The sequence below is a fragment of the Hyalella azteca genome, unplaced genomic scaffold, assembly GCF_000764305.2.
Source record: "Hyalella azteca isolate HAZT.00-mixed unplaced genomic scaffold, Hazt_2.0.2 contig2238, whole genome shotgun sequence".
NCBI lineage: Eukaryota > Metazoa > Arthropoda > Malacostraca > Amphipoda > Hyalellidae > Hyalella > Hyalella azteca.
In genome coordinates, this window is record NW_025932521.1 from 1 (window position 1) to 52254 (window position 52254).

Consider the following 52254-nt stretch of genomic DNA (forward strand, 5'->3'; position numbering starts at 1 on the left):
ATCATTTCGTGTGGATTCGAGAACTTTGTGGGTATCGATGAAATCGTGAGAACTTTCTGCGAAAGATGACGTAATTTTTATTTTATTTTGGAACATATTCATTACAAAAAATTTCTCGATACGCATACACGACTAGTGTTTGCATTTGGGAAGAGTCGCTGACTTTTTATCGTTTTTTGAACCACACGCAAGCGAGATAAAGGAAGCGCGGCTGTCCGGGTGTCCGCAGTTTCTGATCTGACGAGCTCAGTGTAATGAGTATCAATTGTCACTTTGGTGGAAGGTGTAAGGTGGTAAGTTTTCGATACATTTTATTATGTTAACATGATAATATATTACCTATACAGAATTCCATACTGGGTCAGCATGGTGCCAATCCATAGGTTATTCAAAAGAACCTGTTCTTATGTCATTTGAACCGATCAACGCTTCTTTACGGACCGATCGTAAAACACACCCTCACCGGCAAAAGCTTTCACACTTCTGAAGAAAGGTGAGCTGACAGCTACACTGGCCGTGGGGCGTGGATCGGTGGGTGGACCTAATTTGAATTTGAATGCATGCATCGATTTGAAATCCTATCGACTATAATAGACATAGTATACAAGTCATAGAGCCTAAGTTTTTAATATCTGTAAAAAATGTACGTTTCTGCATGTATTATAATACTGTTAACATTAGCAAACTTTGAATTATCTATGATGCAAGAAATACTTGCTCAAAGCCTTAAATCATTTTATTTTCAATATAAGCGACTGGATGCAACAATCGGTTCGCAAAAACCAACAGAGCCCTGACAGCAGTAATTTCGAATTTTCGATTGACGGTAATTTCTAAATTAAAATGTATTTAGCCAGTATTTCTTGCATCAGAGATACTGTCAAGTATTTCAATGCTAACAGCATCAAAATCCACACAGAAACGTGAAATTTTAATAGGTTTTACACTGAAATTTACGCTCCTATTCCAAAGAACTGAGACCAATTTCAAATCAAATTCGACTAAATTGAATCCATCGAGCTTTCTGGCATCTTCTCTCGCAGCTGATTGCAGTTACAGTGCATTTTTTTAGCTTAAGTTGCCAATACGTATTTAATGTAGACATAGTCTTCCGTTGGTACAAAACTTACAAAATAACCTTGAATTATTGATTGCTAATTTCTTGTATTATGTAAATGTTTATGATTCAAATTAATCATAGAAGATTAAAAGTTGCATCTCCATAATTCCATGTTGAATTAAAATTATTCATAGAAGGTTCACTTACTGATGCCAGCACGAGCAGCGGCAGGCAAATGAACTACTTTATTATTTAGTATCTTGACTAATTATATAATAATATCATATTCTGTTTAGGCACAGTCTCTTAAAGTGTTCCAGCAACATATTTTCCATTATTAATTATTTAAATATATTAACTTGTGCTGTAGTAAGATATCAAATTGTTTGAATTTTAAACAAACATGGTGCATCGACATCCAGATCCTAGTGCCAGCAGTGGCCATTCAAGGAACTACTTTATTACTTGGTATATTTACTATGATAATAATAATATATTATTCTGCTTAGGCACAGTCTCTCAAAATGTTGCAGCAACACATTTTCCATTGCTAATTATTTACATTTATTTATTTGTGGTACACCGAAATAATGCATTTTTTTATGTTGATGTTCTTGGTGTACCACGTGGTCTTATGTGTGACGTCACTGCAGGTATATGTAAACAAAGCCTGACAGATGCCAGATGGGAACAGTTTTTGATTGAAATTGATGGTTATTTGTGAATAATATTTTCGATTGTGATATTATAACATATTTCTGATGGTGAAATAATTGTGATTGTGATATTGACACTTGCCAGTAGTATCAACATTTGAACATCGAAGTTCTAACATAATTAATTACGAGGTAAAAGGACTGAGCAGAGTTGAGATCATGGCTGAAGCTTCTTAACCGATGTCATAATTGTCATTGTCATTTTTTACGTCATTGATATCATTCTGGAACCAACGTAAGTAACTAAGGAATTTCCCAGTTCAAATATTTATTGATATATTTATATCAATTTCAAAACTTTAAGTATTTCTAAAGGGAGTTGTGATGAGACCATGGGAGTTAAACCGTTGAGTTTAGAGCATTTCAACTTGCAACAGGGGGCCAAGGGCATGGGGCCTTGCAAAGGGTTAAGACCGCGGACCGCTGCACGGCGGTGGACCGACATAAGTACCTCTCTTCATAGACTTCCACTATGCTTCCTCCTTTTGTATACTTGGGATACCAGCGCTTCAAGCTCAAGGTAGAAACCTATATTGGCAAGCCTTGGCAATGCTTCAAATGCCCAGGTTGCAGAGGGTGGATGCAGCATCGCCAATATATGGGTTTTTAAGCCCAAAGCGTCGCCAACCATTTTCAAGATGTGTCACTAGGACAGTCTAGGTAGTTTTTAATGAAAAGCCATTTACGCTGAGTAATGAAGAACTATTTACAAGTCACAAACTTATTTACAAGGTTGCATGCACATGTTATCCCAAATAACTAAATTTACCCTAATAACAGTCCAATTGTACAACAAGTGTCAACTGAACATGTGATAATGCAGTCTGACCGCTCTAATGTGACCGCAACTATGCAATTGTAAACTTGTTTACATTTTTTTTGGCGGGAACTCATTGCAAGTGATTTCTGGACAAGCTTCACTGTATCCTGATCCATCCATCGTACCGGAAACCTTACTTTTTTCTAAATAGTTGGCTGAAGACTGATAAATATACTAAATGCAAGAATTTCAAACTAAATGTGTGGGTAAGATCTTCTGAAGGCGTAAATTTTGCTACAGAAGCATTGCTAAAGATCTTGCAATATTCATCCACTCTCTGCACAGTGGTAAAATGCCAAAACTTTGGACATAATGCAATAAATTGTAAAAGTGGCTTTTGCTGTGTAGGTTGTGGGGGTCCTCATAGTGTCAAAGAGTGCACATCCTCAAGAAGCCAAACCCCAAAGTGCTGTAACTGTGGTGGCCCACACACGGCAAGTTATGGGGGCTGCCCTCGTGTGAAATTTGAATCAATGGTTGAAAGAACTCGTACAGCAGAGAAAATGTCATACAGAGAAGCAGTCAAATGTGTAAAAGAGTCCACAACCATTGACTCTTCCCATAGGAAAACTAATATACCATCGCTTAGTCTCCTTCCCAACTCAAATGCTACATCTTGGACTAACCCAGTCATGAGGTGGGATACTGCAACAGTCATAGGAAAAACTTCAGTCTCCACCCAAACCAATCATGCCCTCTCAGATCCTTGTCCCCAGGAATACTCAATCTCTAAACTAATTGAACTCCTTACTAAACTCTTTAACTTATGTCAAAAATCTGACAACCTAAACATTTCAAAATGCCTAGTTGAGATTGCTAAGAAAACCTTCGCTGACCCTATTCAAACAACACAAAACCCCCAAAATTGTACCGCTGGCAAAACTTCCAATATAACCTATGAACATGCAGTTCATAACAAAGCCTGCCCATCTTCACCTAATAGAAACCATGCTCATGCATTGGTAGATACACACCTGCAGGATCCAATCAGTGAGATCAATGACTCAATTGTTGCACAACCTATGTCTTGCAAAAACAGTCTACCAGAAAAAAAAATAGACCCCGGAAAATCTCCAGACTTCATAGCCCTGGATTGCTGAAGAACCCAGTTCCACTGACACCTATTGTCATTGAGGTACCATTTAACCCATCCCCTGTAATAGGCCAAAATAAGGAAAAGCAGGATGTTACTACCACTAAAGAAAAAGAATTGGCCCAAATAACAGCTAAGACCAAAAAGCAAGTACCACAGCAAAGAAACAGCCACTACAGGAACCTTCCACAAAATGCCTCCCAATAAAGAAATAAGAATACTGCAATGGAACTGCTGAAGTTTAAGAAACAAATTGAGTAACTTCAAACTCCACGTATACACAACTAAGCCTCACCTTATCTGCTTATGTGAAACCTGGCTCTCTGCTGAATATGAACTTAATTTTATAAACTATACAACAATTTATAAGCACAGGCAGGATGGTACAGTGGATGGTGGTTTGGCAATACTCATCAGAAGTGACACCATATCTTGACCTTGATCTGCAACCCATTATGCCACCTACTTTGGAAGTGCAGGGAGTGAAAATTCTCTTGAAAAACAAACCCATAATCTCAATCATAAATATATATAACCCTAATAAAGGGACATCTTTCTCTGAATATGAACATTATTTCAAACAAGCAGAGCCCTCATCCCTATTTGTAGGAGACTTCAATGCCCATGGCCAACAGTGGGAACCCAGACATACCCCAAATGTTGCAGGGAGAAACTTGCAAAACTTCTTATTACAATACCCTGACTATGCCCTACTCACTCCACCTGAACTGCCCACCTATTTTAATGCATACCAAAATTCGTTCTCAACCCTTGACCTTACCATCACCACCACAGACTTACAGCCAATCTCCACAGTCTCGACCCTACCCGATCTTGGTAGGGATCACTACCCTGTCCTTACCACAGTAGGAGTAGAGCCTATACACGTACACTTCAGAAGAAGACCTACCGTCAACCGGGGCTACTCGGGACGGTTTTGAGCGTTTTTTGTTAATAACTTCTTACGATGAAACATTTCATAAACAAGTTTAGGCTCATTTTATAGCTCTTTGCGAGGGCTATCGAATGGCATCTTCAAAAAAATTCCATATGCTATTCGTAAGGTGCCAGAAGCAAAAAAAGAGTGTCCCGAGTAGCCCCGTCAAATCTACAGACCTTAGAAGTAACTTTTCAAAACAGAACCAGAACAGAAAAGTTACAGAAGTAACTTTTCAAAACAGCTTTTTTCACCATTTTTTTCAGGAATTTTTCAAAGCTAGTAAATGTCGTATTTTTTGACTGCCTTTATACTACATAGATAGGAAAAATGTTGACATTTACACCACTATATTTAGTTTTGCAATATTCCAATTAGTTTTGCTACTATAACAGTTTTACGCTGTGTCGGAGGTGCGTCCCGAGTTGCCCCACCAGTCCCGAGTTGCCCCGGTTGATGGTATCTGGAAGTTCAGAGAGGACTCCTGGCCACAGTGGCAGGCAGCAATAATGCAAAAGGGAACAAGCCATTCCCCAGATATTGAATTGAGTGTCAATAACTTCAATCACAACATTATAACAACCAGCTCCAGCATCTTCCCAAAAACCAGACCAGAGATCATCCCTAAATACATCAAACCATGGTGGACTCCAGCATGCGCGGCAGCAGTTAGAGCTAAGAAAACTGCCAAACAGCTTTTGCTCTCTCAACCCTCTAGAGAACACCTTATCTAATATAAAAGAAGTGAAGCAAAAGTTAAGCCAGAGGTGAGGATGGCCTAGAGGGCATCATGGGAAAACTATTGCAATACCCTGACATCTGACACTCCAATAAATCTCTTATGGAAAAGCATCAGATGCTTGCATACCCCTTTCCACCAAAAATCTCAGCCATTCCTAACCCATAATGACATGATATCTGATCCAGCTCAGAAGGCTAATGCCCTTGCCACCCAATACCAAACCATTTTGAACTCTCCCCCTCCTTCAACCTCCCTGGAAACAGTATTGCTCCCTTTGGCTCTCTCCTTGAGCTCTGATGAAGACCACTCTCTAAACCAGCCTTTAACACTACAGGAAATGGAAAACTGCCTACATAACCTTAAAAACTCCTCCCCTGGACTAGACCAAATTCACAATTAGCATCTATCTAACCTTACCCTGGAATATAAAAAATGGCTTTTGGATATCTACAATGATAGCTTCTTTTCTAGCAAAATCCCAACTGAGTGGATTTTGTAATACCAGTCCCAAAGCCCAATAAGACCCTTACGTGTCTCTCCTCATACCGTCCAATTTCTCTGCTCTCATGTACTGGCAAACTGCTAGAAGCAATGATCAATAGAAGGCTAGTATACTTCCTAGAACTCAACAAAGTATTGCAACCCAGACAGGGAGGCTTCTGAGCCCGTATGTCGGCTGTTGTTCGGGTGGCTAGGCTGACCTCTGCAGTTCAAGAGACCCTAAACAGCAGACAGGTACTGGTGGCAGCCTTTTGTGACTTTGCTGGTGCTTTTGACTCAGTCTGGCACAATGGCATCTTGTTCAAGCTGAGTAGATGTGGTGTTAGGGGAGTGATGCTGAGATGGCTGAGGATGTATCTGTCTGATAGACACTTCCAGGTATTGTTTGAAGGTGAACTCTCATCGATAAGGAGCTTCCAGGTATTGTTTGAAGGTGAACTCTCATCGATAAGGAAAACATGCTTGGGAGTTCCTCAGGGAGCTATTCTTTCTCCTACCCTGTTCAACGTCATGATGCATGATATACCCTCTGTTCCAGGCGTGAAATGTGCTGAGTACGCTGATGACGTGGCATTCTTCACCAGGGATAATAACATTGGAGATGCTTCTGCCAGATTGCAAAGGCAATTGGATGCTTTTGGTGACTGGGCTTGTCAGTGGGGCCTCATTCTCAATAATAACAAAACCAAATGCATGGTACTTTACTAACAGGAAGATGGATACACCCTCTCTCTTGTGTAACAGGCACCCTGTAGAGGTTGTCTATCAGTTTCGGTATCTTGGAGTCACTTTAGATGCTCCTAAGTTATGCTGGAGGGAGCAAATAGCAGCTCTTAAAACATCATGTCTACCCATTGTAAATATGCTGAAATGAATTGCCCACAGGCATTGGGGAGCAGACCGAAAACTTCTACTAAAACTATATAAAACCCTAATCCCTAGCCGCCTAGACGATGCTGCCCCACTCTATGCCAGTGCTTCTAGAACACAGCTCTCAAAACTCAACATAATACAGAACCATTGTCTCAGAATTGCCTTGGGATGTAGGAAAACCACTCCTACCTGTTCACTTGAAGTAGAAGCCAACATCTTACCTCTCTCAATCCTCCACAAACAGCTCCTCTGTTGCTACTACCACAGGCTCACCATGCTTCCAGTGTGCTCTATAACTGATGATCTCTTCCACACTGCAAGACACAACTCACTCCCTCCAACCTCAGTTTCCCTTCTTCCTTCTTTCATGGCTCTCGCATGAGCCACCTTTGCAGAACATGATATGCTCCTTCCCATGCCACAGAGATGCCCACTATTGTCCCCCCTTCCTCCCTGGTTCAACACCCAAAATCTTATCATAACGAGCTTCTCACCAACCCCCTTTTCAAGCCTTTCATCTAACATGGCTATACAAATTTTTAAAGATCACCTTCTGACAAAGTTCCTAATTTTACCACGGCCTTTACTGATGGCTCTAAAATAACCAAACCTTCAGCCTCCACTTCTGCTGCCGTGGTAGTGCCTTCAAGGGGCGTCCTCCTAAACTGGAAGCTTTGTCCTGAAGTCTTGATCCTTGAGGTGGAACTTTTTGCCATCCATGAAGCACTATAGTGGGCACAGAACAACCTTGGACATAGGGAAAATTTTGTCATTTTCACAGACTCCCTCAGCTCATTATTTCAAATCAAAGATAGGAAACCCCAATCATATACTCACCTTGTTTTCCAGGTACAGGAAATGCTGATGGCGCTGTCCCTCTTGCGCAATATCAATCTACAATTTGTCCCAGGTCATCAAGGCATCACGGGGAATGAAGCAGCTGACCACTCAGCATCACTGGTTCACACCCTACAGTATCGTACCATTACCGCAAGGTCAAAGCAAGAGACGGTAAGGAGCATCCACTTGGCTTTTAGAGAGTGCTGCAGCAGGAATGGATTAGTAAATCTGATGTCTCGGGAAAGGGCCTTTTCCTCCACCAGACAAGAGATAAAGTAGGCTATTGGCCTTGGGCCTTGCATGAAGACAGATCAGTAGAAACAGCCCTTGCCAGACTTCGGGTGGGGCATGCAGGGGTGAGAGGGCATACGGCTTGTTTTAAGATGACAGACAATCCACTATGTAGCTGTGGTCTGCATGCTGAAACCATTGACCACCTCTTTCTTCACTGCCATCTGCATGCTCTGCCTAGAATTAACCCAACTAACACACTAACCTTACTGAATGTTGATCCAACTGTGAAAAATATGCTTGGAGGAGGCCCTTTCCTACTGGTGATGCAGATGAAGCTGATTAATGCAACTGTTGATTTCCTAAAGAAAATTAATTTCTTGAAGCAAATTTAAATATAATTAGGGGATGTAAAGACCTATTACCTAAGATTACAATCTTGTAGACTGTACCAATTATTTGTTTACTTACCACTATCTTATCTTGATTTTACAATTCTACAACTTGATAAATCCTAACAGTTGTTTAGACTAACTGTGAATAACACTATGTGGAACTAACCTTATCTAAACTTTCAAAACTCCCCTAGGCTCGTCCAGGAGCTCGGGCAGAGGCGCTCTGAGCATATAAATTGGAAATTATAATGACTGCAAATGTGAAGGGTGCCTCTGTTTGACCCTGTCAAGCATACTCATTACCCTTTTACTATTCAGAACCTTGCTCATAAGACAACCATTTTGTCTGCATATTTGCAGTAAATATCACTTGTGCAAGGCTAATTTGGCCAGAAGAGGCTCCAGGTTGCCCCCCCCCAGGCTGGACCCTCCTTTACCGGTTAGGTTCTCATATGTGGCACAAGGTAGGGCATCCCTTAGATACTAACTGGGGTACCATAGCTCAATTGCTTGCTCACCTTATAGTCCTAGTAAAATTTAACAGAATTGTCTTTACTATATAACCTTAATGACCTTAAAATATTTTGCCCCCTGTATTGCCCTCAGCAAAATACTCCCTGTCTTGATACTGAAATATACTCCCTATACTTGATACCTTTGGTTAACTGTCAGTGCCAAGTTTACAGTGCTCTGTGCCAATGAATTTTTTCATGTGTCCACAGTTGCTGTGGCTGCTGCTTCTACATACCTCCTTTCAGTCATGGAGCTACATGGACGTGTCTCCAGAGCTTCAATAATCACCAAACAAGAAGAAGAAGAAGAAGTCAGCTGCCAAAAAGTACCATGTGAAGAAATTGCTTAGGCAAATATAACTCAAAACCCTGTTGTGGGGCCACATTGGACAAGTTTTCAGAGGCTCCCACAAATCTGAAACGAAAGAAAAAGATTGTCAGCTGCGTTCATCGAGTAAACATCTCTAGTGTCTATCGGACTGGTCTATCACCCTTCATTCCGTAAATTTAACCGGTAAATAATCACCTATAAATCACATATTACTTGATCTTGGACTACTATATATACCACGAGTATATTTACTGAAGGGTCAGGTAGGAGTAGGTTTGTGAGCCAGCCAAGGTTAGGTAGTTAAGATTCTTGTATTGTATTTAAGCATTATTATCATTTTCTGATTAAGGCTGAATTATTCTATTGAAACCTTGGCTAAATCATTGTGTAACTTGTCATCTGTACTTACTATTATTATTTTTTATTGTTATTTTGTCATCTTTTAGAATCAATCATATACTGCTACTGCAAATGTGTTAAGTTTATGTTTTATGTCTGAAAACCAATTAGGTAGAATTCCTGTATAGTTTTGTAGTTTGAATACAACCATTGCTTTTGTTTTCAATATCAAACTCTGTTATGCATTGACAAATTGCTATGTAAAATTGTTACATCAATACCAGCCTAAACTCCATCTTTATATTACTGTTGGGGAAAATTGTAAATGTATTGTTTTGTTTTTGTTAAATTATTTGCTGTAAAACTTGTCATATTTATACTGGCATATAATTGTTTTTCTGCATTACTATTACAAGCTGTAGCTTGAGATTGGAAAAAAAACACGGGCATAATGTCAGACTCTGAGTCTGACATGCCAAGCCCTGGCGGTGATGATGAGAATGTTGTTCCGGAATCAACATCACAAGATACTGTTGGCCCTCTCCTGCAATCCGGACTTCAACCACCTTCAGATCAATCAGATGAAGACATCACCTGCTATCAAACTAAGCCCAATTCAGTAGAAAATGACAGAAGAACCAGATCTAGCATGGACTTGCAAGAAAGTCTTCCTTATCCTAGCAGCAGCAGGCACAAATAACAAATTGGTACAGAATCTGAACAAGAATCAGACTGCTCAATCAGATCAACAGCCACTCCTGCTATCACAAACATCAACAAAATTCCCAAACTGTCTGCCAAAAGAACACAGTATAAAGCATTCCCAACCAATGCAAGCAATAAATCATCTGGAAACAACACAGTGATATATAGCTTGATACCTATAGGTTTATAGGTATCAAGCAGCTGTCTCCTGATACTAGAAAAATCTCATTGGACCCCATTACAGTTGCAAGAGAACTACGTACAAAAGATAATTCAAGAAACCTCAATCCATGACGTACACATAAATAAACGGTGCAACATTATTGCTGTAGAATTTAAACCCTTTGAAAAACAGGAACAGGAAAAACTACTTTCAACAACCAAGCTTGGAAACTGGATAATCAAATGTTACAAACCAACATTGGATCTGTGCAATTCCTGCTCAGGTGTCATTGGACCAGTAGGCCTGGATGTCAACATAGAAGAGCTTCTAGACCTACAGAAACAACCCTGCAAAATAGTCAAGCTGTCTCTTATACACATCTAGATGTGTATAAGAGACAGATATGCTNCCACTCTGCATACTAGCTGTCTCTTATACACATCTAGATGTGTATAAGAGACATGCCAAGAGGTCCAAAACTACACAAGCTCTCAGGCCCAACGGTCATCCTTGCGGTTGTCCTGTGGCTTTAAGTCTACCCTGCGTGGACATCCCAAAAAGAAGAAGAAGAAGACAGGTGAGCAGTGGTGGGCACAGTTCCGCTAATCCGCTAACCGCTAATTAGCGAAGCTAACTTTTTCCTTATCGGATTAGCTGTTCAGCTAACTTTGAAAACCTTTAGCGGACCAATTAACTTCCGCTAACTGGCAGTCCGCTAAAAATGTTTTAAAATCTCTGATTTAATGCTAAATATCGTAAGCCGTGTGCCATGCCCACACTGACGGATGACTACGTCATACGTCATCCGGCCGTGGCTCCTGGCAAGTCCTCGGTCACGCTCTTCACCCCAGATACGCACCAATCCCGTTACCACCCAGCTGCCACCATCTGCAATGGCATCATCCCTGTCTCTTATACACATCTAGATGTGTATAAGAGACAGAATGTGTCCAGAAATTAATCTTCAAGAACTTCAGATGTCTATTCAGTGTTTAAAGAATACCTCTCCAGGGAATGACCTCACCGCCAATGCATTCCTAAGAAGGAGCCCGGATTGCATCAAAATTGAGCTCCTCAACCTTTTCAACACCAGCTTTGTCACTGGGGTGGTGCCATCTTCGTGGAAACAAGGAGTCATCTGCCCCATACTCAAGCCTGGAAAGGACCCAACCCAAGTCAGCTCCTACAGACCCATCACCCTGCTGTCATGCATAGGTAAACTTATGGAGAGAATTATTCAAAGGAGAATTGAACACTACATTGAAACTAAGCACATACTGTCACCTACCCAAACGNACAGGGTCCGCAGACCGCACCAGACTGCCGTAAATGGGAACGGCCCCGCACCGGACTGTCGCATCACCTTACCCACTTCGCAGGCGTAAGCCCAGCCCTAACACTCACCAGCATCCTCTACCTCCACACTTACCCCACCTTTCTGCGATACCGCAAAGGGGTTAGGTTAGGTTAGGTTTGGTTAAACTTCTTCCGCAAGCTGGTACCGAAAGGAGGGGGAGCAGGGGGTAAGCGTAGAGGTTTAGCCTCCAGAAGAACGGACAGACTGGAGAGGTAGCAGTGTGGCGCAGGGCGTTCTTTATCGAAAGTGGGGAAGGGGCTAGGCTGCATGGAATAGAAATATTTTGGGGTTTAGCATGTGGGTTACGACCATTGTTTTGGCGGCTTGCAAGTTGCAGGTCATTGGCTTGCCGGGTTATATTCATGAAGGGATTTGGTCCCTGTGGCTTTATGGAAGTAACCATGTTGGCTAATTTGCTCTGCAGCATGCTTGCGCATGGGGTGAAGTATGAAAATTATGCTGGTATTGGGCAATGCTGGGTTATTTCAGTCGTCCCGTTACTCCCGTACAGGTGAGCCATAGTACAGGTGAACTATGAATAAGGTACCCAGAGTCCCAGACAATAATCCAGTCACTATTTCATACAATTATTACAATAGCAGTAATATATATTACTGTTTTTCAGTTCTGCTTGAGTGGTTGTGCCTGGCTTACGTTTAATGAGTTATTTCTGGTGAGTGGTGCTGGTGACATACCTTGCTTTTGTCGTTACGGGTGAAATAGCCTAATAGGTACACAGCGCGCTAAGGCGGGTACAGCCTATGGGTACGGGTGAATATGTAGAGAGGCTAAAAACACGGGTGAAATTTTATCCATGTGCACAGGTGATTTTTGCTCAACCACTGGTGGTTTTTACGGGACGACTGAAATAGCCCAGCATTGCCCAATTGCCCCAATACCAGCATAATTTTCATACTTTACTTCATGCGCAATCATGCTGCAGAGCAAATTAGCCAACATGGTTACTTGCTTAAAGCCACAGGGACCAAATCCCTTCATGGATGTAAACCAGCAAGCCAATGAGCTGCAAGCCGCCAAAACAATGGTCGTAACCGACACGCTAAACCCCAAAATATTTCTATTCCATGCAGCCTAGCCCCTTCCCCACTTTCGATAAAGAACGCCCTGCGCCACAGTGCTATCAGTAAACTGCTATCTCTCCAGCCTGTACGTTCTTCTGGAGGCTAAACCTCCACGCTTACCCCCTGCTCCCCCTCCTTTCGGTACCAGCTTGCGGAAAAATTCTAACCAAACCTAACCCTTTCGCAGAAAGGTGGAGAGAAGGGGGTAAGTGTGGAGGAAGAAGATGCTGGTGAGCGTCAGGGCTGGGCTTATGACTGCAAAGTGGGTAAGGTGATGCGACAGTCCGGTGCGGAGCCATTCCCATTTACGGCAGTCTGGTGCGGTCTGCGGACCCTGTGGCTTACGGCATTTGTAAGAAGTGATGGTATGGGCTTAAATCATTGGTGTAGGAGCTATTGGGCATAATCCGTTTGGAGTATCAGCTTGTGGGCTGAATCATTGCTTTTTTCAAGCTGGTGTGGACTGTGGCGAGATGAGGCAAGTTAGAACAGCTGCATAGGTGTTATGCTGACTATTTCTATTGCATGTAGAGAGTTGGCATTGGCTCTTGGGCTGATTTAAGAGTCAAATTTTTGGGCTACGGCAGCCCTCCCGTTTTTACCCGATTTTCCAAACCGGGATCCGGGAAGCCATGTTAGCCATCCATAAATTGGACAAAAACGCCTGTGAAAGTATCAGGCCCATTTCACTTTCACCCATTCCTATGACATTTATGATTTAGTAATAGTAGGTACAATTTTTTTCAGTATAAATAGGGAAAACTGTATTTTTACCTGAGATTTTCAAAGATCACTAGTGAAATGATTATTTTCACCTGAATTTTTTAAAATTTACTATTGTGAATGATCATTTCACCGTGAAAATGATCATTCACAATAGTAAATAGTATTCCTAAAATTGACACTGAAAAATTTTTAAAGTGTCAATTTTAGGAAACTTCTGACCAATATTCCAAATAGGGTGCTAACTGTAATGTAAAGTGGTGAATGGAAATTTAGCTATGATTACTCACATATGACACTCTTTTTGACTTATAATCACTGTAATTTTCCTTATGTTATTTTGCTAAATATCATTTTAATGTACCGTTATATTTGCAGACAAATGCATCCTGATTTGTCTCCTCATCTCCATACACCAGAGTGTAATGCACTTATAAAGCAACTGCAAGACTGTCACACAAATGTGAGTACATTTAAAAATACATTTTGATTTTCAAAATTTATATATCATAAAAATTCTTTCTAAATTTTGGGATGATGACACAATTAACATATATTTATTTATATACCTGTCAAATCTTGCACAAAACTCTCATTATATGATTAATAGACACTGTACTTATGCAGAATGTAATTCATACAAATTGAAGCCTCTGTGGCTTGTGGAAATAATCCACCAGCCATATATGTACGTTGGAAGATTAACCTTCCTGAGCATGATTGACAAAGTCCGTCTGTTCATTAGTAGTTTACTACCTTGGTTAAGATCTGTGGTTAAGCTGAGTTAGCTGACTATATGGTATATTGTACATATTTAGTGAAACAAGTGACCTTATCAAGTTTTATTTTGCACCACATATGTTTTGCCCATTTTTAGGCTGTGCCGCTGTGGCATAATTATTTCTCCAAATGATAAATTTAATATATTTTTTAAAAATTTGTTCCAATTTCCAATATTTTCAGGCAGAGGTGAAATGCGAATTAACTGAGAAGTGAACATTGTTGGTAATTGGTTACATATCATTCTATTGTATGAATTTGTCATAAATATAATTCACCTATGAAATTTTGAACAATGTTATCCCATTTAAACTCTTTCAATTGGAATTTTGCTTCTGTGAAATTAGATATTTAAATGCCTACAATTTTTCTTTTCCTAGATTTCATTTAGTTATAAATGATTTATTTAGTGCAGGTTTCATTGAAGACCAGAGAGTATTCCTTATTGATAAGTTTCTTGTTTACTTTCCCTATTAATGTAGGTGGAAAATTAGGCTGTTGGTAGCACTTGAAAACTCAAATATCAGGTGTCCAAAGGACATTTTATTATAATTTACAATGTTTTAAATGAAACTATATTCATTATCAAGTAGGGAAAGAGTTTTGAAACAATTGAATTTGAAATTTTGAAATGATGTTAGAACAAACAGGATGTTATGGATACAGATCAAAAATCAAAGCTTGATTCCTAGAACTGTTTCAATGCCCTTAAAAATCAGGTTGTTTTTTCATTTATAGCTGAAGGCTCATGCTTGATGATGAGAGCCTCAGCTATTGCCAGTCTTTGGGTGTCTGGTTAGTGGTTACCTCATGACGATGCTGGTGCAGGTCTCTAACAGTGTGCGAGCTAAGGCCTCCTATGAGCCTCCCTCATGTGGTTCTTTGGTCCTCCAGTCTGAAGATGGGATGTTAGGCAGTGGCTCAAAGTCACGCTGGTCAAAGTGATGTAATTTGCATTCTGAAGAAGTCTAAAACCCTCTTTGTGGCATGAATAATTGTAAATAACATTGGTTTCTTGTAATGGTTCTAATGTTTTGTATGGATTATTTTTTATCATTAAATTCTTGAGTTTCTTGTTTTTCATAGCAAATCAGAAGTTTGATGCTGTTGGTGTCGGTTGTGATTCTGATGTTATTTCAAGTTTTGAAAAACTCTTCCCCTACTTGATAATGAATGCAGTTGCATTCAAAACTTCATAAATTATAATAAAGTGTCCCTTGTAAATCTGATATATGAATTTTCAAGTCCTATCAACATCCTAATTTTGCTAAATGGAGAAAAAATAAGAAAATGTTCAATGAAAAATTATTTATTGGGTATTGATAATATATGATCAAAGTTAGCTTTAATTTTCCTTTCCTCAACTTGACTTCACATCCCATATGTTTCCAGCACACCTTCCGCAAATTCTTTGGACATTGTAATGAGCTGGACACTCAAGTCTGGAAGTGCTTGAAAGAAGAAGTGAGTGTACAGCCCAGCATACTAGATAAAATATATAACTACATAACTCTTGGAGCTTTTTACCAAATTTGAAAGATACCAATATTCCCATTGTAAAATTTTATTCATGAATTTCTTCTATGCTACTACTCTTAGGCATTCACTATTAAAAATGTGATAAGATCCAATGGTAATCATTACATATTATTTCAGAGATTGGAGCGACGCAGATTGAATTACATCAATTCTATTAAAAGAAAAGAACACTTGAGGGAGGCTATGAAAAAAACAAAAGAAGATAAGGAGCCTCTAAAAACGTGACAGTTCCCTATGTAACATGGAACTAGATGTAAAAAAATAATAGTTATTATTTTGTAAATTTGCAAAATTATTGTGAATTTATGATAAAACATGTCACTCAATACAAGAGTGCCTCCCATTGAGGATTCAGTGCCTCTAGATGCGTGCTATCCCAGTGTCAGTGAGCGTTATTACATGCATTACTATTACATTCCTAAGAAGCAAATGATAAGAGACAACACCAACCATAACTCCTCAATTCCCCTGAACTCTCGAATAACTGATGCAGACTCTCAAGACGGCCCGTGCAAGAAAATCAGGTTAGATACGCCGCTCCCGGAACCTGGATCGCGGTCAAGTACCGTCAACCATCAAGATGCGAATCCTAACAATCAATCAACGTTTCCCATCAACAAAGACGGCAGCTATGGTGCCGATTTAAGGGACAATTGTGTGATTACTGGAGAGGAAACTCTCGTCATGGTTCACTCAAATCGACTCTGCGTAGTCAGTCTCTCACCTCACCATCCAATTGTGCAAGGCAATCTCACTGTAAATAAGGTACGTTTTTGGCAGGCATTGCATAACTGCCTGCTGAGTGTTAACAACGTAAATACTGTTTTTATTTTCGAACTGCTAGCCTGAGGCTGCGCGATATTTTGTAACTCTTTGCCCGTAAATCTCAGTTCATGCCAGTATGTTTAGAAACAATTTAAGAAGCTGTTACTCCCTTATTTCTAGGTGTCGTTCGAGGTGGACGGAGTAGACCGCCTAAGCAATCAAGTGTCCGGCAAAGGCAAGCGTGGTGCTCAAGTTCTTGGCAGCAAGGCAACGCTCTGCAAGGTACACACAGATGACGGCCGCATTTACCACGTTATGTGCGGTGCTCGCGGTAAACTGGTTCAGGTGAGAACCAAAACTGTTTTGAACTTGAAATTTTTATTAAATACAAGATTCATTACTAGCTGAGCTGTATTGGAATACAACTTGAATAATTTCAATAAGTTCTCTGATAGCAAGAATATATTTTTTTAACATGGTAAATGACAGTCATGCAAATAAATTAGCTCGGTTCTCAATTCATGGATGTTTACGGGCATTATACGAGTATATACGTACATTCAAGTGGCATGAATGCTGGAGAGATTGGCAATGGTTTGATTTGATGTAGTCCTGATGCTCTGTATCACCAAGTGCTCTGTATCACCAAGTGCTCTGTATCACCAAGTGCTCTGTATCACCAAGTGCTCTGTATCACCAAGTATTAAAAAAAGTGTAAAATAATTCTGCAAATTAAATTTCAACTATTGTTTGATTTTTCTCATTTATCATTGTTTCACTTTTAAGTTGACCTTGCAATGACGGGGAGAAACTTTTATCACCTATTGAACCATATACATTTTATTTTCTGTCATTTTCAACTCACTATAGTTGTTGGTAAAAAGTTTCCGTCCCTTAGTTGCTATGTATAATAATAACATGGAATCAACTGTTGCTGTCAGGTGAACGAGCGCCTGGTGAGCGAGCCGGAGTTGTGTGGCCGCAGTGCCGGAGCTGACGGTTGGCTGGCCGTTGTTCTACCAAACCTCACAATTTATGACGGTCTTATAATGGCACTAACGCCAGCTGAACGCTACACGGAGCTCTGGCAGCGTCAGATGTTAAAAAATGTCGACCGTGTGAAATGCTAATTTTCATCCCTCAGGGCAGAATAATAATGAAATTGAAGACTGGGCATTAAAATATGGAAAATGATAGTTCTGTCAAATGCGTTAACTTCTTTTATCGACATCCTCAGCATCGGCAAAGATTTAACTGCGATTATTGCTTGAAATTTCAATTTCTGCTATTCCATGTAACCTGATTGGTCTGTAAATATATCCTGACATTTATTATGGGTTTGTTTAATCCCGTATTTCACGTCCTGATAAAATATATTTTGTGGTTATATAATTGGTATAGTTTATTAGCCATGTTAGCCTGTGCTAATTGTTTATTCAGAGAGCGGACGGACAATTTTTCATCAAACAAGTGATCGATTTTAAATATTTCAAAATCACGTTACTCTCACAATCTGAAGTGGTTTTGGAGATAAGACAGTTAAACACATATAACCGGACCATGAGTAGATGTGTTTTAGACACTACGGAAGAAGTTCTTGAAAGTTACTCAGACCCGTAGTCCCTATTATTGCGCAATCTTGGTTGCACAGGTAAGGTTAGCTGCTCCTTGCTGCTCAATAATATTGCGCACAATATTTTTTGTGCTCAATAATATTGCGCTATAACATGCTCAGTGCACTATCATCAAACTTTGTTGATCATGTTGGAGGGTTCAATATGCTAGTACGTCTGTGAACACGGTTGCATAATATAACATAGCATAGTGATCTAGGCGCTGCAGTGTAGGCCTGATGTGGCCTGTCGCCGATTCTTTTCCTTTTCGTGCCTTGTTCACAGAAGATCTAAAATTGTGTCATTTGACCGGATTGTTTTCACGACTGACGAAAGTTTGAAATAGCTACTCGACTTCCACCGGGTTCGATACGGTGCTAGGCATTTCAAATATAAACATATATTATTCCATAGCTTTAGTCTGTTCTTGAACGCGTTCATACTTGGAGCGCCAACGATGTCATCGGGGAGGCTGTTCCACATCTCGGTGATTCGAAGCGAGAAGAAATTTTGTCGCGTGGAGAAGTTGCAGCGCAGTTTTTTTAGATTATAACTGTGGCCCCTGGTGTTGGTTCTTGTTTCAAATTCTAGTAATCCTTCGGGGATCTTGTATAAACCATGAGCATACTTGTATACTTCAATGAGGTCCCCATGCAGACATCGATAACTGAGACTTGGAAGCTTCATAATCTTCAATATTTTTTCATAAGACTTGCCCTTCAAGCCTGGAGTTATCCTTGTTGCACGTCTTTGAACATTTTTTATTAAATTTCTGTCCTTTTCAAATCTCGGTGACCACACAACGTTTCCAAACTCTAGATTCGGGCGCACGACGGCAACAAACAACTGCTTCATCGCTTCTGCATCTAGGAACTCGTATGAGCGTATGATTAGTCCAAGAAGTTTGTTGGATGTTGTTAGCTTGCGTTTCAACATGCTTAGAAAATTTCAGCTCCTTGTCGACATAAACTCCGAGATATTTATCCACACTAGACTTTTCAGTCTGGACGTGATTGCGCAACTCTCCAACATGACTCACAGATGTTCGATATTATTGCACAAAGAAAGATGACGCGCGAGATTATTGAGCTCAAAATAAGATAGTGCGCAATATTATTAAACAGAAAACATGATGTTGCGCAATATTGTTGAGCACAAAACCGCTTATTGCGCGGTATCATAGAGCACAAAACGAGATTTCACAAAATATTGTTGAACAAATAGCAGGACATTACGCGATATAATTGAGCTACAGAAGCAGTCGCTTTCAAGTGTAAATCGATTTGCGCAATAATATTGAGCGTGAAGGAGCTGCTTCATTAATGAAAATATGTTGGGCACACGGGTTATTATAATAGTGCACCGTAAGAGCTATTATGCACAATGTAACACCGATCGTCGGCCTAAAGCGATTGATTGACATATATATGTCTCGGAAAGGCATCCCTTTGATGAGCGACAAAAAAGCCCACAGAAATAATTTATAGTGCTGTATCGTGGTCTTCAGACTGTGAGATTAGAAGCGCAGAAATTCTTGTTAACTTGTGAAAATTGGGTAGATAGGTGATGAAATTATGGAATAGTGATGCGAGATGTAACAAAATTCGGAGAAACATGACGTAATAAAACTACTAGGTCGTAGGATTTTACGATTTGGTTTACAAGTGATGTGGCTCTACGAGCGGCTAATTGACGAATTGATTTCATTAAATAATAAGAAGAAATTAACATGGAGTCATTACAAATGTTCATTTTTATACACTCTGCCCCTGGGGTTAGTTCAAAATTTTTAATTTTGTACAGAAAAATAACATCTTTGTATAGTCATACGCAAATTGAGAATGAATTAATAGGCAGAGAAATACACAGCATTTACTGGTTTTTGCTACCGGAAACGAATTCTGGCTATTAAAAACATGGTTGAGTTACTATTTCAACCATATACTATATCAACCATGATTAAAAACTTTTTTCCCCATGAGCTCAGCTGCAGTGCGGACGTCAACAACTGTGCTCCGTCAGCCTCGGTGTTGAGGAAAGGGGAGCGCAGCTGTGCACCACCAATTTTGTGCACCAATAAGCCCTGAATCGAACGCCTTGGATCTCTCCGGACCTACCTACACCAATCAGCCGTGCACCACTCGGCTTTGTCATTTTTTGCCAAGCGAGGTAAATGTAATCAATATTCTTTGTTTTTAATCAATTTTTTTCTTAACTGGAGCCTTTGCTTACTGAGGTTCTACTGTAAATGCATTTTTGGGGGTGTCCCGAATAGCCCAGGGGGGTGTCACAAGTAGCCCCGCCATGCAGAAATGGCTGCCATTTTTTTTTTTGGATTGAGGTATGTAAATTCTGCAAATAAAGTTTTCAAGCCAACACCTGGGTGCAACTTTTATGTAAGTAAAATTTTTTAATATGGCAAATATTTTTTTTACTACAAACCTTAGCAGAAGTAACTTTTCAAAATAGCGTTTTTCACCATTTTTTCAGGAATTTTTCAAAGCCAGTAAATGTACCGTAAAATGGGGTTACTTTGACCGGCTGGGTAACTTTGACCACTTTTTGTTTTTCTAACAAAAACCCCCAAAACTCAAAAATGATTTGACATAGAAAAATTTTGTCACTGGCCATCAAAGGCCTAATACTGAGGCTACATAACACAATAGAAAGATTTAAAAAGTTTGCCTATCTAATAGGTTGAAAAATTAATAATGTGACCCACGAAAAAGAGCTATTATTTAAAGCCTGTCGGAGTACCCCTCCAATTTTTTTGTTCTTTGTTAAAATAACTCCAGGTTTTGATGCATTGTAGTAAAACTCTTCTAGTTACATATGGTTATGTTATCTAGTTATCTAGTTACATATGGATATGTTCTTATTTTTTAAGACAAATTTTAGGAAAGTGTCATAGTTTGCAAATGGGGGGCGCTGCCCCCCAATGGGGGAACTTTGACCACCTAATGGCAGCCATGACGCCAGACGGGGTAACAGTGACCAGCTTAGAAATTAAGTTGAAATTACCATAGGTACCCATATAACATATTTTATGTTTGATGCACCTATTAATGTTTTTTTCTTTATGATTCAGACTCTACAGAGTCTTATATATGGTAATTTTAATTTAATTTCCAAACTGGTCAATGTTACCCTGTTACGGCTGCCATTAGATGGTCACATTTCGCCCATTGAGGGGCGGCGCCCCCCATTTGCAAACTATGACACTTCCCTAAAGTTTGTCTTTTGCATATGTAACTAGAAGAGTTCTACTACAATGCACTACAATCTGGAGTTATTTGGAGTTATTTACCCAAAAATATAATTGATTTTACCACCCGGTCAAAGAAACCCCAGGAGCTGGGGTAACAAAGACCATCACTTTTTTTTAAATTACATCAAAACTATAAGAGGCAGGAGCCATCAATTTATAGTGAGTAAAGCTAGAGTATAGACCTGTATTTTTCATGTTTCAATTTAAGTTTAACTTATCTAGTAAAAAAATGGCATCATTTTGAAAAAAAGTGGTCAAAGTTACCCCATTTTACGGTAGTATTTTCAACTTCCTTTATACTACATAGATAGGAAAAATGTTGACGTTTACGCCACTATACTTCGTTTTGCAATATTCCAATTAGTTTTGCTACTAAAACAGTTTTATGCCGTGTCGGAGGACTGTCCCGAGTTCCCCCGTCAGTCCCAAGTAGCCCCGGTTGATGGTAGCGTATATTTAATTGACAACTGTCAACATTTGATTGACTGCAGCTGATGTTTGATTAACAAGTTGATTGACACTCCCTTGTTCTTTGAAACATGGAGATGTGGCCATGCTGTCTGTATTGGGCGGCAAGATCCAGTTAATTATTTTATCAGATTTCCATGTGTGATAGAGTATAATTATTTTTAAATTGTTATTTTAGGCATTCTGCCAAATTAGAGGCAATTTTTTTGCTTAAAAACCATGGGAAGGCATTTGAAGAGGCAAGATTTTAATTTTACTACTTATGAATGAAATCTTGTGGCTCTAAAGTGACCAATTTTCAATGTATTTGAAATATTTCACCCTAATCATGCAGTTTTATCAACAATTAGATAAAAGATAACTCATATAGCAGGAATTATGCAGTTCCAAACATACCAAACATAATTATTTTCTTACATAATATTGATAAACTTTTCTATTTTTTTCAAATAGTTGAAATATATTGTATTGGCTTTTAGATATCTTTTAACATTCAACAATTTATCACAGTTTGCTTCAAAATGAAATTTAGACGAGCCTTGGCCTTGAGTCTAATCATTGCATTGCTCCTAATTTGGATATTAGTATGGAAAGATCCTCCACAGTCTGGTAATTACTCTCCAAGCACAGCTTTCATTGATGCAACAAGAAATTTTCACAAGCCATCAACACTACCAAGGGCTTTTGTTCCTGGCATACTTAAGTCTTCTCCTAAGCTACATAATTATTATATAAATACCACAGTCTCATTACAAGAAGTCAATGTCTATATTAAGGAATTCCATCAAGAACAACGTGTGCCAAAAAATGACCGGCAGAAGTAAGTAAAATTCTTTAAAAATAATTAGCTGGATCCAAGAATAAATTTAATTCAGTCCAATGTGTATATACATATGTACTTGTTTCCTGATGACAAATTAGTCACTAAGTTGCTTCTTATTGTGAGATAACAGTATTGTCATTATTATTTTTAACATGGTAAAATCTTTGTAATCATATTAATCGCTTGTTATAAAATCACATGAAATAGCAAGAAATAGTAAAATAATATTTACTTCTATAAAAAATTTGTCTGCAAAACTTATGTTGCAGTTTTTGGCCAAAAATATATGAAATTTCAGAAGAAATATGCTGGAAATGTACTAAATGAAACATTGATTTGCTAATTTTTGAAGAAAATTTATCAATATTTAGTTACTTACTCATGGTTAATTTTAAATTGATATCAATTTGTAAATCCTTGCTTATGGCAGGCTTCTAAATTCTTTCTGCATTGCACAAACAGGATTGTACTTTGTGTCGTCTGCTGTGGAAGAGAACGCATCAATGAAACTCAAACAGCCCTCAAGTCAGCAATTCTGTTCTCCTCGTCTCCTCTCCAGCTGATAGTCTTCACAGAACTGCAGTACTTCAATGCCTTCATTAATATGGTTAGGCAATATTTATAATGGTCCTGTTATCCCAATGTTCTTACCTGATCTGATAAACTTTTAAGAACATTTTGAACCTGATTATATTAATAGAAGCTAGTAGGTACTGTTAATACTGTTATTTGTTACCATGTATTTAATAGAAAAATAAATGGCTAAATTTTAACTGCTACTTGCTGCTATGACATTGACATGCAGCTGCAGCTGGGCTCTTTCTGTCTATTATGGTACCTATATATAGTTAGCAGGAATCTGAGTGGTTTGTGATAATATAGATATGTTGAGTGCAATATACATAGTTAGTGTTGTACACAAATTCAGTTTACATGACATAGTTTATTACTTTCTAGTATTTCTGTACCAAAATGTTCCAATATGTTGTTGTCATTGAGAAAGTTATATATTTATTTGTTTCAATGAAGAATGAAAACTAAAGCAATATTAATTTTTCAGAGAACTGCCTGGCCTGCTGAAACTCAAGCTCGTGTTACTCTTTCTTTGCAAGAAGTACACTATCCTGAATTTGTTAAAGAAAATGATTGGCGAAATCTCTTCAGAGAATGTGCATCACTACGGCTCTTTTTACCTGTTAGTTAGACCCCTAATCTTATAGAACTTGCTTGATATTTGTAAGTAGTCCATTGTTTTGAGTCATGTCAAATTCATCATATTCATGTCATGACAAAAGTGTATAGGTATGTATTCCCAATTTTTCAATATTATCTCCATAGACTCCATTAACTGTCAATATGTCAAATCTTATTTTTATTATTATATTTTTATTATGATAATCATTATATCAAAGATATATTTATACTGTACTAAGTTAATCTCACTTTTCATCAAATCCTATTTTTGCTATTTGCCATTCCCAAAATGCTGCATGACATTCCTGAATGACAGTTAAAAGTATGATACTGATTAATTTTCAATTGAAATGCTTGTACTACCCATATGCGTCTAATACTACCGTACTTTATTTCTAATATATGAATATTTATTAGGCTATTAGTTGAAAGTATCTGGACTGTTTGCTATACAATCATGACTTCTTTATTCCAGACTCTTTTGCCAGAGGTGGAATCAGTTTTGTACATAGACACGGACGTGTTGTTTGTGTCGCCTGTGGAGGCGGTGTGGCACAACTTTCTCATGATGAACAAAACACAACTAGCAGCGGTCACTCCTGAGCACCAGGACAGCAGTGCTGGCTGGTACAACAGATTTGCCAAGCATCCTTATTATGGGAAACTTGGTGAGCTTCCTCACTGCTCAGACCTAAATAGTTATATCGAATACAATTTATCAAGAACATTGCCATTAATGCCATTTTCTGAGATACATGAATAGTATCTATCTCCACAGCAGTTATTTTTTAATGCAAGGTTATGATTAGAAGTAATATTTTGAATCCTCAAATTTATTGCTCTATGTAACAAAAATGAGAAAATATATTTATAATGAGAAAATATATTTATAATGAGATTGCTATTTTGACCTTATTGATGGTTTTCTTATTACCTAATACAAATTATTTCATAAAGCAATGGATCCACTTATTATAATTGATTATATGTTCTCTGTTGAAAAGGCATCAATTCTGGAGTGATGCTGATGCAGTTGGCGCGCATGCGGACCTTTGGCTGGGAGGACCACATTGTCCCTCTCAGACAACAGTACAAACAACACATCAGATGGGGGGACCAGGATCTGATTAATATTCTCTTTCATTTCCATCCAGGTGAGTCTACACTCTAAGTTTGTATTGCTATAGTACTGACTAACTTCCATGTGAAGCTAGCTGTTCATTCATGTTCGTATATTAGTTATTTCAAAATAGTAAAAAAAATTGGTTGATGTCCATTCTAGGTTATTTCTAGGAAGAAAGTTATGTTGGATGCATTAAAACTATGTTTTCTTCAGCATTTCAAGATGATGCAAAGTATTTATGATATTTATGATTTTTCCTCTTACATGTAAATTATACAGTATATTAGCCGATGATGTCACTTATCGCTGTCTAGAGCCCTATTTCAATTTGATCACAACCTGATTTAGAGAAAAGTTCCCATGTAATTATTTGTATTTTTATGCTATTATTTGTTTTTATGCTTTACAGAGTTGGTTTATGTGCTCGACTGCTCATACAATTTCCGGCCTGACCACTGCATGTATGGCAGCGTATGCAAACCTGCCAGCAAGACGGGGGCTAAACTCATCCATGCCAGCCGCCGAGCTGCCTTCACTGACAAGTTTCCGCCGTTCCAAGAAGTTTACAACACCATTGCTATGGTATGATGTTGATTTGAAATAAAATAATTCCAGTTTCCTTTATTCTATATAGATATTTATGTAACTCTGGTTTCACATTATTGTTAATATGTCTATCACAAATTAATTTTTTTTTGCATTTTGGATCAATAATCGATGATAAAAAGGTTCTGAGACCTGAGGGAAATTATGCCCACATAGGTATACTGGCGCTCATGGATTGTAATGAAAAACTAGAGACATTCTATAAATAAAGCTGATCCTGAATTCTAATGAAAGCTAATCGTGAATCTGAATAGAATCTTATTATGAAACTTAATGAAAAATGATCATGAAACCTTATAGAATTAATCATGCAGCCTAATATATATTATCTATGTAATCTAATAAGCTCCAGATAATAATAGCTACGGTAATCATGAAGCCAAATGGAATCTAATCTTGCAGCCTAATATATATTATGTACCTATCTAATAAACTCCAGATAATAATAGCTACGGTAATCAAGAAGCAAAATGGAAGCTAATCCTAAAGCCTATTATATATTATGTGTGTGGGCAGTTCCGGCTGGGGGAAGACACTTTGGTGGATGGGTTATATGAGCGCACCAAGTCAAGACTGCGAGCTCTGCCTGCAGGACGCTGCAGTCAAGACACTTCTGTGTACACGCGCCAAATGCAGCTCTACAGCGCCCTCAACTGACCGAATAATACACCTTAATGTTTAACAAATAACTCATACTGTAGTATGATTGTGACACTTCTGTGTACACGCGCCAAATGCAGCTCTACAGCGCCCTCAACTGACCGAATAATACATCTGTGTACACGCGCCAAATGCAGCTCTACAGCGCCCTCAACTGACTGAATAATACATCTGTGTACACGCGCCAATGCAGCTCAACAGCGCCCTCAACTGACCGAATAATACATCTGTGTACACGCGCCAATGCAGCTCAACAGCGCCCTCAACTGACCGAATAAAACAACTTATGTTTAACAAATAGCTCATAGTAAGATTGGAATCACGTTCTCAAATGATTTAAAGCGATGTTGTGTTGTAGTTTGTAATGATTTATTGACTCACTTAACTTATGTGATATGGTCCAATTGCTTGCGCAACTATGCTATTGTGTAATTTCTGTGAGTACTGCCAAATTATAATGACAAGAAAGATATTTATTAGATAGTTTTTCTTTAAAGTATTTGGAAATAACCATGATCTTTAAAATAATATTATTCTGTAACTCCTTTGAAAAAAAATACTTGACGTCTGTGAGATCCAGCTGAATTTTCTTTCGTCGTTTGATTTGTTGTTGAGAAGGCTGCTTTTTTCAGACATTTGTAGCCTTTTGTCGCCAAAATGAACCCTGCATTTACGTGTTATCATGTTAGCTCTTGTGTCGCAAACATTAATCATACTTGGGTTAGAATGTTTGTACAATTGTGTTAGGATGTTTGTTCCTGTGTCACAAACGTTACTAAGAGCTTATGTGACAGGTTGGTTCTTGCATTGCTAACTTTATTCATGAATATTGTAAAACTTGCAGTTTTGTACTGGACCATGTTTCTTCTAAAATTTGCTTTTTTTCTAATATTGTACAAATTTTCAATTGCAGTCACATTTTTGATCATGTTGCAACAAACCCGTGTGGTTCCACTCCGTTAGGGAGGTTACATTTAAGGTTGTTTTGCCTGCTCAAGCTTTTTCTTTGAACTGAAATAACGCAATAAACTTGTTACTTGTTTGACTTTTGAAGTTGAAAAATTTTCAGTTCAAATTAATCGCTAACGTCACGTGAAAGGTAACAAGCAGTTGTTTTTCAAAACTGGAAAAACAAACAAGTTTGTTTTTCCCTTTCTTCTGATATTATATCAAGTAGGTTATGGAATAAATTTTCTAATCTAGTCGCCTCTATAGCTAGTTTGATAAGCTGCTGTGAATCTCTAAAATACTCCTAGTGCCTTATTCTTAAGATATCATGTCGACAATCCGTTCCATACAAATTCTGAATTTCGTGATCGATAGGCTGAAAATTTTAGCCCTTTTAATTTTTGGGGGATTTGATAATATTTAGGATCGAATTGTTCCTAGTCCAATGAGATAGAATTCTGAATTTCGTGATCGATAGGCTGAAAATTTTAGCCCTTTTAATTTTTGGGGGATTTGATAATATTTAGGATCGAATTGTTCCTGGCCCAATGAGATAAAATTCGAATTTCGTGATCGGTAGACTAAAATTTTTAGTTTCTTTGGAAGGTTCTTTTGATTTGATAATAATTGGATTGAATTTTGGACTGAATTGTTCACGCCTGCTGTTGAGCTATTAATGTGTGCAGGCAGTGCAGCTGTTAATGAATGTAGGCTGTATGAATATTGTATTGGAATATTGTGTACCGTGTCTTAGGAATTTTGCAATTTAGACCAATATAATATTTTACTTCTATTTCAGTATTCTGACCGTTTCCATTTCTTTATTCTCAAATGAACAATTATAATTTGTCGACCGTTTAATATGAATGAATGTTGGCCTGGGAACAAAGCTGCCTTTCTGCGAGATTCAATTTTCTGCTGAGATTTTAAGGAAACCTTCCGCCTCTTGTCTATGCAGAAGAATTTTAATAGGGGTGTCAGTGTTAGATTAGATCGTTAGACCTGTCGCTCATTCTGAACATAGCAGAATTTTCACAACTTGTTGCGGTCTCTAACACGCAATTTATTGCTCCAATTTTGTTGTGCTTAGCAGGCCGGCCTCTTCGCCGATTCTGACCAGAACTGTTGCAGGAAGCTGGTATTGAACTAATAACCCACTACTCTAATCTTGGCACACTTTAAGACTTTCACCACTGACACTTTAACTTTGATAACGATGCGTGAAAAGTTTTGATGTAAGTAGATTGATTTATTATTGTTAGTATAACATGGCAATAGATTCGCAATTGTGAGGAGTCACCTGGACGAAGCGAGATGCTGCGCAACGAGCCTCGGTCAGAGGACGCGACGAGCCTACCGCCCTGGGAGCGAGTCTTGTGGAAGAAGCAGCCCTACGCTGATAATTATATAGGCCCTCATTTCTTCAGGGTCACTAAGAAACGTGAGCGTAAATGAATTATGTACAATAACAACAGGTGTTCTAATATTCGGCAATATTTTGTAAGAATCATCAATTGATAAGAAGCCCTAAGCTGACAATTACTTTGCCATTCACTTTTTCATGGTATGAAAAATAGTGGGCGCTAATAGCCTTTCAAAAATGAATGATAGATAGGCAATAATGACGAATCTTCTAATATTTGGCTATACTTTGTAATTATGATCAATTAACTTGTTTGATGAGATTAATTATTACTGTAGGTGGTTAGTGATCAAAAAATTAGTACTATTACTACTATAATTTGAAATGGACGACATAAGCAATGAAGAGTAATTGGTTTCTTGTGTTTGGTCTTTGGAAATTGTCGTGAACGGCGAGGTATTTAATTAATTGGCATATTGATGTGAATTCGATTTGTCAATACTGCTGTCAGTGACCGTACAAATACCTGTGGGAATTTCTCGTGGACTAAAAACCATGCATGGACATTTTCAGAGCGCGCGGTGAGCAGCATAGAAGCCTTCACGGGATGTCGAGTGGTGACGCACCAGATTTTCTGGTTAGTATCGTTTACTCGAGTTTTCCTCTCTTAAATTTGCAAATTGTATTAATGTCAAGTAGAATGCATGTTGAATTTGCTTTTTTAGCTCATGAGAGCCCAGGATATTTTGTGGTCCCTTGAGCTTTCTTTTTGACCGCCACTGTGCGGTTGGCTGACTCAAGAAACTTTTTTTCGATGACTTTTATGATTTATGTTTTCTAATGTCTTGTGCAAGCGTCATCTTGTGCAAGTGTGTTCATTTCTGCTCATTTATGTCATACTTTTTACGCCATTCTAAGGTGCTAACCATGTTTTTTCTCGCTAGCTTCTGCGTACCGGCCTATCGAGCCCTTAAGGTTGCTGTGGCTGACGAATAATTTTCAACGGGGAATTTTCCAAACTAAACCTTATCCCTCTGTTGGTAATGATTTTTGACCTCATATCAGATACACTGGAAAACATTTATTGTCTTGACACGAGGGTTTTCAGTGCTAATTTGCATGTAAATTCTTACTCCTACGTTTTGCTGCTGGATGCAATCATGGTTGAACTAAAATAAGGTCGAGCCTCGGCGATGACGAATTTTCGCCGTTCTGCGAATCTCTAGAACGACGTCACTGTGGGCACAAAATGTAAATAGTGTAGACCAATACATTGTTTTTATGTCATCTTTGAAAGCATTTAAAAAATTGACCGCATCAAAATGCGCCAAGAAAATTTATTTACTGCATGCAGCTAGACTTATTTTAAGCAGAACCGGTGTTAAAAATCAGTTTGACGTCACAAGAGCCTAGGTGACGTCACAGTTGGAATAACAAATGACATCCGCAATGTGCAGCTGCGCGTGGGTCAACCTTGTATTAGTTCAATCATGGATGCAATAACCCTCGTCGATGCTATTAGCATTTAATAGCCAACTAACTAAGGTTACCGTCAACAGACAAAATGTTTGTTCCTTGTACCGTTTGATAATTGATTCAAGTTTTTTCTATCGCGTCACATTCTGTTGAGAACTTAATAGTATGCGCGTCATGAGAACACAGTATGCGCGTCATGAGAACACAGTATGCGCGTCATGAGAACACAGTATACGCGTCATGAGAACACAGTATGCGCGTCATGAGAACACAGTATACGCGTCATGAGAACACAGTATGCGCGTCATGAGAACACAGTATGCGCGTCATGAGAACGCAGTATGCGCGTCATGAGAACGCAGTATGCGCGTCATCACAGGTGCCTGTTGGTGGTGAGCGCATTTCACGGGCTCTCGGGCGGCGCGCTGCTGCCGTGGCAGCTCATGGCCGCGACCGCCGCGCACGCTGCGTTTACCTTCTGCCGCTCCCGGCCTGGTCAGTTATTATTATTATCCTTTTATTTAAATACCAAAATTTAGCCCGAATTTTTATACGAAAAAAAGCTTTGAAATTCGATTATTCAAAATATTTTTTGAAACGTGTCTATGTCATACGTGAATTCTATCCTTCTGCTCATATTTGTTCACGATTACTGCTCCCTATTATTTGGTTAATTATATGGGGCGTTAGAAAGTTGTCTTTATATTTCAAAAATTGATCGAATTTTTGTTGCATTAGTTACAAGTTATTATATTCTATAAATATTAACATTGCTTTACTATCTCAATGAAGAATGAGTCGCCTTTTCTGATTCATTCCGACGATTTATTTTTTCTTATGTCTTTTATCGTCCCATATTCGCGGTGTTAGATATAATAAATACTTAATTCTTCGATTTAATTATAGATGATAAAATATTGGTAGGTAGTTCCGAGCGTAAATATTAATTGGATATTTTTTTGTCATAAATAACATCGTTAAAAATTCTTGACGTTATATGACGATGACGTTATATCGATGTGTATGTGCAGGCTGGACCGCAGTACAGATGGCTGTGATGTGCGTGTGTTTGTGTGGATGTTTGTGTGGTGGTGTGGTGCAGTCACTCACCGCGAGCATCTCCACCGACACCATCTATGCGTGCACCACCCTGCTGCTGGTGCTGCACATCGTCCTGCATCACTACGGCCACGATATCGCTCTGTATGTTCACGATTTATATTTTATATCAACACTTTTCGCTCAATGTAAATTATCTGTTTATATTGTATTACTATTGTTTGGGCATCGTTTTCTCGAAATATATTGCGTTAGTTTAAAAGTAAATTTTATTCGCTATGAGATATGCTGTACACTCACTGTGTAACGCCATATATTCATTAATTATTTCTTTACCATCAGAATTATCATTTTTATAATGGTGCGCAAAAGCCGGTCAGTCAATATTGAACAAATGCTGAGCGGAGTGAACGAGACTCTGAGTCACAACGTCGGAGTGTTTTGAGCAGGGTGAACGAGACTCTGAGTCACAACGTCGGGGTGTTCTGAGCGGAGTGAACGAGACTCTGAGTCACAACGTCGGAGTGTTCGCATGCGTGTGCCTGGCGTCGCGGCTCACCGACTACTGGGCGGTTTTCTCCTTCACCGTCGCCGGGATTGCGGTCTTCGCGCGTCCCGACCGCGAGGTATCATGGCGGGCATGTTACTGCATTATAACAGTTATATCCAGCCAGTATTAACTGGCTCTACATCATAATTGCCTGAATATTCTATATTATTTATCATTTGTTTGAATTGAATAAATTTAATTGTGCTCCTAACCTACATTTTTGTGTATTTTTAAAACAGAACAAAGACCCATAAATCGTTTTAGGAACAAAAATTTTATAATATCCTTCTATCTTCCGCTCAGTTCCCTCTCGCTTCTTTCCATTCACGGTGTTTGTTTGGTCGAATATTTCTCAGGACAATAGGCATGGCTGCATTGAGTCAACCGCTGCAGCTGTGGCAGAGACGCTGTTGCTGTTCTCAGTGACGGCCGTGGCTGTCTGGGTCTACGTTCCGGTGCTGCTGCCGCTGCTGCTCTTCAGCACGGCCTTGTCCAACGTCGTGCTGCCAGCCCTCTTCTTGCGCCTGCAGCATCACCGACAGTGAGTCTTTCGAAGAACGTTTTTAATTCCACTGATGCTTCGCTGCTCTGCACTTTTTTGAATCATCACAAGGCCTATGAAAATATTTTAATAAAGAAAAGTACGAATAGATGCATATATCATAGATATAATTCCAGAAAATGAATCCACATCGATAGGTATGCTGTTGGTGTTCCTTCTTGCTGATGAAATTAATTAGGCCCGAATATGCACATTTTTGTCTATCAAATTCAATAAACACCTGCCAAGCCTACCTTGTATATTCATCCCTCCATGCCAAGTATTTTTCCAGGAAGTATTTCCAGGTTTGACTTTCAGTACTAAACAAATTTCAATTCTTGCAGGAACATCTACGGACCTTGGGACGAGGCACGGATAGACTAGCGACCTTCTCAACATTGCACATGTGCTGTGATATTAGCTTAGACGGCAGACCCGTAAGGCAATTCTTTCTTATTATTGAACTTTTAACATCAATTCGTTTAGAGGCGTTTAAAAAATGGGTTTACCTTGAGACAATGTGCTAATCTCATTTTTATCATGATTATGAGGAGCAAATTTAATTACTCCATCCTAGTGTTATATGTGGCTCAAATTGCTCTTGAATTACAGTTACGTACATATAATTGTATCATTTGAAGAGCCGGCTGTATTGACTATATTTAATTATTCTGCTAATTGTCGTAAGTTTCTGAATAGCTCGATCTAAAGATATAGATGAACTTTGTTTTTTAAATTTGTATTATATTTGGATAAGAGATGAATCAATACATTACAAATCGTCAAACTAGTATTTGAATTTTTAATTTCGGTCAGAATATACAATGAAATGAGAAAATATTATAATCAAATAGTAGAAAGTATCGTGAATATTGCACATAGTTTTAAGTAAGTATATTCCTTTAGATGAATGGGCTTATTAAAAAATTAACATTAAAGTTAGCAGCATCCGTAAAATAACGTTAATGTTATACTGAAATGTTGCGCAATACATTATCATAAATAAAGCCCACAGACACTTGACGATCTAGACTTATTCTAGAGGAATAAGCGAAGACGTGGAGGAGGTAAATTGAACGGCGTTAACACTGGATGGTCGATGGTGAGCTATGATATGCATCACAAAAAAAACTAATTCTTCTAAAGGAAGAATAACTGACTTCGAATTAATTATAAGGAATACAATAAAAATTTTAGGACTTGTCGTGATCAGTAGGTATCTAATTGTTTGATAATAAAAAATGAATGAAACTGCAATGAGAGTTCTCAGCCAATGTGTCTAAAAGACGTGAATGAGAGTTCATTTTCGTCTTTAGTCTTGCTTTTAGTGTAGCATCCAAGTTGCTGGTAGCTACATGCTTATATTTCATAATTGGTTATACAGTCATATAAAAAATGCATAAAAAATATCACAAAGATATAGCCAATAGTAAACGGAAGGTATGGATATAAATACGGTTTAAATAGATAGCGAGAGTTACAATCAATGGAAAACACTTCTGTTTAAGAATACTTAAAAGTTACTTAATATTTAACTTGATCTCTGATTGCCTCGACAACGTAAGTTGAGAATGTATTGCTGGATCTTCGAAAAATAAACCTCTAACATTTTATTTTGCATTAGCAGGCAATATTCACATTTTTCGCTAATATTTGTGCAAATTATGACTTAATTCTAAGTCGTGATATCAATTGGGTTATTACAAATTATGACTCTACAGAAATTAAGCTTAAAATTCTATTCAACTATACGTTCGATTCGATAATGTAAAGCTGAAGATGTCGTAGCAAAAGTTTTCTTAATATATGCGGAAAGAAAGAGCGAATGTATATACTTAAATCTAAAATCTATAGAATATTACAATTAAATAGACTAATTATTAAAATGGACGTCGTTTAAAACGTTCACAACACATGAAGTGGCAGAAGATGGACGGATTTGAGGAAACAATTGTGCGCAGTAAGAATTGCATTCAACACAATAACGAACCTTAACATTAATAGACGCTTACAGACAAGTAGCTGCGCTGGTTTGTATACTAGACCAAAGGTCACAACCTAATCAAGAGATACAAGTTAGGAGGCATATATTGCGGTCGTAGCTCGCAGTCGGTGTTATACATAATAATTTTAGTCAATTCCTTTTTGGATTATACATTTTTGGACCAATTTAATAATCTTAATAGTAACTAACCTGCATAGGCGGCTGTTACCTGACGCCTCTACAGTTTAACTAATTCGCATAGGCTTGTGACAATATATATCTATCGGATATATTTTAGATGTGTTAAAAATATTATTAGCTTTGTGATTCAAATAGTGATTAGAATGAAACTTTTACGAGTAAAGATTGCAACATTGTTTTAAATTTGCATAAAAAGTGTGGTAACTCGGCGATAAACACAAAGAACCTCACACATTACTGCGCACCAACGTGACGCCTGCTACACATTACTGCGTACCAACGTGACGCCTGCTACACATTACTGCGCACCAACGTGACGCCTGCTACACATTACTGCGAACACATTACTGCGCACCAACGTGACGCCAGCTACACATTACTGCGCACCAACGTGACGCCTGCTACACATTACTGCGCACCAACGTGACGCCAGCAGGCAATGTGCTGCTGCCATGCTTATTGGCGGCAGCGATAACGTCGGCAGCTGCTGCATGTTGTGACAGGATTGCAGCGCCCAGAGGAGCTGCAGCAGCAGCGTTACTGTTATGCATGTTCGCCATGAGAGTGGGTAGGGTGCCTGGGGGTGACGAAGAAGGGCCTCCGTGGGGATTGAAGAACAGCGACCGAGGCAATGATGTGTTCGAACTGATGCGACTGCTGCTACAGCCAGGCCACACAATGCTGCTGTTGCTGCTGCAGACGCCTGCAATAGTGGCATATATAATTAGCATTGAAATCTACCTTATCCGGTTCTACTTCCAGAACCTTTGTAGATAAAACCCTAACATTTAGTGCGGCTTTTCAAGTCAGTAAAGGCTGCTCATTTGTCTAAGAAAGAAGATATAAACTGGGTACGAAAAGCTCAAGAAAGTAAAGCTCTTCATCCAGGCAATGAACGTTAATCACTTCGTAAATTCAACACGTTAATCAATTCGTAAATTCAACGCGGCAGGAACCATATTCATTTGCATAGACAGATTATATATTTCAGTAATGACAGGTCTCTGGTGAAGCTACAATGAAGAGCTACCACCAAAGATACAGAGAAAGCAGAGCTGTGTTGTGACCTGTGCTGGCGGCGGAGACGCGGTTAGCGCGGTATGAGTGTGTCGTGTGGTGCAGTGGTGCGCTGTGGTGCAGTGGTACGCTGTTGCTGGAGTACAGTGCCCCCACTTCACTGCTTTTTTCGCGCACCTGTTGCTGCGCCACCACGATAGACAAGCACCGCACCCACTCCTCAGCGTTGCTCGAGTCCTGCGTTAACATTCGCTATTAATGTTGATGATAGTGAGCAGCAACAGCCACCACACCTACCCAGTGGTGTGGCTTAAAAATGATAGAAGTTAGGCCAATGAAAGTGCAATACAAATGCTACTAGAATGAAGAAAGCAGAGGGTTTTTAAAGGTATAATAAATTCGGGTCGTTGAAAAATCAGGGCAGACCTTAGCATTGGCCAACCACCCAGCTATTTTAAAATATTTTTGAAAATACCCAGAAAAGACTGATACATATACATTGAATTAAAAACGACAATTTTCTGTGACACAATAATCCTAATGAAATCAGATGAGACTAAAATACATTCAAATTAATAGAATAAATATATCCTAAAATATAAGTTACAGTAAATATATATACCTATATTTATTACGGTTAGAGTTCATTCATGTAATTGTTTTATATGCACGTCCCTCCTCAAGATTCAATTGTTCACACTCTCTTCCTCTCACTCAGCCACACATTACTCTCCAAATATCTCTTCGCTTTCTCGAACACCGCGATTAAAATAAATAACATGAAAAAAAGCATCTGCAGCGTTACTTTGTCAAGTTCTGTAGCGAGGTTGTGAATACTGAATGCCTTGGCAAGTAAATCAAGAAATTTACAACTGTATTTTATTTTTATTGTTGAATTGAATAATCATGGAAACTCACCACTTACATCCGAAAGTAGCATGGGAGAAAAGCCATTAGTAATTAGAGGGAAAAGTTTTAACCTAGTACAAGGTTAGCATAATAATAACTGGAATTAGAATCTAGAGGAAACAGCCAAGAAAGACGTCACAAACTAAATCGCTGATGAAACATGAAACATAAAAAATAGAAAGCAGCGATTATATATCAGTTTTAGTTATAGTTGACAATTCTGTAGGAATACACATGTAAATATTTGTGATTATGAGAAAATTGCTTTTCTAAACACGATATTAGCACAGGAATTTTCTCAACTGAAAATGTGCACATTACATTGTTTGAAAGTTCTTATCTAACAGGAATTAATTCCGTAGGCGAGTATAAGACGTTCCTCTGAACTAGTGCAAAATCTCACCTTAGCTTTGAGTACAAACGATTTGTTGTCAGTAAAGATTTCGAACGCTTTCGGAATGTGTCGCCCTGATTTGCCAACTTTAACGCTTCGTATTCGCTGCACGTCGATGTCGCCCTTCTCTTCAAGTCGGTCGCCATGCTGTGCGAAAAAACTGTTCATTATAGAAAATATTTAACACATTTATTGATACCTCACTACTGTTACAATTGCCACATAGACTTGAAAACTTTAATACATGTTGAAAAAACGAACAAATTATCTTTGTTCACCAATCAATTTTCGTCCGAGTAGCTAAAAATACATACTATAAATGTAACAAATAATCAGACCTCTCCTCTGTACGACAGATGAGCTCCCGAAAGCGTAAAATAGCGCGTGCGCCATTTTCTGAAAAGCTTCCATTTACTCTTCTTTTCTTTGAGTTGCCCCTCGATGACAGGAGTGTTGTCCTGCACGAAGCCTTGCGCCTTGTCGGGGTGGTTGCACAGGAAGCAACCCCACTGCTGCTCGATGCCGTTGTATTCAAACACGTCAAAGAACCTGGGCACGCAAACAGGCGTCAAACATACGTTCTGAATATGGTAATAATAAGATTTTAAAATTATCACTGAGTCTTTCACTCAAACACGTCAAAGAACCTGGGCACGTGAACAGACTGAATAGAGCATAGGTAATTCTGACTTTATTTTATAATATAATATTGAACATAGCTTGTGTGCAGATGTTGAGAAGAATATAAATGTGTGCTAAAGCGATATAGTGTGTATGACACGGTTGTTCCGTGGCCGTGGAACCGGGTGTTGTTTATATTGCGCGTTGGCGAGCCTATCGCGATGGAAATTCCATCAGTTGAGGAATTCGGAGTCACTTCGATGGGTGGGCTTAATGTGCGCGACGTCTGCCAATGAAAGTATCCTAAAATTCGCGCCAGATAGTTGTGCTAATGTGGTGACCGTCACGCCAGTACGGCTGCAGTCATCTCGGCAGACGTAGGTGACGAACGGCCTCGGCCGTCGGCCGGTGGGGTCAAAAATAACGGCCGCGCGAAACTTCGAGACATTCATACCACTCCGTTATAAGAACGTCAGAAATCTACGAGCAACGGCAGTAACTTCGCTCATTTGTACGGACAACTTTCATTACTACGGTTGTGACTTAGTCGTGAGACAGCACGAAGACAAGATCTCTACGTTCGCCGGACAATTCCGTAATGCGACGGCCAATCTCTGATATTAAAGGACCAGTCGTTTCACCATATGTGCCCGTCGTCAGCACATTCAAGAGCGAGCACAGAGCAACAATTGTCATCGGTACGGTCATCAACACGATACGTCACAGTCTTCGTCAGTCACAATCACCAACAGCAGAAATACGTCAATGAGCTTGGAGTAACATCATCAAAGATGAAGACTACGCCACTATTTGGAAGTACGGTTGTTATAAATTCTACGGTCAGACCGGCCGTGATACATAAATCTAAGCACTGAGATTATGACTATGCAGAAAGAGTGAGTGTGAAAAACGACCGAGGTGACGCGCGGCTACGGCTGTGGTACGGCCGCAAACGTACGAGTGTAGTACGGTCGTTTACGGCAGTCGTACTACTCAACGGAACTGCAACGGAGCAATGTTTCTGGTGAAAGTAGGAGATTTTAGCGATGTGAACTAATAGATTTTCGGATCACCCTTTCTCTGTACTAAAGATTTTTTTAACATAGGTTGTGAACTTGAATTTCCCAATTTAATATTAATTGTACCAGTGAAATTTAATATTAAATGTACCTATTTCATACCCCGAGTAAAGACTAAGACGCAACCCGACTATATTAAAGCAATTGACGATCAATAATAAAATTTAAATTATGAAACCAATCTTCAAATCATCTATACATTTTCCATTATCTAATCAAGGCATCAACATACGCAGTAAACAAGTTAATCATTTGAAATAATATTAATATTGAGTCTGTTAATATGCAGTAAGAAAAGAGAAAATTGTTAGCTCAATTTCTTTTCAAGCTTAGATAGAAGTGAATTTGAATAATAAAATTATCAACGATGCAAAAACACGAGAACATCATAACTAGTTGAATGAAATTGAGTCGTTGCAGTTTAAAATGAAAATTACTAAGATAGAAGAATTAATTTGTTGCCATTTCTTACAGTTACTGGGAGTATAGCACAAGCACAGTAGTGCTACCATTTTTCTTTACAAATTCTAGCGATGAAGGCGACAAGCGATTTATATAGGACTGTTTTACAGCCTTAAACATCAAATTAAGGAGCATGAGGCCCACGAATCTTGGTCCCCATTAGTTATTTACTAATTGAAATGTACGGTCTTGGATTCATTCACCTGTTGGACCGCAACTCCTGCAAGAGGGAGTCCATATGTCACCTGTTGGACCGCAACTCCTGCATGAGGGAGTCCATATGTCACCTGTTGGACCGCAACTCCTGCATGAGGGAGTCCATATCCTTGGCGGATGGGAATGCCGCGGTGACAAGTGTCAGGAAAGACACGTTCACGTCGGAGTTGATGGAATCCCAGCAGTGACGTAAACTGCTAACCTGAACGCAAATACAATGCGTAATGAAGAACGCAAACTTACGTAGAAGTCTAGTAGTTGCATTTATCAGACATGCTTATTCATTGGAAAGTTTTGAAGTTTGAAAGGCCTAAAAATGCAAACAGAAATCGTGAAAAAAATCACAAACGCGTTTTTTTTTAATTATTGATAAACTCAAAGCATGGTTTTATTGTAAAGTATCACCAAATTTTGGACCAACTTTACGAGAGAAATGTTCTAACTGGAAGCGAAAAAAAATCGAGATTCAGTTCTGAAATTTCTGTAGTCACCTTACTGAGGGGACCTTACTGAATAAGCTCGAGATTACCATAAGTACTTAGAAATACTACACACAAAGTTAACTAGAAACAAAATTCTGCGTACATCAAAAAATTTGATTTACACAGAAAGTCAGTAATATTATAAATAATGGCTTCCTTCAACACTGGAATTCTTTGCTAAGGCTCAACCTTTTTCCAGACAATTGAAGAAATCAATCGTCATCAAGGACCGTACTGTCAAAACTCGCTAAACACACGCAGAGACTGGTTTCTCGTCCGTGATTGCTGAAGTCAGCTTGAGAAGCCGTCAATATTCGGTTAAGCGAGTTAAGAACTCGTAAATATTTTTGATAGCACAGCCCTTGAAGATATGAAGACTAATGCTGACCTGCGTCTCTCTGGAACTGAGAGCAGAAGGAGAGCGCGCCTGCAGAGCGAGGAACATCAAGTGGATCCACACTCTTGGGTGACGAACTTTGATGCAGAAAAGCTGGTTGTTGTACAAACAATGTTCGCCTTTCCCTTGACAGCTGAAGAAAAGCTTCGCGTACTTGCGACGTTTCCGTTCTGCCATGACAAGCAATTCAAAATGAATTCATTTACTGCTACCAGAAATACAAAATTATAGTTTAAATGAATGATTTGTACATTCAACAAACTACGCTGCCTACAACAGTCATTTTAACAGATTTTGCAAACATTAGTAACATGAACTATTATGACTTATGAGTTAGTGAATTTCATCCTCGTGTATATTTCGGTTATCCACAAAAACTGACCTTCAATCAAGCACTTGACAGGCAGCGGCAACTTGACGAACACTTTCTGCATGTAAGCCTTGATTTTCTCGCGGTGTTTCTCACAGAAATGCTGCACTGTATCCTTCATGGCAAACGGTTCAAACACACTAGCGCGCTGAGGCTCGCATGTGCTCAGGGGAGTGGACCGCATCACCGCTTTAATTCCTATGTCGCCACCCAAACTGTTGTCACTTTTAGCTGCATCCTGTTGCTGTTTCTGCTGCTGTTTATCTATTGGATATATTGATGAATTTTTATCTGTAGCGTTGTTGGTAGTAACGCCATTGCTAGCGATGGGTGGTGAAATGCTGCCAGCGCTGTCGCATATGCTGCCACCACTTGAAGCGCTTGTCACTCCACCTAACAAATAAGAAGAATCATGTAAAATGAAGCACTTAGACGAGGTTCAATATGAGCGTGAATGTAACGTGAGTAGAGGGTAGACTCAATAATAATTATTATGATTTCTCTGTTTACATGCGTAGATAATTTTCACAATTACCCTCGAAAGTTTGTGTTTTAGTTGTGTTTTTCAATTGGTTGAACAAAAATTGATTACTTAAGAACAAAATGATTCATAACGAAATCAGGGAGGCAGACAACAATAAAATTTTGCGTGAATATTTACAACAATTGTTACCTGAAGAGCAGGTGGTGAGAGGGGCGGGAGCAGCTGGTGTAGTGGTGGTGCGAGTGGTGGTGCAGGACGGAGTGTTCAGTTCTGGAACAGATGGTTACATGTGAATAATACAAATTGAATATAATTCCGCTCCTATAAACAATTCGATTGGACAAATAGCATAACTTCGCCTAGGCTTGAATTTGACCTATGACATTGAATATTGATTCGTTTATAGTTACTTTTTTTCTTTTTGCACAAAAAATACAGCTAAAAGTGTAATAAAAGAATAAGAATATGACAAATACGTATTCTGCGCCTGACAAAACCACAAAAAATTACTAATACTCAGCAAACCAACATAAAATCACCACCGAAATGTTCAAGATATTTTCAGTGATACATAGTATTATTGAGCTGAAGCCAACTGCAATCAATATCATCAATTATTGCAATAAATGTTCACAATCTGAAGTTCAATGCCGATAAACACAGAATAGGAATAGCGATTTATTCTGAAAGCAATTCACCCAGAGGAGCAGTACAGTGTACAGACCGTTCGCGATCGAGTCCGCAGCTGTAACGCAGTAATCCCGCAGCGTACCAACCGACGAGCTCCGACTCTTGTATGAACCCAGACTCGCTGTATGTGAACCAAACAAGTTCTTTGTAAATCAGTAGATTCATTAGCGACACAAAAATATCAGTTATTGCGAACAATTTCTCGGATACATAAAATAGCCGGGTTCAACAAGTAATTCTTGTTAAACCCGACGAAATGTTGGAATTACGGGGCGTGGTAATTGAAAAGAAATGTGGGAATTACGGTTATTTTCACCTCTTTTTCACTAGAGTCTCACCCGGCACAGAGACATGATCTGTATTGGCGAGAGGCGCGACCTCCGTGTGGCTGTTGCTGGTTGCAGCGTATGACGCTCCAATTTGGGGCCTGCTCGATGCCGCGGCCATATTTGCGGGGTAATGTCCAGTCTGGGTAGTGGAGGTGTAAAGACCAGACGGTGCAATGGAGGTGTAAAGACCACTCATGGTAGTGGAGGTGTAGAGCCCACTCAGGGCAGTGGAGGTGTAAAGACCAGACGAAGCAGTGGAGGTGAGAAGAGCCAGCTGGTTGCCGCTGGTAGCATACGATATCACAGGAGGCACTCGCTGCTGCGCCGAAGACGTGTGGCCGTTGACGGAAAAACTCAGGGGTAGTTGAGCCGAGTATCGTTTGTGTGCTGATGACACGGACTGTAACGGCACATGAGCTCCAGGAACAGGAGTAATGGGTAAGGGATTCACAGGAGGCATACCTAGAGGGGGGAGTGGGATACCCAAAGAAGGTATGGCCGATGGGAAGTGAGTAACTGGCTGGGAAGCGTAAGGACTCATGGCATCAATAGTGGCACAGAAACCGTTGTATACCGGGGGTGGAGTGGTGGGAGACGCACTGATGGTGTAGGGTGTGGACAGAGGACGAGTGGTTTGAGGGATAGTGGTGAGAGCTGTGGTTGAGCGGGTGATGGTGGTGGTGGTGAGTGCGTGATGAGAACTGTTCAGACGCGTCAGCGACTTGTTTAACAAGATGGATGACGAACCTAATCGACTGCTGCTGCCACTGCTTGTGCCTGAAGATTAAAAATATCGAAGTCAAAATGCATATAATAGGTAATCATTAGGCTACTAATAATTTTTAACATCAACACTAGTAACACTACGCCTACTATTATTTATAAGCATTTTTTATTCATTACTTTTCAACTAAATTTAAAAGTGAATTAAAAAATCGCGACTAAAAACTGTGCGAAAAAAAATTCAGTGCTAAATAAATAACAATATTAATTGTAACATAAAAACGGTGAAAAATAACTCATGGAAATTTACCTGTAGATTAAAGAAAGACTTTTTTGTCGTTTTTGTTTTGTGTACCGTTTTGCTTTGCATGCTAACATTCTAAAAGATGCGCCTAGCTACAGAAAAAAATCAGTCCTAAACAGCACAGTGGCAAAGAAGAGATTCTTTCAAAACTAGTTTATTCTACATTCCTTCATACAGTTCAAATTTTATTCAAAATCGATGTGTAATATTGATGGGACTAACCTATACCCAAACGCGGCATGGATCGATTGCTAGCAGTGACCAATTTGTTGCTGCTCTTCCATGCTTCTCCAGCTGATATTGCAGACGAGTTTGCTCCACCATGCTTCTGATATTTGTGTTGTCGAGCACCGCTGCCAGCCGAGGGGTTTTGGACATAGAGAGCATCACCCACAGGTCTGCCATCCTTGCCCAGAAGCATGTCTCGGCTGTGATAACCACTGCCGTTGGTCAGCTCCCGGCTTGTAGATCGCACGAGGTCTCTAAACCGCGAGTACGAGATTTGGTCACGGCTGCCAGTCATTAAAGTTATATTCGAAACTTCTCGCCCGCCATCAACAAGATCTTGGGAGTCCAGTTTACCATTGCTGAGGCGCTCTAGTGCGTTGTTGCTGGTGTTGGTGTAGCACAAGTTGCTGTTATTGCTTGTGTTGGCATGAGAGCTCATCTCGCTGCTGTTGACAGTGACGATTGTGATACCGCCACTGTTGCTGTGCTTTATTCTTGCAATCTCGTCGTCACTAATAAGAAAAAATGACCAATTAATTCACACATGAAAAAAAAACATCCAAAAGTCTATGAAAATTCATATGTCATGATAGTCTTTAAGAATAATCAGGCAAGTTGTGGAACTTGATCTTTTTCTAGAGACTCTCATAAAAAATTTTTATGAGAGTCTCTCATAATTTTTTTTCTCATTTTTCTAGGGACTCTCATCGAACTTGATCGACTCTCATAAAAATTTTTAAACTCTCAATAAACTAATATGAGGATTTTCAACTTGAGTCGAACCAGTATTTTGGATGTGGGCCTGTGAAAGCGAAACTCTTTGGAATAGATAAGTTAGCATCCAAATCCTTTAACAGCAATCAAGAAAAAAACTTTACCTTAATTTTTTTTATAGCAGATGAAATAATTCACGTACAAACTATGATTCATGCAAAGTAAATTACAAGCAAGCTAATCTTATCAATTAACTGTCAGGACCTATAGCTAATGCACGGGACCCTTACTCCTGGTGCTGCAGTGAAGCGTGGGAGCCTGCGATGCTGCCGTGCGTCGTCGCAGACTCACACTGTCGCACAGCGCCCAGCAACGCGTCGCTCACCGCGTCAGGATAAAGTGACACCACACCGCCCACCTCGCGCAGCACTGACGCATAATTAATGTTAGGAGCGTGAGAGAATAGTCGCAGTCTCACACTGTCGCACAGCGCACAGCAACGCGTCGCTCACCGCGTCAGGATAAAGTGACACCACACCGCCCACCTCGCGCAGCACTGACGAATAATTAAAGTTAGGAGCGTAAGAGAATCTGCATTCTTCTGTTTGAGAAATACTACTGACGCATAATTACCGTTAGGAGCCTGAGAGAATCTGCATTCTTCTGTATGAGAAATACTAGTGACGCATAATTAACGTTAGGAGCCTGGGAGAATCTGCATTCTTCTGTATGAGAAATACTACTGAAGCGTAATTAATGTTACAAATTTGAGAAAATTTGCATTTGTAAGTAAAACCGTACCGTAAAATGGGGCAACTTAGACCACTTTTAGTTTTTTTAACAAAAACCCCCAAAACTCAAAAACTATTTGACATAGAAAAATTTTGTTGATGGGCATTATAGGCCTAATACTGAGGCTACGTAACACAATAGATAGATAAAAAAATTATGCATATCTAATAGGTTAAAAAATTAAAAATGTGACCCACGAAAAAGAGCTATTAGGTATTTAAAGCCTGTCATATAACCCCCTCCAATTTTTCTATTATTTGGTAAAATAACTCCAGGTTTTGGTGCATTGTAGTAGAACTCTTATAGTTACATATGCAAATGACAAATTTGAGGAAAGTGTCATAGTTTGCAAATGGGGGGCGCCACCCCCCAATGGGGGAACTTAGACCACCTAATGCCAGCCCTGACGGGGTAACATAGACCGGCTTGGAAATTAATTTAAAATTACCATATATAACATATTACATGTTTGATACACCTATTAATGATTTTTCTTTATGTTTTATTACCCCTTTATGTAATATTACCCCTTCACGGCTGACATTAGGCGGTCTAAGTTCCCGCATTCGGGGGCGGTGCCCCCCATTTGCAAACTATGACACTTTCCTCAAATTTGTCATTTGCATATGTAAACAGAAGAGTTCTACTACAATGCACCAAAACCTGGAGTTATTTTACCAAAAAAATATAATTGATTTTACTACCCAGTCTAAGATACCCCAAGAGCTGGGGTAACAAAGACCATCACTTTTTTTGAAATTACATAAAGACTATGAGAGGCAGGAGCCAGCAATTTATGGTGAGTGAACCTAAGGTATAGACCGGTATTTTGCATCTTTCAATTTAAGTTTAATTTAGCTAGTAGAAAAATGGCATGATTTAAAAAAAATAGAAGTCTAAGTTTCCCCATTTTACGGTACTCAAGCCAATCTAACATTGGACCGTTTTTGCGAATCTTGTCATCTCAAGAACATAATGTTTTCTCTCGTTGTAACGCTAATAAATTTATTTGAAGCCCAAGTGGGAATTCATGGCTAAGTTCCATGATAAAATTTGTTGTGACTATAGTTTTTCACTAACCACAATGATGTAGTTTTCAAATTTTATATCTAACTTAATCTAAGTGTCCAGAGCCTCAGAAGCAAATTATTGAGACAAGACCTTCAGCAAGACCGCTCTTCTCAACGCTGGGTAAATGAGTGGCCGTGTAGTCTAGAGCTGTGCGAGCAACTTCCGGTGAGACTCGTCCCAGCACGCAAATAACCTGCAACAATAATAGTCAGCAAAAAACTGAACTGACCTAATTATAAAAAAACAAGTCTGTGGCGGTCCAACAATTGTTGTTTAAAATTTAGTATTTTAATTGTGATAGTCTGAATAATTTAAATAGATTGATAATTGAGTCTACCATGTATCTAACTATACAAGTTAGCACATTTTATTTTAGTAGGCATGGGTGGAAATTGGCAAACAAACAAAAATACATCGTTAATCAACAAATAGTAACATTACCAACAATAGCCTAAAAACTGTCAGTTATGCAAAATCTTTATATATTTAGATAATTATAAAATTGCCCACCATTTCAAACCAAATATATAATTCTAAATTGTTCAACACTACTTCATTTCCAATTTTTAAGTATTTCTCCGCTCAATCATTAAATAATTTCTTGGCTTAATAATCAAGTATTATATGATATATTCAGCACATAATCATCAACTCTAAACGGACCTGCAGTCCAATAGTAAGAGTTTCAGGTTGTGCATCAACAGCATCCATGATCCTATGCATGTATGGCGTGAGTATTGTAGGCCGCCATTTGGTGAGGATGAGAACAACCTGTAGCGTGGGTAAGGCAGTTGAGGGAGATGATAAACATTCAAGAAGTTGAGGCAAGGAGTTCTCCAGCAGCGCAGGTTTATGCCCCGCCACCAGAGCAAAGAGCTGAAGCAGAGGCTGAATGTCTGTAGGGTTGTGGCATCGCGGTAGCAGTGATACCAGAGTCATAATGTGCCGCTGCAAAGGCTCCTGAGCTTCGCTGTATAGACCAGGTAAAATGCGAGCTAGTGAGTAGTTACCTGTAGAGGAGGAACTATCATTACTTACAATGAAGTATTTAAAAAAACATATATATAGGTATACATGCAAAAGTGGATTTTACTTATTGGCCTTTACATATATGCATTTTTGAAATTCAGTTGAAATAGTTGGAAGTAGAAAATTTCTTTCTGAATAATTATATAAAAAAATATGCATAAACAATGTGTATTAAGATTATCTTACTACTTAATTATGTGAATCAAGCACTTTTGATTTGAATAAATCTGCTGGATATCTTGTAACTAATGCGATAATGTTAAGATTTCTAACCGGCAATGACACTGTCAACAATAGTATGAGTGTGCTGAGCTAGAAGCCCTGCTGAGTGTATGGCTGCAAGGCTGAGGTAGCTGCTGATGCTGCGGCTCAATTCTGCATTGCCTTTGTGTAAGAGCTTCACAGCAACAGGGAGTGCTAGTCTCATTACACTGCGCTGCTGGTAATGCTGTAACAAATAACGCATTATAAGTATTCCATTAATTGAAGCAGGTTTACAAAAAAGAGAAATTGGAAAAGTGGCATTTACTCTTGAACTTATAAGGCAAGGTAACAGGTGAAAAGAATTAAAGAGTTCTCGGATTTAAAGAAAGGAAAATTCCTAAAAACAATTTGGAGAGATTTAATGATCATTTATAAATTGTTTACAAGTATACACATTCTTTTGAAGAAGGTCAACTTGCCTAATGTTTGCCATTATAACTTGGCATCAATAACAAACAGTCTTGTTCTCATAAGAATGCAAAATTGATCAATGAAGTATGGTACATATACATTTGTATATACTGAGTGAGAAATCAATGATCAGTAGGTAGATAATTTGATCAAGGAATCATCAAATTACTGACCAAGAATATACAGGCAACAATATCTGCAGCAATTTTTGCATGAGGTGGAGCTGCATCTGGTGTGGTGGGTCGCAAGTTGTGGTTCAGACACGTCTGTAGCAATGAAACCAGAGCAAGGCCCTCCAGTTCTACACTGCCATTCTCTCTGCACAAAAATTATATTAATTAAAGAAATATTGTAATAAAAAATGGAGTTCTGCAGCCAAGACAAAAATTAGTAGATAAAATTTTTCTAATTTTAAATTGAAATGAGGTACAAATAATGCATTTAAATAAAATCTATGTCAGTCATATGATAAATAAATACACTCATAAAAATTATGATCACTTTAAAAATTTTACTAAACAGGCTCAAAGTTTTGCACATATTATGTAACCAAATTGAAGAGATAGAATATACTGTGCATGAACATAAAATAATAATTAATTTGTACATCATAACAGGAAATACCGGTACCATAATGATAAACAATGCACTTACGGTATAGGTCTTAAATATTGTATTAAGTAGGTATGTATTACATTTCAGTATTATTAACAATATAGTAATTATGTTCACCTTATAGCTGAAGTTATTCTTGTGATGCAAATTTCCACAACACTTTGATCATTGAGATTGTGAGAGTAGTCAGGCTGGCTGGTGATCTCAATAACTTTGTTGATTATGGCCGAGAGGTCATTCAAGATGATGCGATCAGGGACTTGAAACAAATCTCCAGCCTGTAGGAAGAAATTTAATTTGAAATGGACTAATTTTTAGGCTCAGTAATTCAATCATATCTAGTAATTCTAACTAATATATTATCAAAATATAATTATTAAAAGCTCATGTTCAGATTGTCTACAAACACAGGCAGTTTTGGCCAGTGCTAGATGTTAAATTTCATTAAATAACTTTGCATGGAAAGGACTGGTCTACCAATAGGACTCAAAATAGACGTCTAAAAATTCTGCTTTGCCACAGTGGGTTCATGTAAGTAAGGCAATAATCTTTAATAATCCTGTCAATATTTATGGTCTTAAAACATGATCCTGGCAAAGCAATTGCCAAAATCTGTATATCGAGTCTCATGCATAGTGCAAAATAAAAAAAATTTTAAAATAATTAATTTTTTATTTCCTTGACCCTGATCTAGGTTTAATTTTTATTTAATATCTATATGATAATGCTGGTATCCATGATCCATTGATACTTCATTGGTCTACTAATAAGACTCAAAAAGGTAGAGCCTAAAAATATTTACTTTTCCAAGTAGTAGTCTCAAGTCACTCAAGCGTGGAAAACATCTACATACCTTCAGGCCATGGTCAGGAAGATGTGCCAGGTGCGCGGGAATTTATTTTGTCATTTTAACGACCTGCGCGGTGCGCCGTACTATGCTGGTAAAAAAATGCGCCATGCGCCGTACTTTAGAAAGCTAAAATAGTTCTACTATTTTAGTCGACAATATACGCGAGTATATTGACTACGCGAGTCTAACTGACAATAATAAATGTAAGACATGTCCGGGTTACTTCTGACTCTTCTGCTTGTCCGCCTTGTCGGATACGGAACGTACGGTAATCGTAAACTGCGGCTATTATACATACGAAATGTAAACCGAGGTGTTCAGTGTTGCCATATGACTTTGGAGGAAATTTCTTCTAAAATAAAGTTCTAGATTTCTGAGTTCTCATCTACCAAATTTCTGTATCAAGAAAAATCATATATTATTGAAAGATAATTAAAGTGCATACTGTACTGAGTAATGTGAGTATTACGTCTCTTCCTCCACAAACTGCTTGTGCGCGGCAGCGCGACATAGAATTGATGGCCGGGATTGCGCGAACACGTGCGCGAAGAGATTGAATTTTCATTACATTGCGCCAACTGTGCACAGCAATAGCTTAAAAGAAGTGAAAATGTGCGGGAAAATTCACCAAAATTCCGAAAACATACATCATCCTGAGTGTGGCCTTCAGGGCAGCAACTAAAGCTTTCCTGCCATTTCCAGAACTGCAAGATTACCAACAGATGAATTACCTCCTATTTAAAAATTAATTGTTAACAAAAGTGCATGATCAGGCCACAAGATTCTAAATGTATTAAAAATTTGTTACATTTGAGCTGCGAGATTTCAGAAACAATTAGGAAAATTTCAATCTTAATTAGACACTCATACCTCATAAGTAAAGATTTTTCTGAAAATTTTAGATATAATAAATTATTTTCAAGAGTTGCTCACTAGTAGGTATTGATTTTTTTGGATAGTGAGAACTGTGTGCCAGTGTGAACTGTGAAGTATATATATTTCTACTTATTAAGCAGTGTAACTAGAGCTTTGTTGATATTTTTAAAGCTGCGCAATTCTCATCATTAATCAAGCTGAAATATTGGGCAGAATTATCCAAAAATTTCAAGCAATTGCAAATTGCAATAGTCTCACAGCCTCACAGGCAATTTTCAAAAATTTACCTTAAAATGCAATGTTTTTCTTGATTTACACAAATGAAATTATACAAGGAACATAGTCCATGAGAAAAGGTATAGAATAGCTACTAGGCAAAATTTTCAGAAAAACTTGGATAAAAATGATCATTTCATAGGTAATCATGGGTGAAATTAGTAATTTTTTCATTTCTTAATATTTTTCACCAAATAAATTGAGAAAGGCCATAGCCTGTGAGGCTGTGGCCCTGTGGCCTGTACTAGTATAGGAATAGGTAAAATTGGCCAGATGCACAGGCATTTTTGTCCAATTTACTTGTAGATTCTGATAAATTTCCCAGTTTGGATTGTCAACAGAAGTGCATAACTGCACATTTGAGCAGCAAGATTCTAGAAATATCATGAATATGCCATAATGCCAACAAAATTTTGTATCTATATTTACAGCATTACAGGGCCACAGGCAATATCTGGCACTTTGCCTACCTTACTTCTCTACTTTAGTTGGCAGGCAGTTTATTCTCTCCTTCTCAGAGTTAGACTTTCACTTCTACTACTCTTTGTGGCAGTTTACTTTATTCTCCCCTTCTCAGAGTTAGACTTTCACTTCTACAGAGTTCTACTAGGTAGGTACTCTTTGTTACCACCAAAAGTGTGTTGAATAGGCTAAAAATTATATTTAATGCAAAACTTGGATGCAAATGTAAAATTCTTCCATAAAACACACAAAAAATTGGGGAAGAGACAAATTGATACAAACTGCAAAGGATTTTTAGTAGAAGAAAAATCTTTAACTTAATGAATTCACTTTCTACAGTTATTCTACAGTAACACTAACAGTAACAGTGTTACTGAGTTCGGATTAATTAGGCCCTACCTAATCAAATGCAGCTGCTAAAGATGCATCTCATCCTAATTGTGAACAAAATCTTATAGAATTTAGACATAAATACTCACTTTAGACAAGTCTTTTTTGTTCAGCACATACTGGAACATTTCATGCATGATTAATATCGCGGTTGAACAAAATAAAAAAATATATGCGAAATACAGAATGCCAACAACTTTTGACACTTCCAAACAACTCTCCTAAGAGTCGGATTACGGACAGAATGACAGAATTGAATGTTTCTGAGAAGAAATGAATATCACCGTTTCATCAAACAAACTTTGTGAATTATTACCCTTCTCTGAAAGGGCAATAAAAAATGAGTGTTCATGGAAATGACAATTATTTAAAGTAAAACCATTCGGACAAAATTGAGACAGGTGATTCTCAGTAGGAAAGGCACTCTGTTATAGAAAGACTTGAACGAGATCGCGGACTCATCACCAGCAAGCTGATCATAGATGAACCAGTGAAACGGTTCACCGGTGTGGTTGTTGATGATGATAGAGTCCTGTCATGCCAGGAAGCAGCCATGTGCAGCGTAAGCAAGGCCAGCATGGATAACAAACGCAAGGGGATGGCAGAGGTCTTGCCGTTGCCTCAGCTTTTGCTGACGAGAGTCTCCAATTTGTCTTTGAACCTATCGCTCGTACATGCAGCCCAGGTTTATGTTAATATCTTTCTTTCTCTTGAACTATTAATAAGATGCATGTATTTGTTCAGCCACGTGAGAGACGATAAATGCCCCATGTCTGATGGGAGTACGCTGGATACTCCGTAGTATACCTTACGGCGGAATGTGAGGCGTATGAGGTTGTGAGGAATGTGTGGTTGTAATGTAGGTGATTATCTATGAGGAAGGAGAGAGTGACAGCACGAGGGTATAGAATAGAATAGAACAGAATAGAATAGAAGTGTCGGTATTGAAAAAATAGGCCCGTGGCCTATTGCCGATTCTTGAACTTTTCGTGACTTGATTCGCATGGGATCCAGCCTTTGGAACCCGATCTTTCCATAACTGACGATTGATTGAGATAGCTGCTGGACATATTGCCTGGTCCGTAATTTGATAGGCATTTTAAGACTGAACATACGCTCCTGCTTAGCTTCATCTAGTCTGTTTTTGAAGGTGTTCATACTCGGAGCGTCAATGATGCTATCAGGGAGGCTGTTCTACATGTCGGTGTCTCGAAGCGAGAAGAAATGTTGCCGCATGGATATGTTCCAACGCAGTTTTTAGCGCATTTTCTCATTTATGGAAAAAATGCACTATTGTGCACGCCATGTCCGTCTGTCCATCCGTCCGTCTTTCCGTCCGTCTGTCTGCCCGTCCATGATTTCACGTTTTCGTCGACGAGAAAATGCGCTCTATGTCACTCACTGCAGTGAGTACTGAG

At 38.7% G+C, this 52254-nt stretch overlaps 5 protein-coding genes across 7 annotated transcripts; 4 read left to right on the forward strand and 1 right to left on the reverse strand.

The window, feature by feature from the left end:
• The first annotated feature begins 13267 nt into the window (after window positions 1-13267).
• Window positions 13268-16036, forward strand: LOC108679434 (COX assembly mitochondrial protein 2 homolog). Its single transcript, XM_018168055.2, has 4 exons — window positions 13268-13424; window positions 13799-13883; window positions 15593-15664; window positions 15857-16036. Exons 2-4 carry the CDS (start codon window positions 13803-13805, stop codon window positions 15962-15964), a joined length of 261 nt encoding a protein of 86 aa, XP_018023544.2. The 5' UTR covers window positions 13268-13424; window positions 13799-13802; the 3' UTR covers window positions 15965-16036.
• On the forward strand, window positions 15990-17835 carry LOC108679433 (protein Abitram). Its single transcript, XM_018168053.2, has 3 exons — window positions 15990-16504; window positions 16685-16849; window positions 17446-17835. Exons 1-3 carry the CDS (start codon window positions 16055-16057, stop codon window positions 17632-17634), a joined length of 804 nt encoding a protein of 267 aa, XP_018023542.1. The 5' UTR covers window positions 15990-16054; the 3' UTR covers window positions 17635-17835.
• A 4463-nt stretch (window positions 17836-22298) lies between these two features.
• On the forward strand, window positions 22299-26559 carry LOC108679430 (glucoside xylosyltransferase 1). 2 transcript variants are annotated; one of them, XM_018168050.2, is made up of 8 exons: window positions 22299-22673; window positions 23139-23283; window positions 23737-23871; window positions 24346-24538; window positions 24875-25024; window positions 25403-25575; window positions 26116-26229; window positions 26334-26559. In XM_018168050.2, exons 1-8 carry the CDS (start codon window positions 22375-22377, stop codon window positions 26358-26360), a joined length of 1236 nt encoding a protein of 411 aa, XP_018023539.1. In that variant the 5' UTR covers window positions 22299-22374; the 3' UTR covers window positions 26361-26559. The 2 variants fall into 2 exon arrangements, with proteins under 2 accessions (XP_018023539.1, XP_018023538.1); XM_018168049.2 differs by having other exon boundaries at window positions 26116-26559.
• A 1536-nt stretch (window positions 26560-28095) lies between these two features.
• On the forward strand, window positions 28096-34038 carry LOC108679432 (phosphatidylinositol N-acetylglucosaminyltransferase subunit C). Of its 2 annotated transcripts, none has more exons than XM_018168051.2 (7): window positions 28096-28648; window positions 29144-29207; window positions 30426-30541; window positions 31078-31249; window positions 31599-31731; window positions 32012-32196; window positions 32541-34036. In XM_018168051.2, the coding sequence occupies exons 1-7, from the start codon at window positions 28522-28524 to the stop codon at window positions 32578-32580; spliced, it is 837 nt and encodes a 278-aa protein (XP_018023540.1). In that variant the 5' UTR covers window positions 28096-28521; the 3' UTR covers window positions 32581-34036. The 2 variants fall into 2 exon arrangements, with proteins under 2 accessions (XP_018023540.1, XP_018023541.1); XM_018168052.2 differs by having other exon boundaries at window positions 28584-28648; window positions 31555-31731; window positions 32541-34038.
• Window positions 34039-34720: 682 nt separating this feature from the next.
• LOC108679428 (protein melted) lies at window positions 34721-51052 on the reverse strand. Its single transcript, XM_018168047.2, has 19 exons — window positions 50926-51052; window positions 48100-48260; window positions 47541-47685; window positions 46966-47140; window positions 46327-46673; window positions 45754-45856; window positions 44279-44356; window positions 44091-44229; window positions 43081-43598; window positions 41841-42608; window positions 41537-41623; window positions 41002-41082; window positions 40341-40721; window positions 39950-40128; window positions 39151-39281; window positions 37040-37250; window positions 36711-36848; window positions 35449-35635; window positions 34721-35084 (listed from the first exon to the last, which is right to left on the reverse strand). Exons 1-19 carry the CDS (start codon window positions 50971-50973, stop codon window positions 34783-34785), a joined length of 4179 nt encoding a protein of 1392 aa, XP_018023536.1. The 5' UTR covers window positions 50974-51052; the 3' UTR covers window positions 34721-34782.
• Between the last annotated feature and the right edge of the window lie 1202 nt (window positions 51053-52254).

What these genes read in the sequence shown, in the direction of transcription:
- LOC108679434 (XM_018168055.2), top strand. Translation starts at nt 13,803, where the DNA reads ATGCATCCTGATTTGTCTCCTCATCTCCATACACCAGAGTGTAATGCA. An exon ending in TGCAAGACTGTCACACAAAT is followed by an intron (nt 13,884 to 15,592) that starts GTGAGTACATTT and finishes ATATGTTTCCAG; the next exon opens with CACACCTTCCGCAAATTCTT. An exon ending in GGAAGTGCTTGAAAGAAGAA is followed by an intron (nt 15,665 to 15,856) that starts GTGAGTGTACAG and finishes ATATTATTTCAG; the next exon opens with AGATTGGAGCGACGCAGATT.
- LOC108679433 (XM_018168053.2), top strand. Translation starts at nt 16,055, where the DNA reads ATGTCACTCAATACAAGAGTGCCTCCCATTGAGGATTCAGTGCCTCTA. An exon ending in GCAATCTCACTGTAAATAAG is followed by an intron (nt 16,505 to 16,684) that starts GTACGTTTTTGG and finishes CCTTATTTCTAG; the next exon opens with GTGTCGTTCGAGGTGGACGG. An exon ending in CTCGCGGTAAACTGGTTCAG is followed by an intron (nt 16,850 to 17,445) that starts GTGAGAACCAAA and finishes TGTTGCTGTCAG; the next exon opens with GTGAACGAGCGCCTGGTGAG.
- LOC108679430 (XM_018168049.2), top strand. Translation starts at nt 22,375, where the DNA reads ATGAAATTTAGACGAGCCTTGGCCTTGAGTCTAATCATTGCATTGCTC. An exon ending in CACTACGGCTCTTTTTACCT is followed by an intron (nt 23,872 to 24,345) that starts GTTAGTTAGACC and finishes TCTTTATTCCAG; the next exon opens with ACTCTTTTGCCAGAGGTGGA. An exon ending in TTTACAACACCATTGCTATG is followed by an intron (nt 25,576 to 26,115) that starts GTATGATGTTGA and finishes GTGTGTGGGCAG; the next exon opens with TTCCGGCTGGGGGAAGACAC.
- LOC108679432 (XM_018168051.2), top strand. Translation starts at nt 28,522, where the DNA reads ATGCTGCGCAACGAGCCTCGGTCAGAGGACGCGACGAGCCTACCGCCC. An exon ending in TCGCGCGTCCCGACCGCGAG is followed by an intron (nt 31,732 to 32,011) that starts GTATCATGGCGG and finishes AATATTTCTCAG; the next exon opens with GACAATAGGCATGGCTGCAT. An exon ending in CGCCTGCAGCATCACCGACA is followed by an intron (nt 32,197 to 32,540) that starts GTGAGTCTTTCG and finishes CAATTCTTGCAG; the next exon opens with GAACATCTACGGACCTTGGG.
- LOC108679428 (XM_018168047.2), bottom strand. Translation starts at nt 50,973, where the DNA reads ATGCATGAAATGTTCCAGTATGTGCTGAACAAAAAAGACTTGTCTAAA. An exon ending in GCTTCACTGCAGCACCAGGA is followed by an intron (nt 43,599 to 44,090) that starts GTAAGGGTCCCG and finishes TTTTCTTATTAG; the next exon opens with TGACGACGAGATTGCAAGAA. An exon ending in CAGGAGTTGCGGTCCAACAG is followed by an intron (nt 37,251 to 39,150) that starts GTGACATATGGA and finishes TTGCGTGCCCAG; the next exon opens with GTTCTTTGACGTGTTTGAAT.